This window comes from Dioscorea cayenensis, chromosome 9 (genome assembly GCF_009730915.1).
Source record: "Dioscorea cayenensis subsp. rotundata cultivar TDr96_F1 chromosome 9, TDr96_F1_v2_PseudoChromosome.rev07_lg8_w22 25.fasta, whole genome shotgun sequence".
Lineage (NCBI taxonomy): Eukaryota > Viridiplantae > Streptophyta > Magnoliopsida > Dioscoreales > Dioscoreaceae > Dioscorea > Dioscorea cayenensis.
In genome coordinates this window covers 21,648,972-21,721,060 of record NC_052479.1, presented here as the reverse complement: position 1 = coordinate 21,721,060, position 72,089 = coordinate 21,648,972, and the positions used below count along the sequence as shown (strand labels likewise).

Genomic DNA, 72,089 nt, shown 5'->3' with positions numbered 1-72,089 from the left:
GAGGTTAACTGTACTAGATGTAATTAAAACTGAATACAGAATTACCAACAAATTAGAGAGAACAAGCAATGAGCAAGCAAGAAAATCAATTAATGCAAAAGACTATGGATGTGGATCCCCTTGAGGGGTTATCATGAAACATGGATTATGATCAAAATATGCAAGGGTAAATTGGACCAAGAGATTTCTAGATTAGAACAATCCCAATTTCTCGGCGATTGAACCCTAATCCCATACGAACATTGATAGGAATTTCTTCCAAATCCACATTCCTGCGATTGCATTAAGTACAAGGAAATCTCAAATAGGAGTAAACCTACTCTTCTTCGGCTCAAACCTAACATGGAGGGCTACCAACACCCAATTTCTAGGCGTGATGATATAAGTATCCCCTTCTAATCCATTCATGATCTAATGTATACGAGCAGGTCACATCTACATGCATCACTCATAAAAGAGCTACGGATTTCTCCTTAGTGTAGCACTTAACATGAAAACAATGGATTAAATCTCGAAATAACCCAAGCATGGAATTAACAAGTAATCATCCAAAATACATGATAAAACCCCCCCAAGGTTCACCAACACCCGGTGGCCTTGGTTGTCTAGTGTGTCATCATCCCACAACAAACAACACAATCAAGCAAAACACAAAGCAAAAGCATAAATGACACTACCTAGATGAAATGGTCGAGGAGGAGATAGAGAATGTGCCGAATGATGCTTCCTCCACCAAAGGAATGCCGAATGGCTCTTCCTCTAGCTGCAGCTCTACTTCCTTCAAATCGTGTTTGATCTCCCCTTTAAATGATGTTGTCTTCTTGCCTTGAGAGCCCTTGATCTTGGCCTATGATGATCTCCTTATTTCCTTGCCCTTATTCTTCTTCCCAAGGTCACTCAAAGCCTCACAAGTAGCCTCTCAAAATTTGCCCAGAAAAGTCCCTTGTTCTGCCCAAAAAGTCAGCTTTTATACCCCTCATAGCATACGGGTCGTATGGGAGTCATATAGCACTCAAATAATCTAGATTCACGCTCCATACGGGGTGCATACGGGGTCCATATGGCCTCCATACGGCCCCCATACTGAGTGGTATGGGTTGGTATGAAAATCTGGGTAGACAGCTTCAATCAATATCCCGCTGCTATAGTGCATACGGCCCCCATACTGGGTGGTATGGGGGTGGTATGAAATTGTTGTTTTCTTCTCTTTTGGCCTAAATGATATCTTCTTCTTCTCCATGGCTTTCTGATAAGTGCTTGTGCGATATGAATGCAAAGCGTTCATTCCTTATGTTGAGCATTACTTTTCTCAGGTTTTTACATTAATATGTGTGTTTTTATGTTACTTTTATGCAGGTAGGGTTGTGAGGCCAAGTATGAAGGAAATAGGCCAATGTGGATCATAATGCACCTATTTTGGAGGAGATCTTGCTAAGGTTCAAACGCAAAGACATAGGACAGGTGTGAGATGCTAGAGTGTGTGCCAACCTCCTCGCATTCGAGTGAGCACATCCATTTGGAGGGGCACAAAGGCAGTCACACTCGAGCATTCCGTCTTATGCATATAAGAACAAGAGCTCCACCAACATGTATATCATTGAAGAAGCAAGTGATTCACGACGTGAACATGTGCCCGTTTGTGTTACCCCGATGAAAGTATGGAATTGGGAAGTTATTCAGGTTGAAGACGCAGCAAGTATTGTAGCAGCACTGTTCACAGCTGGCCGAGAAATTATCCACGCCCGTGTGGAAATTCTGCAGGGGCGCATGTAGCGTCCACGCCCGTGGAGTTGCCCGATTCCAGCCCTATTTAAAGCCGATTCAGCCCCGGTTTTGGTATTCTTTTCTCCATCTTTTCCCCAACTTGCGAGAGGGCTTCGGCTAGGGTTTCGAGGGGTATTGGCTAGGTTTTTGGATAGGTTCTATGGCTCCAACATCGCGTGTCGTTTGGAAGAATGTTATTGGGAGAGCTTTCGTCGGCATCGATCAGGCGAGGTGTATCCTAGGCCAGACAAAGGATCCCTTGTGATGAGTAGAGGACTCTCCACAAGACCATCGACATGACCATCGAGGGGGGTTCTTTATGGATTCATTGCTTTTACATTCGATTTCTTTGATTGTACTTAGCTCCATGGAGAGCTAAACTCCTGGTGGGTACTTGGGTGATTGTGAACCCTAGGATGTATTCGTTTCTTTGAACTTATTTATTATGCTTTCAATAAATTAATGTTTATTGTGAGTTCCAACCTTGAATTCTTGATTGTATGAACATTTCCCCTAGAGTGACACTAGGGTTGAGAGTTCTCATTGTTAACCTTGTGAGTGAGTGACACACCACGAGCGTTAGACAAAGCTAGGTTGGAGAGGGTTGAGAGGGTGAGTCGAGAGGTACAGGAGCGTCCCCTTTCCCCTCCGACGTGACAGATTCTACCTCCGTTCCTCTAGTTCTTTGCGGCCATAATAAAGTGAATGGTCTAAGGGATGAATCTCCGCTGGGGCTTAGTTGCGCGTGCAACGGAGTGAAGCGTTGAGGGGATCTTAGTATCTAGGGCTTAATTGTGGTTAGGGACATTTCGCCTGGACCAAAGGGTTAGGTCTATAATTAGGAAGAGATTTATCACCTGGAATCCCTAGAGCTCATTGCAACTTTATTCGAGTGCGAGGTATTATTTAATCTCTCCTCGGGGACATGAATAGAGTTAGGCATAGTTGACCTTAGATTTGGGACTATGTATGTAAGGATTTCCACGACTCACCATTGCATTGATTAGGAAGCATAATAGAGAGTTCTTGCACTTAAAGCGATTATCCTAGGCGAAGCATCATCCGAGTACCCCATCTTTATCGATTGCCTTACCTCCTACTTACTTTTGCTCTCTTACTTGTTGCTTTTAATTGTTGAGAATTGAATCATTATCACACTTATCATTGTTGATATTCCACATAGCTAAGAATCGAATTAAGTGTCTTTACTCCCTACTCCCTGTGGATTCGATACCAGCTCACCCGGGATTATTATTTTGACAAACCTGTGCACTTGCGGGATATACGCAAGGGGACCTTGTCATCGAGGCGATCTAAACATTTTTAAATCTTAAGATCATCCGGAACATAAATCTCAAGGCGATCTTAATCCCAAAATCAGCCATGTATACAAATCACGAGGCAAATATATCTATAATAAAAAAGATAAAATTTAAATTACAAAAAAAGATAAAACAATCGAATAATATAAAAGATGAAATAAATTAAATTAAATTAAATCAAATCATATATATATATATATATATGTATATAATAAGTAAATTAAAATAAAATAAATCAACTCATGCAAAAATCTATATACATATAATTGAAATAAAATAAAATAAAATAAAGAATCAAATGAAATCAAATAATATAAAATAAATAAAATCTGATAAACATATATATATATATATATATATATATATATAAGAAAATAAAATAAAATAAAATAAAATAAAATAAAGAATTAAATGAAATCAGATAAAATAAATAAATAAAATTTTATAAATATATATATATAATAAAACAAAATGAAATAAATCAAAACAAAGAAATTAAGTAAAAAAAAATCCGATAAAATATATATATAATAAAATAAATAAATCGGATCAAATTTGATAATATAAAATAAATTAAATATATATAAATAATATATATATATAGATATATATATAACAACCAATCAATCAATCAAATCAAGTAAACATGAAAAAAATAATATATATATATAATGATAATAAAATAAAAATACATATCTTAGAAATATATATATGCAAAATTCAAATCAGATAAAAAAGATAATATATATAATAATGGTAATAAATTAATAATATAAAATTTAAAATAAAAATAAAAATATGATATATATGTATATAACATAATAAAAAAAAATACATATAATGTAATATATATATATATATATATTTAAGAAAGAGATACGTTTTGGGGAGGGGGTGCGTGAGAACGTGAGTGATGCACGTGGTCGTCCCACGATCAACTCGATCGTTTCACAGCCGCTCCCACGTCGACGCTTTTAAAGAGAACCAAGGAAAAAAATGAGGGAGGAGTCTCGTTTCCTCCCGGTGAGGCAGATACTCATGTGAAAAAAAAAGGGAAGAAGAAGAGGAACAGAAGATGGCGAGAGGACGGGAACCCCGGAAAAAGAAACCAAAACTTGAAGCAAAGAAAACAGAGGAAGAGAGGCGAGCAAGAGAAGGGACAAAGGAAAAAAAAGCAGAAAAAGGAGGAGAGACGAGAAAGTTCAAAAGACCAGGTCGGCCACATTCGCTGCTCTCGGATCTCGTTGTCATGGATCCCTTCGAGTTCATCGATGGCGTCGCCGGCCTCTTCTTCCCCGACACCGTCATTGTCACCAGGCGAAGGTCCAGATCACACATTGCATACCATCTCCCAACTGAGCAATGACCGGAACAATGCTACGAAAAGAAACACAATCGGACGGGGGTCCAAATGGAAGAAGCTTCAGAGGATTCTGGGCTTCTCTCGGCCAAAGATATACTCAAGAAAAAGAGGACTCTGGTTTTCTCTGGGCGAAGCATATTGTCATATGAAAAAAAAGTAAAGAAGAACTGAAAAGAGCGAGGAAAAGAAAGAAGAAGGAAGGAGAAGAAGACGACGAGGATAGAGCCAGCGGAGGAACCGGCCGGAGGAGCGAAAAAAAAAGAAAATTCTTCCTCGAAGAAGAAGAAGAAAGGAAAGAAAGAAGAACGGAAAGACGGAGAAAACTAGCGAGGAAGCAACAAAGAAAGAAGACAAAAGGAAAAAGCGACGAAAGAGGAAAGAAGGAGGAAGGAGGAGACTCTGGGTGGAAGAAGCTTCAGTGGAGGCAGAAGCTCAAGATCGAGAAGCATCTCCCGCCCAAGGATGCCACCCTTGTTGCTGTTGATGATGTGTTGTTACTGTTGTTGTTGTTGTGCCACTGATGTCGCCGCTACTACCATTGTCATTGCTTAAGATGGAGGAAGGAGGCTGAAAGCAATTATATTATTGTCACGAGATTTCAAGAACATCAATCGAATGATCCAAGTCGGTGCTTGTTCGTCTTAGTGAAGATCTTCAAGGATGCTGCTGCAAGTGATGGAATTACCTCCGTTATCGTCTCCAACTACCTCCACAAGCTTTTTCCTCTCTCAAAGAGCTTGAGATTGGCCAAAATCTATGGCGATACCGGTCAAACTCTTTGACCACAAATCCCTCAACAAATTTGCTGCAATATCCCTCAATAGCAAGATTGTCAGTCAGTACTCATTTTTTGCTCATGCCGCTTATTGTCGATTCGGTTCTTCCTGTCATCGATCCATGCTCAAATCCGATTCCGGAGAAGCAGAGAAACGAAGGAGCTCTCTATGCTAGCAACAAATAAGTTAAGAAGCACAATGCAGAGGGTGTTGAGCTTATTGTTCGGTGCTTGATGTCGTTCGCAAGGAGGCCAAGAACTACGATTGCTTGTAAGGTTTCCAAGTATGCTATTTAATGGGAGGAGTACCCTGACCAAATGATGTTCATTTCCTGTGTCTTCCCTTGTGGGGTTATACAATGTTATACTTCCTATTCGTCAAATGAAGAACTCGCAAGCTTGTTGCGCCACCCATTGTTGATCTGAAAATATTCTTTTCTAAGTTTGCTTTGAAGCTAATCCCATACACTCTTATTTCGGCGATCTCGTCACTGCTTGAAGGAAATTTTAGATGCACCTGTGAAAATGTGATGTGAGTTCTTCGAACGCATAAAGATAATGCCATGGTGATGATGGAAGCTTTTGTGCATGATCCACTCATAAATGAGAAGCCTTTTTAACTTCAATGAGTCCCTAATCATCAGCATCAGGGCCAGTTCCACGCAACATGTAGCAGCTCATAGTCCCTTAATGTATGATGATACATGTTAAGTAGACCACGAATTATTTGTGAGGCTTTAAAACTATGTCAGGTGGTGCCCATTTTAGTGAGCCCAAGAAGATCTATAAATGGTGTACATAATATGTTGTATATACAAGCCTCATGTTTCCTAATTTGAGAGTGATGTGTTTTAGTTTTGTTATGTAAGTGAATGCAGAGCTGAAGATTGGCTTGGTCACCATCTGTGTGCTGGATAATAATTGAGGGTGCAACATTATTACTAGATACTAGTAAAAAAATTATGAGCCTAAGAGGTTGATATAAATATATATATATATATATATATGTCCAAACAAGCTGGTGGAGTCTCTATCACCCAAATATGAAAGAATCAAAGCATTTACAAAGACACCTGGTTCTCCACATTTTATATATATATATATATATATATAAAAGAATGCATCTTTGACTTAAGCATTGAAGTAAATGAATGATAAGAAAAGAATGAGGACCATGCTATAGTATGTGACACGCGTCTGAATATGCGTGTAAACCGCAAGTGCACGGGTGTCGAAGTAATAATTACCCCGGTGAGTGGGTAGTCGAATCCACAGGGAACAGGGCTACTAGTACTAACTTCTTCTCTGCTTTCTAACCTAATGATAAATGGAAAAGTGTGGTGATCTAATGTGCGAAGAAATGAATACCGGAGACAAATATGCAAGGGTTAAATGGATGGAGATCTCAATCAGCAAAAGTGGGGTATTCGGGCAATGCTCCCCCTAGGATTCAGGTATTAGGTACCGAATAAGCAAAGTATTTCTATGATGAGTAAGTTAAGTCGTGGAAATCCAAATATAATCGGATCCGGCCTCCCGATCTCCGATACTAGTCCCCTATGAGGTCCCGGTGGAGAAATCGCTCAATCTCAACACCTCACACCACATATGACTGCAAAGCACTCTAGGGATTCCAAGAGTTGTATCCGATTCCTAAAGATTGATCCAACCCTAATTCCCGGCGAAGGATCCTAACCCCCTACAAGGTCCCAACGGAGAAATCTCTCAATCTCACACCTCACACCAAATATGGTTGCATAGAGCTTAAGGAACGGAGATAGAATACACTCAATCGGAAGGGAGATGGGGGACACTCCACTATCTCATGACTCACCATCTCAACCCTCTTTAACCTTGAAGTTCTAACTCTAATGGAGACCTCTCTCACATCAAAGTAACAAATCATGCAAATCCAATCAACCACAAGGATTAATTAAACAAGCAAGCAATGAGAATACAAGATTAAAACTTAATCAAACTCGGATTAAATAGAAACACTAAGCAAATCCACAAAAGATGAGAATCCTAGGGTTCACAAGCCCAAATACCCACTAGGGTTTTAGCTCTCCATGGAGCAACATACAAAATACACCATCAATGAATGGAAGTACATTAAACCCATAGAAATAACCCTTATATATGAACTGATGGCCTTGATGGAGAGCTTCGACGTCTTGAAGGACCCACTCCGAAGCTAGGTTCACCGGTGGCTTCCTTGATGCTATGACGGAGGAGGAATCGATCAAAGTTGGTGACGAAGCGCCTCCAAAGCCGCAAAGACCTCCTCTCCAAACCCTAGCCGTCTCACCCCTCAAGAGCCGCACAAAAGATGATAAAGAATAGGGCAAAACGGCTATTTATAGGCCTTAGATCGCGCCTGTCATGTGCCCTCACGCGCCCGTGTGGATTTTCCACGCGGCCGCATGGGCTGCAGGAATTTTCACGCTAGCGCGTAAACAGTAATTTGCTACAGTACTGCTACAGCACGATTGCTACAGTGCTTTTCACAAAAACGCGGTCCAAACACTCTTCTCTTGAGGCCACATGTCCGGACACAGGTCCATGTGGTAGGCTATAAAACTTTTCTTCATCGACGTATCATTGATAGGTCTTGCAATCTTCACAAAGAGAAGGAACATGAAGATGTGGCTGCCTTTGTGCCCTTCCAACTAGTGAATTGACTTGACTCTTCTTGGAAGTTGGCACACATCTCCACGTTTATGAACTCCTCTCGTGTCTTGGTCCTTGAATTGAACAAGAACTCCCAACATTATGTCTTTATAGCCCATCTTTGCTTCCTTTTTACTCTTCAAGGCATTCACAACCTATATGCATAAAAGAACACCAAATACACAATGTGGGACATAAACCATAGTAAAAATGATGCTCAATGCATGTAAAACATATATAAAAATATGTCTACTCAAGCACTTATCAAACTCCCCCACACTTAAGTCTTTGCTTGTCCTTAAGCAAAATTAAACATGAAACTCATGGAAAGAAAAGAGAAGTGCTTGGCCTTAGGTTCACCAAAAGAGTACAAGAATAAAATTCTACATTTATGGAGAAAGTCAAAACACTAGACAAAACAATCAATGCTCTAGCAAACAATCCAATAAAAATTGAAAGTGATAAAATCCGAATGCGTGTGTGTGTGAAAAACTCAACTCATGTCAACACTATGTCCACTACCAAGTTCTTATTAACATGGGACTTATTTATAAACACAAAGAATAGGTAGTAGCTTCACACAACCTCCAAGGTAGCCTTTCCCAAGATGCCTCCCGAGGGGCTTTCACACTTTAGAGGTGGTAGCTCTTTCTACCAAGGATGGTAGCTTTCACACATCCCATGAGAAAGCTCTTTCTCTCATTAGGGCATAACAAGTATCCGACTTATGAGTGTAGCTACATACATCATGGGTGGTAGCTCTTTCCATCCCCTATGTACAAACAATTTCCATTTTTTTTTTCAAATTGTTCTGATTTTTTTTTTAAATAAAAACTAGCACACTAAAATCCCAAACATAATGAACTAGAGTCTTCATAGGTCTAATGAGCGAGCAAAGTGCACAAAGAGCAATCGGACAAAAATATTCAATAAAATTGCATGAAAACTAGAGCATGATAGAATCCATGTTTATAACCCCCAAAAACTAAGAATTAAACTCTTAACTCTGAGGTGAACCTTTATTAGCAACAAGAGCATGCTCATGAAAACACAAGTTAAAGTCATTGACAAGATCCCCTTGCGTATATCCCGCAAGTGCACGGGCTTGTCGAAGTAATAATCCCGGGTGAGCGGGGTCGAATCCACAGGGAGTAGGGAGTAAAAACACTTAATTTGATTCTTAGCTATGTGGAAGGTCAATAGTGATAAGTGTGAAAATGATTCAATTCTCAACAATTAAAAGCAATAAGTAAGAGAGCAAAAGTAAGGAGGAGGTAAGACAATCGATAAAGATAGGGTACTCGGATGATGCTTCACCTAGGATAATCGCTTCAAGTGCAAGAACTCTCTATTATGCTTCCTAATCGATGCAATGGTGAGTCGTGGAAATCCTTACATACATAGTCCCAAATCTAAGGTCAACTATGCCTAACTCTATTCATGTCCCGGAGGAGAGATTAAATAACCTCTCAACCTCACACTCGAATAAAGTTGCAATGAGCTCTAGGGATTCGAAGTGATAAATCACTTCCTAATTATAGACCTAACCCTTTGGTCCAGGCGGAAGGTCCCTAGCCACAATTAAGCCCTAGATACTAAGATCCCCTCAACGCTTCACTCCATTTCACGCGTAACTAGGCCCCAGCGGAGGTTCATCCCTTAGACCATTCACTCTATTATGGCCGCAAAAAACTCAAGGAACGGAGGTAGAATCTATCACGTCGGAGGGGAAAGGGGACGCTCCTGTACCTCTCGACTCACCCTCTCAACTCTCTCCAACCTAGCTTTGTCTAACGCTCGTGGTGTGTCACTCACTCACAAGGTTACCAACAAGAACTGACAACCCTAGTGTCACTCTAGGGGAAATGTTCATACAATCAAGCATTCAAGGTTGGAACTCACAATAAACATCAATTTATTGAAAACATAATAAAGAAGTTCAAAGAAACGAATACATCCTAGGGTTCACAATCACCCAAGTACCCACTAGGGGCTTAGCTCTCCATGGAGCTAAGTACAATCAAAGAAATCGAATGTAAAAGCAATGAATCCATAAAGAAACCCTCTCGATGGTCGTGTCGATGGTCTTGTGGAGAGTCCTCTACTCGTTGCAAGGGATCCTTTGTCCGGCCTAGGATACACCTCGCCGGATCGATGCCGACGAAAGCTCTCCCAATAACCTTCTTCCAAATGACGCGCGATGTCGGAGCCGTAGAAACTCTCCAAAACCCCAGCCAATACCCCTCGAAACCCTAGCAGAAGCCCTCTCGCAAGTTGGGGAAAAGATGGAGAAAAGAATACCAAAATTCGGGGCTGAATCGGCTTTAAATAGGGCTAGAATCGGGCAACTCCATGGGCGTGGACGCTACACGCGCCCGTGAGGAATTTCCACACGGGCGTGGATAATTTCCACACGCCCGTGTAGATTTTTTGTTTCTCTGATTTCTCGGCCGACTGTGAACAGTACTACTACAGTACTTTTCACAAAACACGTTTCAAACACTCTTCTCTTGAGGCTACATGTCCGGGCACACGTCCATGTGGTAGGCTATAAAACTTTTCTTCATCGACGTATCTTTGATAGGTCTTGCAATCTTCACAAAGAGAAGGAACATGAAGATGTGGCTGCCTTTGTGCCCTTCCAACTAGTGAATTGACTTGAATCTTCTTGGAAGTTGGCACACATCTCCATGTTTATGAACTCCTCTCGTGTCTTGGTCCTTGAATTGAACAAGAACTCCCAACATTATGTCTTTATAGCCCATCTTTGCTTCCTTTTTACTCTTCAAGGCATTCACAAACTATATGCACAAAAGAACACCAAATACACAATATGAGACATAAACCATAATAAAAATGATTCTCAATGCATGTAAAACATATATAAAAATATGTCTACTCAAGCACTTATCAGTATGCATGCATGTTCATGATGTGCAATACCCAGGTGCATGAAGCTTTACAAAGAGGACATTAAGCTTATAAACTTTATCAAGTGGGCCTCCTCTGATGCAATGAAAGCCAAGCTATGACTTATGTCCATGTTTTTCTCTTAATTAAATATATATAATGGCATATCAAAATGATCAAATGCAAGCATCCCCACCCGTATAATTCATATTAAAAAGAAATTATGGGTCCCATCATGAAGGAAACATGGATAGAAATGAATTAACGAGAAGTATGTATGCATACTAGCATATGTGCATGAAGAAGCCCATTCTCACTGTTGTGAAGACATCTGCTTACAAATCCAAATATGAAATACAAAGTACAATGCTTGTAAAGAGTTCTTATATATCAGTGATGGGCTATTGCTAGAAGACCCGAGTGGATCATTCGAATCAACGTGTTTGTGGAATAATGGATACAAAATTGGATATGGAGTATGTTACATATTTCATCAACCATAGTCTGCGCAACTTGGATTGGATCCACATGTGGGTTTGGTACCATTAGCTGATGGATGTACTGCATCTGGTTGTATTGTCTCATTGATGAGATCATGTTCATAATAATAATAATAATAACAACATAGACCCACTATGAAAGAGACACACATGCAAATGAATAAATAAATAAATAAATAAAATTTATAAAGCATGTAATGGCATGGCATACATGCATATATACCCACGGGCATCATTTGTTAAAGAGGGGAATTTTCAAAAGGTGGGCTCCTCCATGCACATGGAGATGAATATGACAAGCATAGATTTATATATATATATATTCATACTTACTATATATATATATATATATATTCATTTTGAGGCATGCCCAAAATATTAAATATGTTCAATTTCAAGATACGACGATATATATATTTTGAGATGGCAATGAGACATATAAGACTGCCGACGAGGCATGAAATATGGTGATAAGACATGCAACAACTAATGTTCAAATATACACATATACAATGTGATAAATATATATATATATATATCTAAAATCAAAGTCAAAGTAACAAGTCATAACTCAAAATATGAAAAAGTGTCCAGACTTGAAAACCTATATAAATCGACAATTGGACTCATCAGTCTCAAGACATCAAAAGTCAAAGACGCAAAGAATTCCACAAGTCAATATTTAAAAATCCATATAAATTGACAATTGAACTCAGCAGTGTCAAGACATCATAAGTCAAAGACCCAAAGAGTTTCACAAGTCAAGATTTGAAGGAAGCTTCACAAGCACAAAAGCCGAAGCTTATGGAAAGTCAAAATCAAGTTTATGATTCATCAGCATAGAGAATCCAGAACTTGAAATACAGATCAAATCAAAAGATGCAAAAATGCCCAAGACATAAGTTCGTAAGTTCAGATGATTTCAAATGTCTTGTATTTTTCGATGAAATCCATGAATTCATATTTATTGAAATAAATGAAATTGATTGTCACAACTTATTTCATTGTCCACACTTATTTCTTAATCGGAGGTTCCTGCGACATTGTCCAGGGTAATTAACATTAAGGGCTTGCCCCTAATGGAAGTCATGAACCCACAATCTCTTGAAATCTTAAAAAATTAAATTTGATTTGTGATCCATTTATTTTAACCGCTCTAATCCTAATTAAAAGCCGGGTGAGAAAAAAGGAGTCCACATATCTAACAAGTATGATTGGAGTTTTGGATACTCAATAAGAGATACAAGTTTTCTCCTAATCTCAGCTCCAAATTAAAGGAGTTCATTGTACACTAGCCTTCATACTAGTAACATCACTCAATGATGACCTTGGGGTAGTAAATATATGAGTTAAAGAAGTATTTCCCTAGAATGTGAGTTATAAATACTTATGTGTTACTTTTCCTATAAAAATGATATATACTTCGATAGCTTAAATGGAGGGCATTGAACAACTTTTGATGCTTCTTTTCATTTCTTTTTTTATTTCTTTTACTAAATTGATGAACACTTGGATAAACTTTATTTTTTATTTTCCTTTATTTAATTTAATTTATTTATTTATTTTCATTTGTGTGGATCTATCTGAATTCAAGTGAGTATGCAGGATTCAATTCAACTTTATGACTAGGAAATATTACTCAACGTGAATATATTCAGGTCTTTTGCTGCAGATGTCATGCTTGTATGCTTCCATTCATTTGTTGATGTTTATGTGATAAATATTCCTTTTTTATATAGGTTGGGAAAAGCAAAGATGTCAGTCTAAATCAGATTGCCACTTTTGAGGATGAAGTTGTTGGTGGGAATGGAGAACAAATTTTGAGTAGAGATATATATTGGCTTGGACAGCTTTTTGACTTCTTTAGAATGTTGTCTTTCTACTTCGCAACAAATGGCTTCTATGTGTGTACAATGGTATGTTTTTTTTTCTTTCTTTACATATGTCTGTTAGATTAATATTTAGCTTTTAACCATTTTTCTAAATGCTTGATACTGCAGATGACCATTGTAACAGTGTACATATTCTTGTATGGAAGGGTGTATCTGGTACGTTCCTGGTCACAACATTATTTTTTTGGTGTGCATAACATTGTTAATCAAACTCTTTCTAGTTTGTATGCTTACATGTATTGTCTGACCACTCACACTTCACATTCTTCTCTATCTTTGGCAATTCTAAGTATTCTGAAATTTATCAGGCTCTCTCTGGACTTGATTCGTGAATTTCTCATGAAGCTAAGATGCAAGCAACACTTCTCTTAATGATGCTTGAATGCTAAGTTCTTAGTCCAAATTGGTGTTTTTATTGTGGTGCCAATGATAATGGGCTTCATATTGGAATCAGGATTGCTGCAGGTTTGTCTTTTCTTTAATATTTCCTGTTGACTTTGTCAACTGCTCTACTTCCTGGAAATTTCTCCTACAATTTTCTTTTGTTTCTTTTCATTTCGCCCTAATGTGGCTATAGTTTTGGGAAAGTGATGGTAAATTTTTAATGTTGCAAGTGACAGACATTCCAAATTATGGGAATCTGATTTTCGAATGTGCCTATAACTACTTGGGAATTTGTTTACACCCAACACAAGCAAGTTTTTTTTTTATGTTTTCATTTGAAAATAGCACAAAAATTGACAAGGTTGAGGAAAATGTGAAGCATGTTGTATCTTTTGAAAATGAATGCTGGAAAAGCTATTTGGTAATTTTGAATCCACTATTTTGTTTCATTTGTGAATTGTCACCTCATTAAACAATTTGGCACATTTGCCATCATTAGTATGAGAAATTCTTATTATTCTTAAGATTTTGTTGTAATTGGCCGATATTGTGACTTTTTTATACTGGGTAAAAAGTGCTTGCTGATGTTAGCACCTTTAAAATCTCTGGCTACAAGTTGTTATCCAACTTGAATTTTAAACTTAAGAGAGTCAAGGTCATGCCTAAATGCTTGGTTTTTTTTTTCACTCAACTTGCTATCTGGTTCATATATAGATCTGTATTCTTTTTTTTCATTATTATCTATACTTTGACAGTGAGAATTTTAAAATCTAAACATTGGGTGTGATGCCAGCAATTGTAGCGTGCCAAATGAAATAAAATGAACCTTATATATATATATAATTGTGTGCGCAACTTCACATTCCCTAGATTTGACTTTGTATTGAATTCTAAATGATCTGTAAATTTTGGGGATAGAATTGATATCATAACTGTAATATTTTCTTTGATACTTGGGGGTGGATTTCTACCTTTCAATCGTAATATATTAACTAGCATCTCATCTAATAAATGAAATTTTCTAAATTGCATCCTAATATATTTATACAAGGTTTGGTTGACCAAAAGACAATTAGTTTGACTGAACATCTCATTATCCTTGATTTTAGAGTTGTAGTTAAGAATTCTCGTCTCCATTTATTTGTGTCTACGGTTTGCTTTTCAGGTCATTGGATCCACCATTGGGGTTGTGTTAACTAAAATCACATTTCCAGAAGCATATTATAGTCCTCGTTGATATTCATCATGGAGCATTAATGGAAGGATTTCTTACACTATTGATTGTGATTCTCTCATTGGGAATAAAGAAAATAAATCCTGAGAATTTGATTTTAAGAACATGGATTTCAAGCTTGTCCAAAGTAATACTTCATTTACTAGGTTCAGGTTTAACTGTGGAATCATGAACCCAGCTACAGTAAGTTCTTGATATAATTCACTTACAACTCAAGCTATTAGTTTCATTTCTTTTTTAAAATCAATTTATTATGAAGTTCCTTTCTACATGCCAGGTTTGAAAGTACAAAAACCTCATTTGTTGCATTACTCTATGGTATGATATTATCATAGCTAGGACCAGCAAACAAACCAAAGTATTTACAGCATCTCGAATTAGGCTTGTACTTAAGCTCACTGAAACTTGTTTGAATAATAAATGGGCTAAACTTGAGCTTAAATATTAGGCTTGATTTTTTAAATAAGCCGAGCTCAAGCACTTGTTTTGAGTACAACTTGATTAGTCGGAGTTCATGTTTTTTTATGAATATTATAAATTTATTCATTTACAATATTATATATATATATATATATATTTCAATCTACTTTGTCATCAAAAGAGTTAGTTTGTGTTTGGTTCTTGTTTGGATTTTTGGTAGTCTTCTTAACTACACTTAGCTTCAAAATCCTCCCCCACCACACCAAACCCCAACAACCCCCATCATCGCCCAACCAATGTTGGTGTCCATTTCAATTGGCTTAAGCCAATATTGGTATCAAGATAAAACAAGTTAAGCTTGAACATAAAAAGTTAGACTTGAGTTTGGTATCTGCAAAATTAGTTTGTTTATAGCCCTAACAATGGCCTACTCCTTTTCCTTTTTAATCTCAATTCTTTCATTATGGATCTCTAGTGTCTATTCTCATTTCATAAGCTTTCATAATGACTCCATTCGGTTGGCTAGCAAAATCAAGACCAAGATTGCCATGTTTGGCTTCCTATATGCACACATCAAATACATGGCACGCATAACTCATGACCTTCAAATGAGTTAAACTCTATATTCCACATGACCATTTGGTGTTCGAGACATTAGAAAGCTTTATATGTAAAGTAGGGCAAGTTGCAAAAATATGCTACTTTCTGCGAAATAAGAGAAAATTAAGTATTAAGACAAGATGGTACTCCACGAAGTGCATGACTTAAAAGAAGATTTTGGGATTTACTCTATCCAGACCTAGGATGACAATTTTTTGTGTTTAATGGGTATTCAGGTTAGCAGAACCCATTTAACTTAACAACTACTATTATTTGAATATCTTTAACAAAATCTTAACACCATTTGTTTGTGACCATAACTTAAAATTCATTTTTTCTAATTTTAATATTTTCACTTGAAATTTCTTTAACTTTTTCAGATTCATAAAACAAATAAATCTACAATATATGGCGATACCCCAAGAGGCTTGACTATTTAAATTTTGTTATTTTCAATGTTTATTATTGTTAAGTCTGATGACGTGGATTGGCATTATATGACAAGCCAAGTGGTGTCATGGCAAGAGGATGATGACGTGGCATGTGGTGACTCATCAAAGGAAAAGATGACTAGGATGATGATGTGGCAAAGGATGTTATCATGAAGATCATGGTAGAGATTTAATGGAGATCAAGGTGGAGATTTGATTAAGATCTAGATTTAATAGATATTTCTCTCAATACAATCATGTGATGATAAACTATTTTTTTGGAAAGTGCATCAAGACTATAGGATCTTTTTCTAGAAAGGCAAGTTTTATTTTAGATATGATTATCTATCCTTGGTAAGATCCGGGATGATAATTCATATCTTTGATGAAACTCCTTTTTAGAAAGATCTATTTGAAGAGAGAGAATATTCTATTATTAGCAAGAGTTCAAGATCATGAAGATTATTTGAAGCTATTTGAAGACACAAAGATTTAGTTTGGTGTGAAGCTATTTGAAGACACAAACTAAATAAGGTAAAGACATACCAAGGAGATCATCAAGACCATATTTAGCATTACTATATTGAAGGAAGATTCAAGAGCTATCTATGGGCGGAACTATTCATGGAGACTAATCATATGAGGAGATTGATTGAAGATTGCATAAGATATGATTAGACATTTGAAGATCCAAGCATGGATGATTAAAGATCATGGTTAAAGATATTGAAGGCTAAACTTGGATGAAGACAAGATCAAGTTTATTAACAATATTTCCATGATTCAAACGAAGATCATTTGGAAGACCAAACTTGGGCCAAGTTTGGAAAGGAAGATCAGGAGATCTTCGGTGGCTATCTTCGGTAGGATGGTCACGTGTGCCTTGGCGGGAACGTCCCTCGGGAGAGGGAGACCTGCTGAAGTGACGTGAGGAAGGAAGCAGCTGCAAGCAGGAGGAGCTCGGGTCGAGTCAACTGCTATGAGGCGGACTGATGGAACCGGGAGGTTGAAGGTCGCAGATTCGGGTGCATCTGGCTAGAACTCAGTCATGTTCAGTAAGGTGGGCCATGTTGCAACTGGGTGTTGCAACATCTATCTTTGGAAGGTGTCCAAGTTAGGAAGCCGTGGAGAATTCTAAAAGAGGTAACTTTGTAGGCATCGGTGCGTCTATATAAGACATCCTGCTCAAAGATTTAGGATGGAGCCAACAAGTGAGAGACTCTTCGGTGAGAGTTGAGTGTGTGGCCGTCGGGCAATCTTGAGAGGATATTCTTTGTATTGAGAGAGTGAGAGAGTGTTGTACTCCTTGTTCCTATACCTCTTTTAGTGGATTATTTCTCCGGGCCTGGCCCCCCAGATGTAGGCAAGGTTGTGCCGAACTGGGTTACCAATTTGCTTGTCTCCTTTATCTTGCTTTGATTGTGTGTGAGTTTTTGAGTGAACTTAACACATCACACCCTCACCGGAACCATCAATTATTAATTCATTCAAAATATCTACTTTTCAATTTTTGAATATCTAGTTATTTAATAAGATTATGAATATCTGAAATAATATATTCAGCTTTTAATGTATGATTGAAAATTTGTTTTATTTATAAAATTTAACAAGCTTGGGATAGGTTTAAGATGGAATGGTTAGAAACTCAGAGATAATAAATTATTGGAGAACTTTGGGTTTGAAAAAATGGGGTTTTTCCCAATATAACTCTCTCATTTTTTTTTTAATTATTAAAATAACCCCATGTAAAATTTATTCACCAACATGGGTTTCAAAACATCACATCAAATCTAGTCATCTTCAAGGCGATGAATAAAGCTTTTAAAAATACTAAAATATTGTTTTTTTTCTGATTAACACCATTCTCTTTTTAAAATTACAAAAATAAAATATTTTTTTAACAATTTTTAAGTTATTAATTTTAAAAAGTTATATTCTTCTCAAACGCATTTATTTTGGAAAAATACTTTTATTATTATTATTATTATTATTATTATTATTATTAAAATATGAATTATTTTTCATGTTTTTTAAAACCTATTTGTGGTTTAAACTGTTTAAAACTATTTGTTTTAGCAACATGTGCCTGGATTAAAGATGATTCACCACCGCAAGCTGAGCAAAGTTCATACGTAGATGTATGCACATGAATAAAAATCTTAATTTTACTAAGAATAATTTATACTCTTTATGTAAACATCCCAGACATTATAAATTACTTGTCCCGAACACGGGGTAAAAATATGTAATGTAAAAAAGTGGTTGATATATTTGACTATTTTCAATTTGTACTTTAATGCAATTATTATTATTTAAATTACAAACAAGTTATTTAACCAAAATAATAATAATAATAATAATAATAATAATAATAACAACAACAACAACAACAACAGCATATTTTCCCTAAATAAATGTGGTTAAAAACAATATAAACTTTTACAAAATAATAATAACTTATAAGTTGTTTAAAAAAATATTTTATTTGTGTGATTTTTTTAAAGAGAAGTGTGTTTATGAAAAAAAAACAATATCTTAGTATTTTTAAAACGTCCACTCATTACCAAGGTGATGACTAGGCTTTATGTTATGTTTTAAAACACATGTTGGTGAATAAATTTTACATGGTGTTATTTTAACATTAAAAATAAAAAACGGTTATGTTAGTTCCGGTGATGTGGTTTGTGGTTTACTGAACACTCAAAAAACTCAAAGAAAAACTCACACAAACCAAGCAAGAAGGAGAAACACAAGATTGGTAACCCAGTTTGGCGTCCACTCGCCTACGTCTGGGGGGCCAAGCCCAGAGATAAACAATCCATTAAAAGAGGTAAAAATACATGAGTACAAACACTTGTCACTCACACTCTCAAACAATAAAGATCACTACCCTCTCTAAATTGTCTTGGTCTCACACACTCTCCTCCATAAGTCACACTTACAATCTACGAGCAAGGTAGCTTATATTGACGCCTCAACATCCCAAATATAGCGCATACCTCTTTTAAAATCTCCGCGGCTACTAATTTAAAAACCTTCCAAAATTAGCTGTTGCAACTCCTGTTGTAACATAAGTTGCAACATGGCCCTGACTCCTGACTTGACTGAGTTATGGTTACGTTGTGGACGATCTCAAAACCCACCAACCTCCCGGTCATGCTTAGTCCGAGTCGATGGAGCCAAATCTCCCGATCCCGACTGCCGACAACTAGCCTTCCTCCTCAGTTCCTCATCACATAGTCCCCTTGTAATGGGGCATGTCCTTGTGCGTCTTCATGGAACTTGCCAAACTTAGTCTTCAACCTTTCAAGTTTGGTCTTCAAAGATTCTCCAAACTTGATCTTCAATTCACCCAAGTTTGGTCCTCAAATCTTGCCTAAGATAGACTTCAATCAATCTTCATCAAGGATTCTTCAAATCATATCTTCAATTAGCCTTCATTCATATCATTGATAGATATTTCTTCAATTAAGCTCCATCCATATTTAGTCTTCAATCATACACCTAAATATGGTCTTGATATGATCTTGTCTTCAAGTTGTAATATATTACCAAGAATAACTCCACCAAGATATTCAAAATATTTTTCCTCCAAGTTATAGACATACTAAAAATAACTCCACCAAGATCTTCAAAATGTTTGCCATGCAAACGAAGTCTCCTTGACATGTTACCATGCTTTTGCACATCACACAAGTTGCCACGCCATCTTGACTATGTGTCAAATCATGCCTGCGGTTGCACTAATGATCTCCCCCTTTGGCATAATTTGACACAACTGCTTCTGCACCTAGACTGACTCAAGAAATATATGATTACACTACAACTAGTGATGTACAAATTAAGCATAAACAAATACACCCAAGTAGAGTAGTCAGTTTGGAACTCTTGCACTAGTCAACTTCTCCCCCTTTGTGTCTGAATTGATGCCAAAGTCTTCACTGGTTGTTGCAAGACTTGTTACAACTTGTTCTACAACTCCTCCTATCTTCAGAATTCCTGGTCATCGGCTCCCCTATCTTCAGAACTCCTTCTTCCTGCTGCAAATGAAATTAGTAAATTGTAGCAGATACAGGTCGTTTGCAGTCCCCAATAGGGATTAAAGTTGCCAAAGGCCAATTTCACCCCTCAACTTTTCGAATCTTATAGCATCAAGGGGTTTGGTAAAGATGTCTGTCAATTGCTTTTCTGTTGCAACATAATCAATAACAACTGTTTTGTTCTCTACCAAATCTCGTATAAAGTGGTGTCGATGATCAATATGTTTGGTACGAGAATGTTGGACTGGATTCTTGGAGATATCAATTGCACTTTTGTTGTCACAAAATATAGTCAATAGCCCTTGTTGTAAGCTATAGTCCTCAAGCATTTGCTTCATCCACAACAATTATGTACAACAACTTCTTGCTGCTATGTATTCAGCCTCGGTAGTGGAGAGGGAAATAGAACTTTACTTCTTGCTATACCATGTGACCAAGTTGTTACCAAGGTACAAACATCCTCCTGAGGTGTTTTTTCTATCATCAATGTTTCCTGCCCAATCTGCATCACTATAACCCGCAAGATGTGAGTTGGAGTCTTTTGAATACCAAATTCCATATTCTGCAGTACCATGAACATATCTGATGATACGTTTAACAGCTTTCAAATGAGACTCCTTCGATGTTGCTTGATATCTTGCACAAACTCCAACACTGAAAGAAATGTCTAGCCTGCTGGCTGTGAGATAGAGTAAGCTTCCAATCATACTTCTATAGAGACTTTGGTCTACATCTATTCCATGCTCATCTTTTGTCAACTTTTGATTCACACTCATGGGTGTTCTCATATGTCTAGCCTTTTCCAAGCCAAATCTTTTCACCAAGTTCTGTGCATACTTGGTTTGAGAAATGAAAATTCCTTCTTTGCATTGTTTGATTTGGAAACCCAAAAAGTAGTTTAGTTTACCTGCCATGCTCATTTCAAACTCTTCTTGCATTAGATGAACAAACTCAACCACTTACTTTTGTGATGTTGAACTAAATATGATATCATCAACATATATTTGTGCCACCAAAAGATCTGATTTGGACTTCTTTATGAATGAAATGTTGTCTACTCCCCCTCTTTGGTAGCCCTTTTCAAGTAAGAATTTTGTAAGCCTTTCATACAAAGCCCGAGGAGCTTGCTTCAAGCCATAGAGAGCCTTTTTCAATTTAAACACATGATCTGAATGTTGTGGATCTTCAAAACCTTTTAGTTGCTCCACAAAAACCTCTTCACTTAGAACTCCATTTAGAAAAGCACTCTTGACATCCATTTGATGTAGCTTGAACCCCATACAATATGCTACTGCTAACAATAATCTAATGGATTCCAAGCGTGCAACTAGTGCAAATGTTTCATCAAAGTCAACTCCTTCAACTTGAGTATATCCCTGAGCCACTAGTCTTTCTTTATTTCTGGTGATGTTGCCTTTGTCATCAGTCTTGTTCTTGAAAATCCACTTGGTTCCAATAACATTCACATCCTTTGGCCTTGGGACCAATGTCTACACATCATTTCGAACAAACTGATTCAATTCTTCTTGCATTGCAGCCATCTAGTATTCATCAACTAAAGCTTCTTTGACATTTTTTTGGTTCAATAAGAGAGATGTAACATGTGTAGCAGGCCAATTCTCGATAATCAATTCTTTGAGTGCTTCTAGTTCTCCTTCCTTCAGTCACATTACCAATCACATTCTGAATAGGATGATTCTTCTTTATTCTTGAGGATGGTTCAAGACTGTTGTCTTCATTATCTTCTTCGTTGTCAATTTTTTTTTTAATCTGATTCTGAGATGATTTTGCCTGTTGTAACTTCAGTTGCAACATCAGTTATAACCTGTTGTCTATCTGAATCCTGACCGGAATCCGGAGCAGTTTCTGTTGTTGTAGTTGGTGTTGTAACCTGTGTTGCAACTTCTTGTTCTGCCTGTAACTCTTCATCTGCTGATTCATGATTCTTAGTGATAGGCTTGTTTGGCTCACTTGATGCACCTTGAGTCTCCATATCAGAGAAATCATCAACAACAACATTAATAGTTTCCATCATCTTTTTGGTTCTTGAATTAAACACCCGATAGGCTCTACTAGTAGTTGAATATCCCATGAATAATCCTTCATCACTTTTCTTGTCAAACTTTCCCAGCTGATCTCTATCATTAAAAATGTAACATTTGCTTCCAAAGATGTGAAAGTATTTGAAATTTGGCCTTTTACCTTTCCAAATTCCATACGGTGTCATTTGGTTTAACACCAAATGTACACTCTATTAATGATGTAGCATGTTGTATTGATTGCTTCTACCCAAAACCTTGTAGAGAGTTTCTTGGAATTGAAGATAACACGAGCCATCTTTTGGAGAGTGCGATTCTTCCTCTCTACTACACCATTTTCTTGAGGAGTTTTTGGAGCTGAAAATTCATGACGAATCCCATGTTCTCTGCTAAATTCTACAAACTGAGCATTTTCAAATTCTCTTCCATGATCACTTCTGATTCTGACAATCTTCCCAATTTGACACTCTTTCTCATTTTGAAGTTGCATGCATAACTTCTTGAAGGCTCCAAAAGTATCTGATTTCTCCTTGAGGAAATCCACCCAGGTGTACCTGGAATAGTCATCAACACACACGAATACATATCTTTTACCTGGCAAGTTTTCTGTTTGTGCGGGTCCAATGAGATCCATATGCAAGAATTCTAGCACTCTCATTGTACCAATGTCTTGCACCACTGTGTGAGAAGCACGACTTTGCTTTCCCAGTTGACAAGGTCCGCATACACCATCTCCCTTTTTCGTGAGCTTGGGCACTCCCTAAACAGCTTTCATTTCTGTAATCTTCATAAGGTTCCGGAAGTTCAGATGTCCAAGCTTCTGATGCCAAATTTTAGTGATGTTGCACGATGTGTTATAACAGACTTCCAATTTCTCTAGCAAATAGCAGTTGTTTGAAGATCTTGAACCAGTTAAAACACACTGACCAGCTTCATCATAGACCATACATCTATCATGAGTAAATTTTACCACCAGATTTTGATCACATAATTGACTTATACTCAGAAGATTTGCCCTCAGCCCTTCTACATGCAGAATGTTTTTCAGTCTTTGATACCCAGGAACCATCAATGTTCCTTTTCCAACTACTTGACCTTTCTGACCATCACCAAAAGTTACATGCCCAATTGAACATTCTTTGTAATTCATCAAAAAACCTTTGCCACCTGTCATGTGTCTTGAACAACCACTGTCAAAATACCAGTTGTCTTTTTAGGATTTTTTCATTGAAAAGTACCCACTAGATCTTCTTTTCTGACCCATATCTTCTTGCTTTCTTTCTTCTTATCTCTGGTATATGGTGCCTGCTTCTTATGTTTACCTTCTTTTATATCTTTCTTCATCTTCCAACATCTTGGACGAATGTGCCCTTTGACACCACAGTAATGACATGTAGGAATCTATTTCTTTGCTTTTCCAAATACTCTACCATTCTTCATATCTTCCTTTAGTTGGTAGCAATCGGGTCTTATATGGCCTCTTTTTCCACAATGAAAGCATATTGGGACTTGTCTTTTATGTCGTCTCTTCTTCTTATTATACTTCTCTTATTTATTTTCTTGAGCATTTGATAGAATGCAACCTGCTTCAACTTTGCTTTATCTTTCCTCCTGATATCTCTTTTATATGGTGTTGCGTCACACCTGTTTGAAAACATACCTCCTCAATCTTGGCTTTTCCTTTGTTCAAATTGTTAATGGGCTTTTCAGCATTGTTCAGCTTTTCTTGACATTCTTTCAATTCTTTTGCAAGTTTTTTGTTTTGTACAAATATTTTGTCAAGTTTATTTATCATGAGTTCATACCCATGCAGAAGATCAGTTTCAGTAATCTCTTCACAAACAGATTCTCCAGATGTTGCAATTGATGTTGTAACTGGACTTGCAAAAACACTGAAATTTCTGAAACTTTTGACATTTTTTAGCACAGTAGGTAAAGAAGTATGATTGTTGATTGCATCATCAGCTTTATCTTCTTTCTGGATTTTTCTGAAATATCTACACAATTCCCTAGTTAAAAGGAAAATTTCTTCTTCTTCTTCTTCTTCTTCTTCTTCTTCTTCTTCTTCTTCTTCTTCTTCTTCTTTGTCTTCAGTCTGTTGTAACTCTTTTGGGCTTGTTGCTTCAGCTTTCAGAGATATATCTTCTTCTCTTCTACCTGAATTCAGATTCATCTCATAGGCTTGTAGAGATCCCATCAACTCATCAAGTCTCATAGTTGTGATATCTTTTGCTTCTTCTATTGCAGCAACTTTAGCATCGAAATCTCCTTGAAAGCTATCTAAGAGTCTTTCGGACTAGCTTCTTATCCGAGTACTCCTTGTCGAGCTGGTTGGCTTGATTTGCTTTGTCCATTAACTTGGCGTTGAACACGGCTATCGTCTCATCTTCTCCCATCCTGAGATTTTCGAACATGGTTGTTAGAATTTGAAGTATAGATTCTCTTACCAAGTTGGTGCCTTCATGAATAGTTTGAAGAATCTCCCAAGCTTTCTTAGCTCACTCGCATGTGGCAATATACTTGAACAGGTTCTCATCAACACCTCCAAAAATTGCATTGAGAGCATTCCCATTAGCATTAGCTCTTCGCATATCTTCTGTACTCTAGTTGTTTTTCTTCTTTAAGATCTTCTTCTCATCTTCATCAAGTAGAGTAGGAGGAGACCAACCTTCTTCTACAACAATCCACGCACTCTCATAAATTGACTTGATAAAAGCCTTCATGCGTGCCTTCCAGTATGGATAGTTGGATCCATTAAGCAACGGTGGTCGTGTGATGGAAGCTCCTTCTTTTTCGGCCATCAATAGAACTTGTTAGGATGTCGCCGACTTTGAAACTGATAAACGTCTAAAAGTATGTATTTCGCATGTATTTGTTTTGTATTATTCTTTACAGTATTTGTTGAATCGATGCCCTTTCTGGTCTAAATTGGGTTATTTTTACATTTCAGGCCTAGTAGAAGCCTTGGGGACTCAGTGACGCGATTGGGGATGAATTCAGCATCGAAACGTCGTTTCCAAGCCGAGGATTACTGTAGCACAGTATTGTAGAAGAGTTACTGTAGCAATTATTGTAACTCATCACGGGCTTCTCAGCAGAAAACAGAAAATCCCGAGGGGTCGGCATACGGCCGATATACTGACCTGTTTACCCATCGGGATTTGGGCATATATAGGCTTGTTAGGGCATCATTTAGGGGGACTTTTGGCCACCACTCTCCACCATTATTTTCTAGAGCTTCAAGGCTATGGGAGAAGGCAGATCTGAGGGGCAAATCAAAGGGAGAAGAAGGTTACACTCAAGGAAAATGATCTAGAAGCTCGCCGGCGCGAATCCAACGAGTTCTCATCACCACCTTCTAGTCTTCATCTTAGGGGAGTTTGTTATGAGCTTTTCTTTGTATCTCTTATCTTCTACACTTGCTACTTTGTTGATGATGAATTAGACTCCCAAGGTCACTGGGCATCCAGTGAACCTTGGGACGAACTTTCTTGTATGAATGCTTTGATTTACATTTATGGTATTTGTGTGGTTTGTGATCCTTGCTTGGTGCTCTTTGATGTGTTGTTTTGCTTGAGAACTCTGTAATCCAACTTCTAGGTTGTATTTGGTGCGAGACCATCGCCCTTGTACTCAACACACCTTGCTTGGAAGGGATACATGTATGAATACACCATGACCATTGGGTATTTCATACCCCTCCAACTATTAGGACTATACCTAGGTTGACTTTCGGCCCTAATTTGAGATCTCCCTACTTGTAATGCGATCATAGGAGGATTTGGTCGGAAGAGATTCCGAGCCAATACTCTTACTGGATTAGGGATTACCGCCGTGACCATCGGGGTGATCTATTTTTGGTTGTCTCTTGGTCCAACCACCGCCACCTTTGTAATTCTAACATCCATCTTGCTTTAGTAGTCCCGAGGGGATCCTCGCCCGGGGACCACACACTTTCATTTTTACTTGCTTCCTTAGTATGTTTATGTGGTGAACCTTAGTCCATGTGTTTATAGTTTTCTCCTTGTTATTTTCCTTATCTTCTTGTTTTAGTCCTATATTTGGTAGACTAGACAGTGCCGTCTAGGGGAAAGTAATAGCAACTCTTTGGACCCTAGGGAATATGACCCCTATGTCACGCACAGGGTATTACTTGATGACCCGTGCACTTGCGGACTCATCAGAAACCAAAGCAAATACGGTGACCAAGGCTCTGATACCACTTGTTAGTCCCAGTGATGTGGTTTGTGGTTTAGTGAACACTCAAAACACTCAAAGAAAAACTCACACAAACCAAGCAAGAAGGAAACACACAAGATTTGTAACCCAGTTCAGCGTCCACTAGCCTACGTTTGGCGGGCCAAGCCCGGAGATAAACAATCCACTAAAATAGGTAAAAATACATGAGTAATAACACTTGTCACTCACACTCTCAAACATTAAAGATCACTACCCTCTCTAGATTGTCTTATGCTCATACACTCTCCTCCACAAGTCACACTTACAACCTACGAGCAAGGTAGCTTATATAGACGCCTCAACGTCCCAAATATAAGTTGCAACATACCTCTTTTAGAATCTCCATGGCTACTAATTTAAAAACCTTCCAAAATTAGCTGTTGCAACTCCTGTTGTAATATAAGTTGCAACATGGCACTAACTGCTGACTTGACTGAGTTCTGGTTACGTTGCGGACGACCTCAAGACCCATCAACATCCCGATCATGCTTAATCCGAGTCAATACAGCCAAATCTCCAGATCCCAACTACCGGCAACTAGCCCACCTCCTCAGTTCCTCATCACACAGTCTCCTAGCAAGGGGCGCATGTCCTTGTGAGTCTTCATGGAACTTGCCAAACTTAGTCTTCAACTTTTCAAGTTTGGTCTTCAAAGATTCTCAAAACTTGATCTTCAATTCACCCAAGTTTGGTCCTAAAATCTTACCCTTAATAAACTTCAATCAATCTTCATCAAGGATTCTTCAAATCATATCTTCAATTAGCCTTCATTCATACCATTGATAGATATTTCTTCAATTAAGCTTCATCCATATTTCATTCATACCTAAATATGGTCTTGATATGATCTTGTCTTCAAGTTGTAATATATTACCTAGAATAACTCCACCAAGATATTCAAAATATTTCTCCTCCAAGTTATAGACATACTAAAAATAGCTCCACCAAGATCTTCAAGATGTTTTGTCATGCAAGTCAAGTCTCCTTGACATGTCACCATGCTTTGCCATGTCACACAAGTTGCCACATCATCTTGACTATGTGTCAAATCATGCCAATAATAGTGCGGTTGCACTGACAAGTTATATTAAAAAAAACCCAAAAAAATGGTTTTAGGTTTAGGATTGTGATTTTTGCAGACACTCATAATGTTGTCATCCCTATCCATATCAAACAAATCCAATTTTATATCTAATTACTGAAATTTTTTTATGGTCATGTTTTCGCTCCCTCTTTCTCATTGAGATGGTGTGCCACTTTGGATTTACTAATTCATCCTAACATGCTTGCAATTATGTTGAGTTTTACAAATTCCTCTGGAATGATATTGAGAAACATTTGGTTCCTGCCATTTTGTATTTTATTGATAAAGCTGTGATGCCTAGAGCCTGGGGCAAAACTTACATCACTTTAATTCCTACGAAAGAGCACCCTAAATATGCCTCTAATTTCTGCTCTATTTCCTTGTGAAATGTTGCTTATAAGATTATTACTAAAATCCTTGCTAATCGTATTAAGGAGGTTATTGCCTTCCTGGTTGGGAAAGAGTAGAGTGGGTTTGTGCCTGGTCACTCACCAGTTGATAATATAATTGCTATTCAGGAAATATTTCACTTTATCAATCAGGAGAGGGTCATCCCCCTTAGGATGTTTGTTAAAGTGGACGTTGAGAAGGCCTATAACACTCTTAATTGAAACATTATTTTGGCTACTCTTATCAAAATTGAATTTTCCTAGCAACTGGATATCTTACGTTAAAACTTGTCTTAAAGCTACTTCCTTTTCAATTCTTTTCAATGGTAAACCTTCGGATTGGTTTAGATCATCTAGAGGTGTTAGGCAAGGTGACCCCTTGTCTAGAGCTAAACTTTGTTTTGATTGATTCTAATGCTAAAGTTTGTCATGCAGGATTTGAACCTAGTAATTACATCAGCAATCTGGATATGGAAATGATGGCTCTGAACCTGGCTTTACTACATTCCATGGAGGCAAGGGAACGAATATCCAACATGTACATTAGTTCGGCAGGTTTATAGAAAGCAATTCATCACATGGGGGACGACGTTAGTTAGTGCCAAGTACATTTGGTTCAACATCTAAGAGAGCTACTGCAACTTTCAAATCACCCCTGAGTTGAACTCATCCCTCACCAGTGGAACCGCATTGCTGCTGCTTTAGCTGATCATGGCAACCAATCAACACACCTTTCTCTCTTTCACAAGGGTATGGAAAAACCCAAGTGGCTAATGAAGATGATCAACCAAGCTGGCTGCTTTTCATGAGCCTTCTTCTTCTTTTTTTATGTTAGTCTTTTTTTTCCCTTTTTTTTATTGGTTTTTTCCCATGTGTACCTATTTTCTGTTTTTTTGTTTTGAACTGCCTTGTGAACCTTTATTTTATTTCTAATAAAATATTATTAACATAAACGAAAACGGTATGAAGAAAAATATAATGGTTGAAATGGCTACAGTAATAACTACTAGTGCTTATAAGGCAAAACAAAATGAATTCCTTCTGTTAATAAGATGAAATCAACCTATATTTTCAGTCTTTTTCTTGCCGTAGTGAAAATGTTTTAGCTTACCAAATATTTGGTTTGTTTCACCATTAAATGATCAAGTGTCCTAACCATATAATTTATTTATAGGCATTTGGTTGGGCTTATGTTCAAGGATACCATATGACCAAGGAGCATTTGCTTGTTTACTGGCTCGCACCAGTTGAGGGCGCTTTGTTAGGAGTATGGGCGTGCAGCTTGTTCGTTGACCTTAAGAAGCACAAGGAACATCATCAAACTGGTTACAAGTTTAAATCAGAGTGAGAAAGGTATTTCTAAGAATCCAGCCCTTTTTAAGCATTTACATCTTTCATTAAATTGTTTTAAAAGTCAACAGATTAGATCATAGTCACATATGAACGCAAGTACATTCCAGTCTGCAATTAAATGCTCTTCTGTCATAGGCAAGGTACTTGGGTTTCGTTGTTTGCGGTAACTACCACAGCTGACTTCTGCAGGAAGGATAGCCCGGAGTGCTCTCTCTTGGGCAGTGATCAGAAAGTAGGTGGCGTATACTTTTCTAGATCTCTGAGCATGTACATAAGCACACCAAATGACCAGATTTAATTCTCAAGCCATCAAAGACGCGATCCCATGGAAAGGCTAAGCTATATCATCTTTGATGTATATGATCTTGTTACTCTGTAATGTAATTTAATTTATCAACATTGAAATGTCAAATGTAAAGGCCTCGTGGTAAAAACATGAAATTTGCTGCCTGTTGGAGAAACAAACCAAGTAATGCTAAGCTTTGACCAATCGCTTTGAGTTTCAGTCAAGTTACCACCACTGTGATGGACATGGTGAACAAGTTTAACAATTATCCAAATGGGTTATGTTCTTCCAACAAAACAATGTACAGACTTCAAACACAGTCTAGTTCCCCCACAGCTGATTTTCTGTATTTCATGGGTTGGGATTTTACATGCAGATGAACTGAATAAGCATCATTCTAAATGCCCGCTAAAACAAAGGAAATGAAGGTGGTCAAGGATAAAAGGACTTGTTCCTTTGTCTAATCATCATCCATGTCTTCTAAGGCTGCTTTGGCAGCTGCCTTAGCTTCCTCCAGCAGATCATCAGGGACCTACATGTGCGGCACAAAGAAAATAGATGATAATTAGAGCCATCATACGGAACATAGGCCATAATTTTGTTTTAACTTTAAAATTATTTCAGACAAAATTACTTCGTCAAAGATCACTGCATATGCTACATATTCAGAAATACAAGGTGGGGCTGAAGTTATAAATATCATCAATGGACACCAAACACACCAAATTAGTCCCAGAATTTCAACAAAAATGGTCAATCAAGCACCAAGATTTTAACAATAGAGGCAAGCAACAATCACAACAAGAATGACCAAAAAAGAAACAGCCAATACATAACATATCCTCTAATGTCCTTCAAGAAAATTTCCCACAGTAATTCATCTCAACTTTATGTAGTGATAATGCAATAATCTAAATCCAAATCAATAAAATTGAGATAGTTCCAAATACAGTAACTTACCTCATGGCAGTGTTCAATTAGTATTTTAGTCCAATTACCATAATTTCACTATTTAAAAAAATGAATAAATAAGCAAACCACTTGAGTAACCATGATTAATCTCGCAAGCCAATTTATGGTAGTTCAATCCATGGTAGCGGGATGACTAAAACAAGAGTCAATTACAAATTTGTTACTGATTGGGATGGATGAATCAAAATCAATGGCACTATCTGTCCAAACACTCTCCATCTTTCTATTTAGTTATCAACTCTCATTCATTAAAGGGTAAAGGTCACCTCAACCCTGAGCTCTCTCTTTTCGCTAAGGGAATGCAGCTTCCCTTCTGGCTTTTCAATGCTTGCTCCTCTATGAACATTGCGCCTTAGTTTTTCCTTCCAGTTTTTGTTTGGTTTTTCTTTGTTTTGAGCTTTTGTGCTCTCTTCCAAAAAAAAAAGGGTAAAGGACTCAATCCACTCTTTTCCAATTCCTTTCTAATCCTACCTTTGGAAAACTTCCCCATGAGTCCCAATTAATATCCTATTCCCATTGTACATTTTTTATTTTTCTTCAGAACTTCTTCCAATTCAGGAATATCGGGAAGCATGCTGGAAAGCTTGCTGACACCATAACCAACAGGTGAGCTAATTGTGCACTACTGGAGCTCGCCAGTTCGCACAGAGTGAGCTCAGACACAAGCAAGCTTGTCAGCAAGCACAGTGAGTTCACACACCAACAAGCTCTGGGCAAGCCCAAGCTTGTCAATGTGCTCTGCGCAACTCATCTGCAGTACCAACTCACGTTGCAGTGAGCTCAACCACTATGCAAGCCCCTGTTCAACCTGAGCTCGCTGATGGGCTCACGCACAAGTAAGCTCAAGCTAGCCAACAAAGGATATAGGGGAAGTGTAAATATGTAAGATAATAATTATTTTGGATTTAAAAGTAATTTTTTTTAAATTCAAGAATTTATAGGGGATTTTGAAAAGTGCAGGAATGTTTGTGATGCAGCACAAAGCAAACATGGAATACTATCACACGAAGTTACGTATCAACGCAATTCTAATCTAAGAACTCACAAGAACTTACACCCACAACTGAGTAAAATAAAAGCCTAAAATAAAAGCTTAAGGCTGAAAAAAAATAAATAGATTTATAGATTATTCATTGATAACAAACCCTAAAATCAAAGTATTCATATAGATCTAAAATAAGAGCAATGATAGTAACTATATAACCAGAAAAATTATAACATAACAAATAAAATAAATAAACTTTAAAATTTCAAATTTAAGGCCTTAAAATCTTCTATCTCCCACATATATGTCATGCATCATCATTATTGACCTCGAGTGATGATTAGAATAAGCCAGTAGTTTAAGGCCAACAAGTCCATGTCATCATTCCTTTGCACTATAAGCTATCCAATTCGCAAACTTAGCACCAGCCTTTGAAAGGTGGTTGTGATCATCAGTCACAATGAAGCTTGTCAACTTTCTTCGAAGTTTTTAACTTTGGGCAATTGTAAAGAATTTTTTTTAGGACACAGATAGATTAGGGATGAAATCTTCGGAGCTGAAGCTTGGGCTTAAGAACTCAACAGTGGTAGAGGGATGTTTTCTGATCAAGAACCCTACCTGGGGTGGTGGCTTGAGAGCTTAAATCCTGAAACTTGAGGAAGGACCCACCTTCAAAAGCCCCAGCAAAAGCCTTTTTCATACTGATTTGTTGAAGATATGTCAAGATTGATATTTTCTATTTCATAGATTCTTCATGGAACTCAAAGAAATCCTTCTTTTTGTTCTTGTTCTCCTCATTAGCACTCTCCAACTCACCCCCTCCATCCCTTTTCTCAACATACACCCCCTAGCTTCTTTCATCTTCTATTTTCTTCTCATACTCGACACAACTTCTATAGTTTATGTTTTTTATCCATATGCAAATCTTTTTTATCTTCATCAGCATCAACAAGAGGATCAGCATAAAAAAAATTCAATCTCCTCAGTGTCCTCTTCCTTCTCATCATCATGTCCTTCTCATAAGCATTAACAATGAGCACCTAGGCCTTAACAACCTTTTCAAGCACAAGCACATTACGTTAAGATGCCTGATAAATTCCCATCTCTACAACATCCTTGGGCTCAACTGCCTTGTCAATTATAAAATCACGGCTACTAGATATTTGTTTATTTCCACTCTCCACAATCACATCCTTAAAACTTTGGTGCCTTAAATATATATTACTCATAATTAGGAGGTAAAAGCTTACCTCTCAATAACTGCTGCATCTTCCACCAAGAATTAATAGGATTTTTACCTAGTCGCTTTATAGTCTCTTTTAATCTATCCCACCATACAAAAGCAGCGCCTTTCAATCTATAGGCAACCAACTTGACCTTTCCTCCCCAAGGATCTCCATGCATTCAAAGAATTGATTTACTTCAATTATCAATAAAAAACCTTTAAATAACATTACCACTAAAGTAAGAATATTTCCTTTTGGTTTAAATTTATCGTTTGACGAGTTATTGATGCTAAAACAACTACACGTAAGTTGTTCGGGTACAACCATAGTCACAGGTTGTATAGGGGAAACTCCCCCCACACGAGCCCTGGTGTTTTTATCAACTCTATTTGCACCCACCAATTAAGTCCATCTATTCGCAAGATGTTCTAGACTTTGCTCAAGTCAGCCCATACAAGTCTCCATCATTTGTTGTGCTACCCAAAGAGCCTTCATTCCTTGACCTCTATCAAAGAGGATGGTTGCCTCCAGCCTCATTAGTAGCCATCCTGGGAAAATCCTAGCTCTGATGCCAATTGGCACAACATAAAGCGAAGAAAGAATTATTAATATTCATTTCCAAAAGTATTAATCGAGGATGATTTCCAACTACTCTAGAACCTAGCGTAGTAGCAATTATGATCACAACTGACTTGGAGAGATGTTCCAAGTCTCTTTAAAAAACTTGTATTTTCAGATTTGGAACAACTCTAGATTTTTCCAAGTCATACCAGCACTTTTTAAGAAACTCTTATTCAAGTTCTTGATTTGTGGGTTCAAGTCAATTCGTCTTGTTGAACGTTATCCACACCCTAACGTCCTTGCAAAGGAAATCACAACCCACCGGCACTTGTTCTGCATTAGGTGGTATTAGAGCCCAGTCTTGAGAAGGCTAGGCAAGAACCCAAGAATGGAGATCGTCTCGCAAGAGTAGAGCAATGTGTAAAAGACATGGCTACAATTACAAATATGGAGGCAATCATGGATCAACTTCTAAGATCACACACCAACGCCGCAGCGCCATAAGCCCCAAAAAGAAAATCCATGGTTGTTGGGAAAAAAATGAATCAGCGTCAAGAGAATCCTGATTTTTCGGTTCATGGTTTAGATGAAGAATTTGACGACGAAGTCAGGCTGCAAACAAGGAATGTAGTCCAGCAAACCAAATCTTTTAGCATGGAGGTTAGCCTTCCCACTTTCAATGGCGTCATTGACATTAAAGAATTTCTTAATTAGATCTATGAAGTGGGGAGTTTCTTTGATATCATGCACATGGAGCAAGAATATAAAATAAAAATGGTGGCATACAAGTTACGAGTGACAATCACGCAAGAGTAATTGAGGTCAAGAGGACAGCCCCTTACTCAACGTTGGAATCAAATGCAAGCACTACTGCAGATGGTCGTTTCCGACCTTTTGATCATGAGCAAGCCCTTTTCCAACAATTTCAAAATTGCCTCCAAAGTATCCAAACCATCTCCATCAACAAGCCCACAAAATAAACCATTTGTAAGTTAAGCCATGTCAAGGAACAGGTCCTGAAATTCTCCACTTTTGCATAATCAAAGATGAGTTAATTGTTTTGATTATCTAGAACTATTTTCCCAAAAAGTTATTGTTGATTTTCATTTTCAAAAGTATTAATTGTGGTTGATTTCCAACTACTCTATAATCTAGCACTAGCAATAATTATGTTCACACCTAAATAGAAAGCATTTTTCTTTAGGGCACCTCAAGCAAGTGTTAGTTCTGGATTTGACTCTTTAAAAAAATACTTTCTAATTCTAAAAAAAAAAAAATCATCTTTAAACAGTAATTAACACTTACCAAACATTAGATAGTTAACCTTAAACTACAAAAGTCAAAAATTCAAACAAAGCATTAAGAGCTTTACAGGTACTGCCAAATAATGAACCATCCTTCATTTTGAACCCAATTAACTTCCATTTTCAACCTCCCAACTTAATGTACAACTGCACAAACAGGCACCTCAATATAAATGTGTAAAAATGCAATCAAATGACCACATCCACAAAAGTGCCCTTCCAAGCCACATTTGATAACAGCTCATGAACCTAAACAAAAATTCAGGATGCCAATCTGATGTCCTAGCTAGAATATCAGAAATTGAAGTGATGAAATTATTCTTCCCTTAAATAAAATAAAAAGAAAACGTCAAAGAGATAGAGCGACAAGATACATAATAGTTCTAAAAAATATGAGGACTGTGCTGAAAGCTAAATCAATCTTGCAACAGGTAAGAAGTGAAAGAGAAAGGATCAACCATTCATAGAGACTTAAAAAAATAGGAAAGAATTCAGATAGAACACCTCATTACCTCAACAAGCTTAAGCCTGACACCTAAAATACTGCCATAACAACTCTTAAAAAGAGCCTTTCATGTAACCCCAAACTTTATTAAAAGTTTTTAAAAAAATATGAAATAGTACAGAACAGATTCATATTTCCAGAACAGATGTTTCATAAGTTTCATAAGTCATTGCCTAATGTATCAATCTAAAGGAAAAAACCTTGCTACAGTGTATCAGCGTGAATTGTAGAATCAAATCACAATTACTATGCAGACAATATAAGAGCACTGTTAAATATTAAGTAAGGCAACATTTACCTTCTCATGTTGGTAGTTTGACTCTTCACAGACCCAGCTCATTTCTAACTCAAAGGCTTTGTCCTTTGCCTCATCATGTACTCCATATATACTGCAAGACAAATGAGAAGTTGAAAAGTGATAAATAAAATATACAATTAACTAAACTATGGGGAAAATTTTTGAGGAATGAGTAATGTTTAAGGATGCCATAACAATAAATGTAGGGAAAAAAAAAGATTGGATTTATATTCTCAAGGAAATAAACAATACATCAATAGCAATATAGGCGATGTCATGCATCAAGGATGTGATAAAAGCACAAAATTGTTGACAAAATCAAATATTGGGTGTGTGGGGTGCAAAGTCCACTTAAACACAATTTAAGTCATCCTATCCATGTTAGAAAAATGATCTCCTAACCTCAAAGCATATTTAGGCAAAATATTCTCTTAAATAGAATGTACTAGACAAACTAGGGAACCCTAGCAAATTCCAAGAAAGGTTACAAAGGTAAGAAAAATATCAAAAGAAAACCATAAAGAATCCTTAAGAGTGCCGACAAAAAAATTATGTAGCCATCATTTTCTAATTAAACCCAGGCACATTTTGCTTGCCTAAGTATAAATATCAAGAAATATGCAGCTTGAGTACCACTTATTGACACATAAAATCCTCACCTCAAACAAACCTTCACTGCTAGGATTCAAATGACATAACACAAAAATACATAAACAAATAAATAACCATTCTACATAAATGAGGAACTAAAAATTCTAGTGCATGATTGATCAATCTAAATAAAAAAGTGAGCTTAAAAAATATATTCTGTGAAATAAGGCCATACTATCTTTAAAACATGGCTTACATTTTCGCAACTTCAATCACACCTTGCCTGCAAGTTAGTTCAGACAATTTAAGCTTCTCAATTTCCCTGCACAGCACAATTAAGAGAGATGAAGGCCTTTGCAGATGGGAACTTGTTAACATCGAGCCAGAATTTCACAACCAGAACATTAAGATCTATTAAGACAAATCCATACAACACATACATATGTTTTTGTTTGTAATTTGAGAGGATGATAAAAACATAAAAAGTAAACTACTGCAGTCTATAAAATATATTCCTTTAGACATTGTCAACAAAACATAAACAAACGCACAGTGTTATTAAAAGCGAGAAAGGCGCTCGCCTAGGTGCTTAGCGAGGCGAGGCGAGGCGAGACCTTAGCGCCATGGTTTAAAAAGGCAAATGAGGCGTACGCCTTGAGGCACGCCTCAAGGCGAGGCGCTGGCTGCTTGCCTCAAGGCGCACGCCCCTATGGCCGGTGGCGGAACCTACGCCTTATCCTGGCGAGGCACTCCGCCTCGAGGCTCATCACCACGAGGAGGAAGAGGCGTACTCCCCATGAAGAAATAAAAAGAAAGTGGTGATTGAGGAATCCGGAGAGAATTCAGACGATGGCGAAAAGAAGATGCCGGTGGTGGTGGGAGGATGGCTTTGAGTTGGCGGTGGTGACTTTCGGTTGTGGTGGCGATGGATAGATGGGATGAGAGAAGAAACTTTACATTAGAGGCTAGGGTTTTCTTAACCATCATCAAATCATCAATGGCTGAGATTATTCTAAAATAATAATTAATTACAAATTATATATTTTGATAATGACTGAGATTATTCCATATATATTTTAATTACAAAAATTTTTAAAAATATGTATTAAAGAGAAAAATTATTAAAAATATTAAAAATGTAAAATTTAAATATTAATTTAACATTAATGATTACTAAAAATTAACTATTATTCTTCATTAATTATCTACAAATTATTTAAAAATATTTTCTTGATAAGTTATTATATAAATAATTATTTTTAATGATAATTGATAATTATCTCCAATCCTATTTTATCAATTATTAATTTATAATTTATAATTTTTAGTTTTTTGTTGAGGCTTACGCCTCGCCTCATAAAAGCAAAACGCCTCAAATACGCCTTTCGCCTTTTCTAAACCTTGCTTAGCGCCTCAACACCCTTTGGGCGAGGCGCCTTCAATGAGGCGAGCCTAGGCGAGCTCTTTTTGCTTGGCGCCAGGCATTAAAAAGGCGCACATGTCTTATTTTTTTGATATAGGCCTTTTATTTAATGCTTTCAATTAGTGTTTATTGGAATTCTAAAAAGCACATTTACTAATAAGGTATGAAATAAATTTAGGGGAGGAAAATTTGGTGGTTTTAAAAAGGCACGCTTGTTAATAAATAAGGAAATAAATTTAGAGGAGAAAAATTAAAAGGTTTAAATGCATAGTTGCTATTTTTTAAAACTAATGATTAAATTAAGGAATTAACTAATTAATTAGAGATAATTGAAGAGGTGGCAAAATTAGCACTTGCCATAAAAGTCTGAAAAAAAAAAAGGATAGCATAGAACAACAAAAAAAAGAAAAAAAAGATGAAGATGAAACAAGGTTGGTGTTTTGGTGGAAGCATGTGACTTTAATTATTCTAAAAATTATATATATATATATGTAATATATATATTACATATATATTTATATATATATATAAAAATATATATATTACATACATGACCATGCTTGTAACCTTAGGATCCTCGGCCAAGGCCAAGATAAGCTGCAAAAATAACTATGATCTGATGCAGAAAAGAACTTAAAATCAAATTTATAACAAAAGGAACAATTGAAATCTAGCAACTTACGTTTTTGCTGCTTGCCTTCCCTTTCCAATTGCAGCCCCAAAATATCTCTGTTGAAATTTTTAGAAATAGATAGTAATTGAAAAGTCAAATTAAACTCTAAAAACATAACAATTACTTCCTATTTTCCTAGACCTTCTGCGTGAGCATAAGTGTGCAGGAGCGCGCACACATACAAAAACAACTGAAAATTGATGATAAAAGTATCCAGCTTTCAAAGGCATTCATCCAGTACAAACTAGCTAAATAGAGATGAAGCATTGTCATTTACAATGTCATGTAGGTATAATTCACAGTTAACTCACATATGAGACCCCTGAGGGTTCAACCATGTACAGTTCAGGTCCATTCCGATCATAACCTCCAAGAATAACACCACAACCAAAAGGTCTGCAAACAACATTATCAGCTTAGGCAAGAGGTACACCAACATTTTTCATCTTAAGGATTTAAACTCAAACTAAAATGAACATGCCAACCTCAGCCACCAATAAAGTGTGCAAAGATGGACATAACTGGCAACACGTTCTGCGAGCTCTTTCACAGGTATGGGCTCGCCATAAACCCTACACATATTCCATTGAAATGAATGAAATAAGTCCTTTTTTTTTTTACTTTTTCCCTTTTATACTGCATACTAATCACAGTAATATTACTAAATTAAGTTTTTCATAGCAGCTTTAGTAAAAGTAAAAATGCTAACTTTTCATAGCTAGTAGCTTCTGACTTTGCTCTTGTAACAATTTGCCTGCCATCGGCCGCTAAACCAGCAATAGCCTGGATATAGCAAATGAGAGCCACAAAGCATTAGTTAAAATTTAGGACCAAAATAAATATGGAAAAACACCAACTTAAAAGAATAAAAAATTAAACGAAATACAAAGAGAACTAGCTACTTTAGATTACATATGTTTCTTCTTTTAAAAGAGCAAAAACTCTACTTAGTCTACTATAAAATTTGATAAGCATTCAAAGGAAAGAACAAAACCATAATGTTCATGGCATTAAAATCATCAAAAGAGACTAAGAAAAATAACAATCTGATATGCTTATCAAGCTATCCAATCAAATTGAAAGAGCAAATTTTGAAACTATATATGCTTGTAAGGCAACCAATGTACCAGACTGGTCCAAAGATCTAAAGCTTGCGCTTGCGAATCACAAAACTGTTCCATTTGGGGCCTTCAAGGTACAAGCCCTAATAGCGGAACCATATATGTTTCCAACAAAACACTTAAATAACTTGTCAATTTGTATTTGAGAAGTCTAATTTATACAGTTGAATAATTATTTTTCTCCACTTGATCCCAAACTAAGACATTGTTTTCATGGTACCATATGACAAAAATAATTCATTGCATTTATATCCAGGTTAGGTGCAGCAGTCTATCATCTCTAAATCATAGCAATCGACCATCCAGAGTTAAACATTATTTGAAAATGGTTATATTAATGGAAATGTATCTAGAAACCACGAAACCATGTTTTCATATCACAGTGATGTATGCAGTCTCCAGGGTGTGGCAGCTTCTATTTCTATAGTCACAATCATCAAGATTGGAAATAAGCAAATTAGAAGTGACGTCTACAAACAAGATAAAATGTAAGGTGGCCAGTTACTTTATTATTGGAACACAGTCATCCATGTAACTTGTCCTATATTGTAGAGGATGTCAAACCAACCCAGTCCACAACCACTAGTAACAACTTAATTACCCATGGTGATAGATCAAAATTAAGGTATTGGCATCATTTTAATCATTAGGCAGCCCCATCAGCAACCTTTAGAAGAACACTAAATTGTCAACCTTGAAAGAAAAAGATTCTCTTAAGTAACACTATAATACAGTCCATAACTTTGGTGCCTTCCCTTTCCAAGTAAAAGAATTTGCGCAGAGTGGCAGTGAATCATGTCATATTGATACTTGCACTAGCAATTCAGTGTCCAACATCCTAAGAAATTCCACATGAAGAGTACTATGTATGCTTAGGTGATCACTGAAATTGGTGAAATATCCAAAGCCTTTCATTGAGACTATGCCTTAAATTAAAATACATTTAAAGAAAAGACGTATAGAACTCCACTGGGCAATTAGAGCTAATGACACATTAACAGGAATAGTGAAAGTCAGCATGCCCTCCAAAGAACATTGAATTATTTAGCAAGATTAAATGATGCAGGACAGCAGCCTTAAAAAAGTGGGTTTGAGTTGAAGATAGGTTACTAGCACACTAGAAAGATTTTAGGGATCACTCCTAGGTATCACACCCAAAACTTGGTTTGTATCTCACAAAACCAGGAAATCAAGATAAGTTCTCCAAAAAATGTTCCTTGCTTCTCTTTCTTTCACTAGTGCTTTATTTATAGATATATAATACATGAACTAGAAACCCAAGACTCATAAATTCTCACAAGAACCCAAGGGTTGCACATAGAAACCAACAAATTAAACACCCTAATAAATATTTAAAACTTCTAAGGCAATTTAAAAGACCTTTGACTTTGACAAGAAACTAAAAAGGCACTTGAGTAGAATAAACAGAGGCTTCGGTTCTTGGTTTCTCTTTCTTTCAATAAGTCTTCAAAGGATGATTCTATTTTGCATCATTACAAGAATGAAAACTAACTATTGGCAGCTCTTGCTATGCCATGGGCACCAAATTTAAATTACAACAAAGAAAATTGAGGTGTAACATATGGGAATATTGTTAAAGGCATCTTCAGCACAAGCAATCCATAAAATATGAAACGGACAAATATAATGCATGTATATTACCTAAGCTTGCCCTTACTAACAAAGAACAATTCAGATCCAACATGGTTAGCCAGCCAGAATCTGAAAACAGGGCTTGCATCTGTCCAAAACAAAACTTAGTCCTACCTATTTCGACCGTGAGCATCAGAGCAGAAAAGCACCAACCAACTTTAACCCTACTCTTCAGAATTTTAAAACTACAGAAAACATCTAGAAAGCATTCAGTCCAAATAAACTCAAACAAAAAGTTGTTGACTGGATGACCAGGAATATAGACTCATTCAAACACTCAGCAGTACCCTCCAGGCAAAGGATAATGCAAGAAACCCCATTATTTACTGCTTATCTTTATTCTGATTCTTTAACATTGATTCTTCTTCAACTACAAACACTCAGCAGTACCCTCCAACTCATATGTCAGAAAAGAAACTTTGGACTCAAACTTTGGTGCTTGCCTCTCAAAACTTTTGACCAGAAAACTATTTAGGCTAAGAGTGTGGCATTGAGATAATTTTCCTCTAGCCCATAAGAAGATGAACATATCTACCAAAAAAAGGCAACTCTTAAGCATAAAAATTCAACAATGATTAACTCATAAAACAAAGCCATTTTCCATAAGGCCACTCACTAAACTGTAGAAAATTGACAACAATGGAAAACCTCATCAACATTGCAATGCCAAATAGCATCAATCACAACAAGTTACCATTCCAGAATGCCGGTGAACAGCGTGGATCCTTCGATTCGACCCTGGCAACATCATCTTCGATGATATCAGCTTCTCAACACCCTAAAAATAAACCCACAAATCACCATCATTTTCCAATCCTAATGATAATGCTAACAATTATTACAACAACACCACAATGAAAATCAAAGAATCACTAGAAAATCACCATAACAATTCCATCTTTGCATTTGATCCCAATCACGGTCCTGCCAGAAAACCCAACACAAATCCTGAACCACTGAAACAGCCAAAAGGAGGGCTGAGATGAAAGAGAATCCTCATACCCGCTGTTGTCGACGGCCTTGGCGGCGTACTCGATCTGGAAAACCCGACCATCAGGGGAGAAGGTGGTGACGGAGAGATCGTAGCCCGTTCCGATGCTGCTCATTGTTGCCTCTTCGTCTTCCTCTTCGTGTTGGAAACGCGAGCGAGAGATTTACGAAGAAATTGGGTATTGAGATGTTTTAACACAGTTTCTTGGGTTTCAAGAATTGGGAAAAAGAGGAAAAAAAAAATTCAAGCCGATCAATCTGGGCCAAACCAGAGTAAGGCCAAGAGAGAGAAGCACAGGCGGGTTAATCGGGCCCTCCGGGCCCGATCCAACTGATCCGGATCAGTTTTTAGCTGACCTGTAACCAGCCCGTGCAACAATAATAACCCTCCCTGGTGGGTTAACCGATCGACCCGGTGAATCATGGGTCGGCTGAAAGCAACTCGGACCCGACCCAGCTAATCTTCAAGCATGCCGGGTTCGGGCACAAGCCGCCAGGCCAAGAGGTTTTTTCCTTTATTTTTTTATTTTTTAATTATGATATTAAAATTAAAAACTCAACTTGCAAAAACTTTCACCTCCAACTCTCCTTTCCAAACTTTCTTTTTTGAGCATAGATGTTAAAAAAATAAATAAAATTATATTTCAAATTGAGTTTTTTAAAATAATTCTAAAAATAAAAAATAAATTTAATAAATAAGATGAAGTTAAGACAACTAAAGAAAATTCAAAATAATTTAAAAAAAGGGTCTTACACTAAATTCATTTACACTAAATTCATTTATCTATCTAATTAAATTGTTGGTACTTTTTTTATGCAATAAATATTAGTTTTTTTAATTTTTTTATTGGAGTTGTTACTCATCACTTATTTATCACATTGAGATCTATCTAAGATTTATTTTTGGTTCAATTAGTTATGTTTCGTAGCTTCTTGTTTATGTTTCTTGTTATTGAACTAAAGCTACTTGTTTTCAATTGGTTAGCAGTATTAAAATTAAATTTCTTGTGTGTTGTGCGGAATAGTAAGAGTTATAATCCTCATTGAAAAAAACAACACACGAGTGATATCGCAACCCATGTTCACGCTCCATAAATACTTGTGTGTTGTGCGGAATAGTAAGAGTTAAATAAAGCACTAAAGCACACTTCTAATTATTTATATAAATTTACATTTCAATGAAGACAATTGAGAATTTGTTATATATATATATATATATATATATAATAGGGAACAACCAACCAATGTTGGTGGAGTTGGTTAGAGCATCATATTAGTTTGGTAGAGATTCAAAGATGAGATTTTATTGTCCAATTTTTTTTAAAAAAAAAAGTCAACCCAGCGGATCAACCCGCAAGTTTGCCGGGTTGAGAATACCCAACCCATAATCGTGAGCCCGTTACGCTTTGGCCCGTGCCCCTCTCTAGTCGGTACCATTTAATATTTATTAATATATTTAATATTATTGAAGGTTTCACAATTTTAATCATATAAATAGTCCAAATAAGAAAATTGCGTGCTACCATTCACTGAATATGGTCGAGAAGGGATGTGTGAAACTTTTCCTTTTTACATGAAATATAATTTATACTGACTTCCATTAATTTTGTTGTTTAAAGGATAAAACAGGTTGGGAAGTGTAATGCAATCACCAACATATTTAATCTATAAGGGTTATTTTAAATTCAATTTCGATTTTAATTATGTTTATAATAATTTAAAAGTAAGCAAAGTTAAATAATTATTATGGCCTATAATATTATTATTTGAATCAGCACAAGGGATTCTTGATCTAACGTTCTCATAAATTCCTAGCCCCAAACGTAATAGATTGGAAGATCTCTTGGTTTTCTTCAAATGCAAATCTTAATCCCTTCGATTGCCTTGTCTAATTTGATATGGGTGGAAGTAAGTGATCTTGCTTCCTCTGTTTAATAATTGTCTAATGAATGTGACATATTAGATGTCTCACTCTAGTTTTATAATACAACATATTTACATGTGTAGGTCCTTTATTCTTGTCTGGCTTTTAATAAGGTTGATTGACCAAACATAAGTGGATCTCAAATTAAAATTTTAATTATTTAAGGTTTTAAGTGATTATGAGTTCATGACTTCCATTAAGGGTAAGCCCCTAATATTAATCAGTGTGAAGGAAAACTAAACATATAAATCAATTTTATTAACTTAAAAAAATATATAAAACCAGATTTACTTTGTGAATATGATAGATGAATCATACTTTTTTTTTATCCTAGTTTTTTATAATTAAAATCTTGCATTTAAAGTTGATGAATGAATTGAGACTTTAATTTAATGTTCTCTTCCTTATTTCAAGAGTATAAATGGCCAAAAACCAGTATAAGAGAAAAAGAAGAAAGGCGCATCCACTAGCTAATCAATAAAAAAGACCAAGAACCTCAAAGGCTAGCATTCTAAAACAAAATAAATTCATTAAGTACATTGTTACCAACCAAGATTGCAATACAATGAAGATAATAAAACGAATACAAGTTAAAGGTATGACAAAAAAAATAACCAAGGACAATTTCTTGGAGATAGAAAAGGGTTGATATGTCGTCCGCATTTTCAACTCGGAGATCTGATGAACTATATGGTACAATCTTGCTATAATAGGGTGTAAACACACTATTCAAAAGAAGAAGCATTCAAGATGTTAGTTACAATTTTAAATATGTTATAGACATTAAAATAATCTTATAAAAGTAGCTAAAAGGAAGCATTTCAGAAATAGGCTTTGCTGAAGGCATGTCCATAAATTATGAGTTTGTAAAGAACTATAATTTCCTTCTTGCTTCCAAGTTTTTTGGTATATTAGCAGCATAATCTTGGGCTGTTAAAAGTAGATGTAAACGCTTCACTTGCGTCTTCTACAAAAATAATAAGATAGCAGTTTATAACAAATTCAGTTGGATGGTAGGAGATAGGAGATTAAACAAACTCATACAAGTTCTGGCTCATTGGGCCATTCAGTTCTAGAATATAGCCTTCCTTCAAATTGCCCAAGCCAATATGCTCCATGTATCAAATTGATCCCTAGAAATGCTAAGTATCGAATTATTTATAAAAAATAAAAAAAGAAAAAAAAAGGAATAGAAACAATGGCATAAACCTAAATCTTATAATTCATTATGCATTGTTGGTAATTACCTGATAGCAAATCATGGGTAAACAACATCATACAGCTGATATAAAGATTTTATAAATACCACTGGCAAGATCAAGTGCCTCATTTTGCATCTGCATAATGAAAGTTTTCAAGTGAAGCAAACTAAAACTGTAACTCATGCTGAGATTTCAAGCTAGATCATGTAATAGGCAAGCTCTGTCTTAAAAGATCAAATTCAAACATACCAATTTTTTTTATCATTTCTGGCTCAAAAACAAGGAAGTTCTATACACTTTTTTTGTGGGAGATACAAACACTAATTGCAATAACTCATCATCCTAACTACTCTTGATGGAAGTCATTTATATAGAACAAGAGAAACATTTCCTCTGAGAATTGATTGCAACACTATATAACTTACTGATATAATTACCTGAACAGTCCCTCTACTTTTTTAAACTTACTATTTTAGTCCTTACTTTAAATTGTAACATTTTAGTCTCTCTACTGCTTTTAAATGAGTTATGTCAATCCCTATAAACTCTGAAACCTTAACTATAAAGAGGACTAATATGGCTCACTTAAAAGTAGTAGAAGGATAGAAAATGTTACAATTTGAAGCAAATGACTAAAAGGGTTAATTTTAAAAAGTAAAGGGATTATTTAGAGAATTATACCTAACTTACTAGACAGTTTGTTTTAAGTTAATTTTCCACGAATAACATGATTCAACTTTGTGAGACTGCTCTCAAAGTTCATTATTCTAATCCACCATGTAGGTGATAACAAAGGAGACGTACATATATAATGAAACAACCTGATATATTTTCTTGGATAATTTAGAAAAGTAGCATTAAAGAAAGATGAAAAAAAATGTGCAGATGGCGTGTGTGAAGAGGTACCAATAACAAGCTGCATGCTTGTTTCGACGATGCATGAATTTACAAGATGGTTATCCTAAGCCCAGGTAGGATCATTGTTTTCAAGCATCACATAAGGCTTAAGCCATTATATTTGAGCCTTGTATTTTATGTACATCACTAGACAAGTCTTTTATTAAAAAAAAATGCCACAATTGTACACTAGATCAAAAGATTTATACCCAACCCAATTAAAGCTCTATGAATTCCATATCAATTTAGGCTTAGGCATTTATATAAGCCCAAGCCTAGGCTAGTAAACTGACAGCAATTATACACATGATTCAAACCATATTGCTTTTATGAAGGATTATTTAGCCTAATTGTGCATATACCAAAACAAAAAGTGATATTTTTCCATATATATCCTCAGGTCAGGCTTTTACAGATGATTCAAACTTCTCTTAGCAATTGGTAGTATCATTCTTGATAGAACCAAGTTGTCTTTGATTCGTTGAGTTTGCCAAGTAGAACAATTACTCGATCGAAGAAGAAAAGGTTTTAAGAGGTGGTTAGCGGTGCTGTGAGGGAAGTGGCTACAAGCGTGGAGTCAAGCCAAGTTGAAGGACAAGCATTGGTTGACTTAATTTAGTCTAATCTATAGTACCTGTTTTTGATGAGAATATTATATCATAATATTGTTCTTCTAGAATATCACTCTAGGATAGTTGTTTCTTGTTTTCCTATCTCCTTATATACTTGTTCCCTATTTTGATGAGAACATTATTTTTGGGATGCTATTCTTTGGAATATTATTCCATCATATTCTCTTTTATGTAGCCTATAAATAGGCCTTTCTTGTAAGGACTTGGAGAATGACAAGAATTGTGAGGTTTATTTCTTTTCTTTGGTTCTTCAGAGAACTAATCCAACTTATCAAGTTATTTCTTGTGGTGTTCAAATATTCTTATAATCTTGGTTCTAGTTCTTATAATGATGGGTTAAGATTTCTTTATACCTTCGGTTCATGATACTTTATAATTATTGGGTCAAGGTTCCTTTCAAATCTGATTTTTAGTTTTCTTGGGGCTTGATTTGCATCAAAGTGTGATTGGGTTTCAAGGCCTTATCCTTGGGGTTCACATCAATTATCTTTTTGGAAACTAAAAATATTCAACATGCCATCATAAGAGGAAACTATTAAATCAACAGATGTTTATTTCAACTTGAAGACAATGTTGAAAAGCAAAATATCAACAAAGCATATTAAAGCAAAAGTCTTACTAGAAGTCCAGTCAAACTAATTAAACTTTCCAACATAAGCCGCAGATTCATGTATGAAATAGTTATTGCAAGTGATCCCTCATAGATATTATTGTTGATTTCTCGGAAGAGCCTCTGAACCCTATACCCAGAAGAGGAGAAGTATAGAATTTTTAATGGTACTTGAAAGTTCACCATTATGGAATGAGCAAGCAAACATATTATTAAATAAAAAAGCTTTGATTCAAATAAAACATACCAAAACCTCCCTTCATTATCAATTATAGAATGCAGAATCCTTTCTACACTGTAGTAACACTCGTGCACAGCATAGGCCATGTACTCATCTCTAGATGTTCTATTCCAAAGGTCAGCTTGTGTATCTTTATTGTCCAAAGCCAAGTTAATTACCAAAAAGATCTGAAATTTTCAATTGAACATAAAAATTAGCATATCATTAGATAGGGAAGCTCATGCTATCTATAAAAGCATTTGTAATCATTGTTGGACTACCTTAGTGCACAGAAGAAACAATGGCCATTGCACTATTTTCAAACTTCCACAATTGCTTGGGATAGAAAGTAATTTCATTTCCATCCAGGAAAGTGAGCATGACATTTTAGCACGAAATCAAGATTAGCAATGAGGGTAGCAAATCTTTCAATTAAATGGAATACAAAATGTATTTAGGCAGTGAGAATATAGACATCTGACATCGAAGAGGCAAGATAGTTGAAAGCCAGGTCTATGGCATCTCAATTCACAGTTAGAAGATAGAGTACATGTGCTCTAACCAAAAATATATCTTATCTATTATTTGATGTAATCCTCTTCATGAAGGTTTTTAATATTTTCATTCCAAAATGAAAAAACGAAAGGAGCATAAGGCTTGTTCATCCCACATGGTTCCTAGTATTAAAAAGAAAATGATGATGATGGCAAGTCAATGAGACATAAAGAATTTAATCATGCCATGGTAAGCTAGGTGCATGATGGAATTAGCAGCGGTTTGTAACTATCATTACACCCGCCACCATTTGTCACTGTCGCACTCCCCCTTACGCATTTCACGACAACTGTAAACTGCCATGGTATCGGCCGCCAAATGCAAACTAGAAGCGATCATTTAAATTTGCCAGTGGTTACAACCGCCATGATATATTTACCGTGATTCTGAAAGATATTTGGAATCTTCATTTGGGGGTTGTTTGAACAACCACAATTGTGAACCATTTTTTTAAAAATATTATTATTATTTTTTTAGGATAATAAAGATTTTGTATTAATGATGACGAAGAATACAATAATTAAATATCCTCCGAGTAGTACATAATAGAACCCTGACAAAATTCATTAAATGATGAAAAACACAAGCCTATATTTCAATATTATTAGGGAACAATTTTCCAAATAACTAGTTAATCAAATGAAAAACAATTTCAATAGATTCTTAATAACAATCATCGAGTAAAGCTTGAACCATACGTTGAACTTCATTTTGTTTACAAAATATACTTATAAACGTCAGATGCATCCAAGTTTGTTTCATCCAAAAAATCTGGAACATCAACCTTCTTCCTATGTTGCTGAATCAGGTCTTGAAGGTTCACATTTTATGTAAATTGGTTTAGCATCAATAGGTTGTTGTTCACGACAGCACGAACTAGTATTTCTTTGGCTTCTTCATTCTTTTTTTTTTTAGCATTGTGCAAATATGTGAGAGTCAAAAGCATTAAGGTAGTAAACCATCTTATTTTACATACAACTATCAAGAATGGTGTTGCGCGCTACTAAGATCGTTCTGGGGAAGGGTAATTAGAGTGAGAGGAAGCAGGGAGATAGGTAGAGAAAGGAGACTGGGGAGAGAGAGAGATAAGTAAAAGTTGGGAGAATCATCCTCCTCCCCACTCTCTTCATTCATTCATTAATATCATCATCATAACTCCAACCAGAGATGACACATGTCATCAGGTCATACATCACTTACTAAAACCATTACAATAATACTATGATATTCCATCCGAGGCACTAACATCTAAAAATATCACATCCCTATCCATGCATTGATTCCATCCATGCACTAACTCTCAAAAACTCTTCTTTCCATGCACACCCCAAAGCACACCCACAAACTCGTAGCTCCACCATTTTACTACATAATAAAGTCATTAAACCTGGTTAACTTTGTTGACTGCCTTACGCGTCTTGTTTGACTCCGAAGTCCATTTGCATCATTTGCCCCCTGTTGAGGGACCACCTTGTCCTCAAGGTGAAAGTCAAGGAATTCTGCGCATATGGAATCCGTCAATTCCCAGGTGGCGTCAGAGAGTGGCTGGTGTTCCCAACGTATAAGAAGCTGGGAAAGAGGGCGTCCGGCGTGTAAGACTGTCCGGCGGTCGAGCACGGCGGCAGGTCTTATAACAGGTTGATCGTTCAGAAATGTGGCCGGTAAAGGAGAGGGTTGTGAGGCTGGATCCCCATAGCACCGCTTAAGCTTCGAGACATGAAAAACATCATGGAGTTGAGCGGTCGATGGTAGTGACAACCGATATGCGACGACACCAATCTTTTCTGAAATTTGGAAGGGCCCAAAGAAACGTCGCGAGAGTTTGTGAGTACGTTTGTGTGCAGAAACTGATGTTTGCCGGTAGGGTTGCAGCTTCACAAAAACCCACTTACCCACTGAAAAGGAGACATCGGAACACCCCGTATTTGCCTGGTTACGCATCCGAGTTTGGGCAAGCAACAGATTAGACCGGAGATCACGTAAGAGATCCGCATGAGCTGAAAGTAGCTCATCGACTGACGCAACGGTTGAGGAGCCAGAAAGGTAATCTAATAGTGATGGTGGCGACCGACCATACACAGCTTCATACGGTGACATCCGGATGGCCGAGTGCAACGAAGTGTTATAATGCCACTCCGCCCATGGCAAGTACTGTAGCCACTTAGAAGGTTGCTCGGAGACAAAACAACGAAGATAATCTTGTAAGCAGCGATTCAAAACCTCGATTTGGCCATCCGATTGTGGATGGTAAGCACTACTCATGGAGAGGATGGTTCCCTGCAACTTAAATAGCTCCCGCCAGAAGGCACTCATAAAGATAGGGTCTCGATCTGAGAGAATGTTTGAAGGAATGCCATGTAAGCGCACTATATCACGAACAAAGACATCAGCTACTTGAGGAGCTGTAAAGGTCGGACCTAGTGCTGAAAAATGGCCATATTTTGAGAGTCGATCCACTACAACGAGGATGGTACTCTTGCCAGAGGACACCGGAAGATGAGTGATGAAGTCAAGCGCGATGCAGTCCCATATTTTGCCCGATATAGGGAGTGGTTGTAGAAGCCCGGGGGATGCCCGATTAAATGGTTTGGATGTCTGGCATGGAACACAGCGTGCAACAAAGTCGCGGATTGATCGACGTATCTGTGGCCAATAAAAAACAGAGGAAAGTCGTGCAAAAGTGCGTTGAATGCCCGCATGTCCCCCCACAGGAGATTGATGATATTCATGCAACAATAACGGTTGTAGTGCAGACTCAGGGGGAACGAGTATGCGACCTTTGAAAAGAAGTAAATCATCACGAATTGTATAACCAGGATGGGTAGCAGGTTGATCACGCACAGCTTGGAGGAGGGCTGCGGTGGGTTGATGAGTCTTATAGAATTGTCAAAGAGCCTCCCAAAGTGCAGTGAATGGTTAAGAACTAGTAGTGAAAGCTTGGAAAGATGGAGGATCCACTCTAGAGAGAGAATCTGCAGGAATGTTATGTGTACCTGGCTTGTATATGATATCAAATTCGCACTGCAGCGGTTTCGATAACCACCGGTGTTGTTCGGGAGTTTGAATGATCTGGTTGTGAAGAGATCGTAGACTTTGATGGTTGGTGTGAACAGTGAAATGGCGACCAAGTAGATATTGCCTCCATTTGCGTATGGCTTCTGTGACAGCCATCATTTCCCGAGCATAAGCTGAGGAGTGTTGCATACGTGGTGAAAGTTGTTTGCTAAAAATATGCACTGGATGACCAAGTTGGGTCAAGACAGCCCCAATGCCAGAGCCGGAGGCATCGATGTACTACCACGAATGGGTCGAGTGAAGTCGGGTAAAAGCAAGCAGCTGGGGTTTTGCATCAAGGCGTTCTTCAAGTTCTGAAAGGCAGTGGTGGCGTCATCGTGCCAAACAAAGGCGTTCTTCCGCAATAACTCGGTGAGAGGTGCAGCGATGTGTGAGTAGTTGCGCACGAATCGCCGATAGTAACCGACGAGGCCTAGGAATCCTCGAAGCGCACGTACACATGTTGGAAGAGGCCATGCATGAATAGCAGCAACTTTCTCAGGATCAACTGCAACACCGTTTGCTGAAATTCGATGACCTAAGTATCCAATTTCAGAGCGACCAAATTCACATTTAGATCGCTTTGCATATAAAGTGTGAGAGCGAAGGAGAGTAAATACTTCCCGGAGATGGTGGAGATGGCGGTCCCAAGAGGGGCTAAGGACAAGTATATCATCGAAGAAAACTAGAACACTCTTGCGTAAAAATGGCCGGAACACCGAGTTCATTAAAGCTTGGAAGGTAGAGGGGGCGTTGGAGAGCCCGAAGGGCATTACGAGGAACTCGTAATGGCCTTCATGAGTTCGAAACGCCGTCTTCTCCCTGTCCGGTGGATGAAGACGAACTTGGTGATATCCTGCACGGAGATCAAGTTTGGAAAATACCTGGGCACCGGTGAGTTCATCAAGCAACTCGTCAACGGTGGGAATAGGAAAGCGGTCTTTAATGGTGATGGCGTTGAGCGCCCAATAGTCGACGCAGAAGCGCCATGACCCATCCTTTTTCTTGACCAAAAGAACCGGAGAAGAGAAAGGGTTGGTGCTCATTGTAATGACTCCCTCAGCGAGCATCTTGGCAACTAACTTTTCGATCTCAGATTTTTGAAAATGAGGGTAGCGATGCTCCGGGCATAAGAGGAATATGATGGTCAAGAGTACGGGGTGGTGGGAGTCCTGTTGGGGAAGCAAAGATATCATCAAATTGGTCAAGTAACTCTTGAAGATGAATGACAAAAGGATGTGGGGCCTCATATCCCATAACTGCAGTTGAGTTATTCACGTGTTTCTCAATAGTAAGGTGGAAGAACTGTGTGTCATCTTGGACGCTCATTTTACTCAGATTGGATGCAACCATGTAATGAAGGGTTGGTTTTGCTATGCCATGAAACTTGACAGTTTCACCTTCCCACTTGAATTCCATCCAAAGTTGATGGTAATCGAATGTGATTGGTCCTAACCCGAGCATCCACTGGACACCCAGGATAACATCCGCCCCATAGATGGGTAATAGGAGAAGATCAACTGGAAAGCCGGACTTGTCAATCATCAAAGATACATGTGGGCAAACACCGACACAGTCAAGTGACTCCCCATTACCTACTGTAACTCGAAAGTGTTCAGATGGTTGTACCGTGAATCCGAGGTGAGAAGCTAGCCATGCTTGGATGAAGTTATTAGTAGAGCCACCATCAATCAAGACCACCATGTCGTGCCCATTAAAGCTACCGACGAAGCTTAAGAGTGGGACGGTACTAATTGTCCAGGTTAGGGCATGGTAGGATATGCGAGGTGTCGGCTCTAATCCTTCATCAAGCGGAATGGCTTGTTCAATGTCGGGGGCAACCTCGGCGAGGTCGAAATTCTCATTATGTTCGTCTTCCTCAGCTGCAGCCAATAAGCAGAGAAACTGCGGTGGTCGGCAACGGTGGCCAGGGGTGAACTTTGCGTCGCAGTTGAAGCAAAGTCCTTTTTCTCACCGAGCAGCCATTTCAGTCGGTGTCAACCATTTAATTGGCAGGGATGGAGGCCGATTAGTTGGTTGGTGCTGTGGTTGTTGAGGAGGAAGGATGCGATTCGCTGGAGGAAGGCCGACTCGCCATCGCGAGGCATTGATCTTATCTTCTACCAATTTTGCGAGGCCGATGGCGTCATGTAGATCAGTTGGTTTCAAGATATACAGCTCCCTCTGAATGTCATCACGTAACCCAGACAAAAAACAATTTAAGAAGTTATCAAGAGTCAAGCCCGGAACCTTGGTAGAGAGACATTCAAATTCCGCAAGGTAGGCATCAATCGTGGAATGTTGTCTAAGCTTGTAGAGTTGAGCCTCAAAATTCATAAAAGACGATGGTCCAAACCACAGTTCGATACGTCGGACAAACTCCTCCCAGGTGGACAACTGGTTGGTGGTATCCATCCAGTGGAACCATTGGAGTGCAGGGTCGTGCATATAGAAAGCGGCGACGGAGAGCTGCTGGTCACCGGTGATTTGATGATAGATGAAGAAATGTTCGATCTGGTAAACCCAGCTGAGAACATTCTCCCCAGTAAACAGAGGTATCTCAAGCTTTGGCAAGCGAGATGAGGGTAATGGAAGTGAGGCTTGAGAGTGTGTCGGTCCGGGAAGGAAAGGGGGTCGTAGCGATGTTGTTGGTGACTGTGGTAGTGGAAGCAAGGGTTGTGGGGACTGTGTCTTCTCCGATCGTGAAAGCTTAATCATCATATCGGCCATTACAACTTGTTGTGAGGCCAAGGACTTCTGAATCATCTCCAGAGTGTCGGAATGCTGCTGGACAGTATTACAGAATGAATCGAATTTGGTAAGTATAGAGTCGTGGCGGAGCAGCTGTTCACCCATGGTCGTCAACTGTTTATCAAAAGCTCGAGCGCACATCGTCATACCTTCCGACATTGATGGTCGAGACTCAACGAAAGCACCAAATGTTGCGCGCTACTAAGATTGTTCTTGGGAAGGGTAATTAGAGTGAGAGGAAGCAGGGAGATAGGTAGAGAAAGGAGACTGGGGAGAGAGAGAGATAAGTAAAAGTTGGGAGAATCATCCTCCTCCCCACTCTCTTCATTCATTCATTAATATCATCATCATAACTCCAACCAAAGATAACACATGTCATCAGGTCATACATCACTTACTAAAACCATTACAATAATACTATGATATTCCATCCAGGCACTAACATCTAAAATATCACATCCCTATCCATGCATTGATTCCATCCATGCACTAACTCTCAAAACTCTTCTTTCCACGCACACCCCAGCACACCCACAACTGCAGCTCCACCATTTACTACATAATAAAATCATTAAACCTGGTTAACTTTGTTGACTGCCTTACGCGTCTTGTTTGACTCCGAAGTCCATTTGCATCAAATGGGCAAACTTATGATAAACCTTCGAGATGAATTCATGATAACAAAGCACACCTATATAATCCAATAGCTAACTATCTTATATATATACAACTAATCATGAGGAAGCACACTCAATGCTATACCATCAAGATGAATTCATGAGACTAACTGATTAAAAATAAGCATCATATATCGGAAATAGAGAATAGGAACTGTCAAACTATGATATTCATGTTATAGTTCTTTGTCATTGAGAATCATGTGCACCATCAGTCAAGAAAGCCACTATCTTAACAGTCACCAAGAAAATAAAATTCAAAGGAAAAGTACATTGACTGCAAGTTTCCTGCATTATGTTGATCTTGGAAATGGATAAAATAATTATAAATGCTTCGCCGAGCTTTCAAAGAGAACAAAAACATTGCTTCAATAGAGTGGTATCAGCAGATTAAGTAATAGAACTTACAATGAGGTCAACCGATGTCTTTTCTGTGAATCATACATCTGTTTGTCATCAGCTCATACAGCGCATGTCCACCCCGGTGGCACCAAGGCATCTTGAGTGGCATTTCTGCTAAATCATCCTGTGAATTAAAGAGCAATATTAACAATGATTGATGTGATTCTCAAATTCAGATCATTTCCAATGCTTGGATGGTTGCTACCAACACCCTTTCTTTGATTGGAGTTAATTCACATATGCTCACATTATTTCACCAAGGGAAAGATCTTCCCCGCTGGCTTATGAAGCAATTCCTCACGCTTGGTTTCAGTTTTTAGCTGTTGTTTGTTTTCTCTTTAGTTTTTTTTCTGTTTTTGTCTTTGTATTTGGTTGCTTTTTTGTGTGTTTCTTAATCTGTATTTGAACTCTTTTGTACCTTCTTTTTCATATTAATAAAATTAGCTCTGTGAGCTCTTTCCCTAAAAAAAAACAATGATTGATGTGAATAACAATCGGAATTGGTGGAAATACATACGTACAGACATCTATACATATAGATGTGCATCATCAAACCTTTCAATGATCATTCTACAAACATTGGTAATTATAACCTTTGTGGCCCTCTATTGACAGTAAAATGTGGCAATGTTAATGAAACAATTGTCCTTAGTAAAGAAGATGATGATGCTGATGAGTCTGAAATGTCATGGTTATACTTTGGCAGTGTTGTGGGCTACGTGATGTGGTTGTGGACTGTATGTGTTACTCTGCTAATCAGTGAGGCTTGGAAGAATTCATATTTTAGTCTGGTCAATTACATTCACACGAAGTTTGTTGCTTTGACTTCAATAAACTGTTCAATAAATAACAAAGTCGAAGATGAAACAAATGGAGAAAGGTGCTTAAATTTTGCTTCTTCATGGAACAAGAAAAGACAATTAATGTACTAAGTTGTATACATTGCTGCAGTTACAAACTGATTTGTAATATAGGCTGTGAAATAGATGGAGAGGCTGAATATGCACGTATGTGTCTTTTTAAACGATAACAATCTAATAAAATGCACTCTTTTATAAATGTATATTTATGATTTTTTTTAATTATATAAGATATTCAAATTTGAAATAGTAGTTTTATTAATAACCTAAATATTAATTGAAATCTCTAATAGCATGTAGCTTTGAACTAGTTATTCCTTGTGATAACACCAGTATCATTATACACAAACATTGTCTCATTTTATTCAGATGAAATGCTCGCTTAGCACTTATTGTGGCCATGCGCTATCCATTTTCATTAACTTTTATGAAAGCAACCCATAAACTTTCACTCAAAGCGAACGTTCACATAGGTGAAATTCATCCGGTGTCTTTGTCACGTTTAAGGCACTTGTTCCCAATACTGAGTTTCATTAAGAGTTTTGATACTCAACCTTCTCAACAGTGACAATAAGTACTTTCATCACAATATCGGCCAAAAAAATTCAAGTATTTAAGCATAAACTAATTGATAAGTGCTTGAGTAGGCATATTTTTATATATGTTTTACATGCATTGAGAATCATTTTTACCATGGTTTATGTCTCATATTGTGTATTTGGTGTTCTTTTATGCATATAGGTTGTGAATTCCTTGAAGAGTAAAAAGGAAGCAAAGATAGGCTATAAAGACACAATGTTGGGAGTTTTTGTTCAATTCAAGGACCAAGACACGAGATGAGTTCATTAACGTGGAGATGTGTGCCAACTTCAAAGAGGATTCAAGTCAATTCACTAGTTGGAAGGGCACAAAGGCAGCCACATCTTCATGTTCCTTCTCTTTGTGAAGATTGCAAGACCTTTCAAAGATGCGTCGATGAAGAAAAGTCTTATAACCTACCACATGGACGTGTGCCCGGACATGTGGCCTCAAGAGAAGAGTGTTTGGACCGCGTTTTGTGAAAAGTAATGCATCAATTTTACTGTAGCAATACTGCAGCAAAATTACTGTTCACACGCCGCGTGGAAATTCCTGCAGCCCACGCGGGTGCATGGAAAATCCACATGGGCGCGTGGGGGCACGTGACAGGCGCGGTTTTGGGCTATAAATAGGCTCGTTTGCCCTATTCTTTGACATCTTTTGTGCGGCTTTTGAGGGGTGAGACGGCTAGGGTTTGGAGAGGAGGTCTTTGCCGATTTGGAGGGTGTTCTTTACTAACTTTGATAGTTTCCTTCATCATCATAGCACTTGGGAAGCCACCGGCGACCTAGCTTCGGATAGGAATCCGTCAAGACGTTGAACTACCCACCAAGGCCAATCATCACGAATTCAAGGGGGTTTTCTCTATGGTTTTTGCTGCTTTTTATTGTCTTAATCATTGTCTTGTAACTTGCCCCATGGAGGGCTAAACCCTAGTAGGTACTTGGGCATGTGAACCCTAGGATCTATTCTTTTGTATTGATTTGCTTTATGTTTCTAGTTAATCCGAGTTGATTTGAGTTTTAATCTTGTGTTCCCATTACTTGCATGTTTTATTGATCCTTGTGGTTGATTGTATATGCATGATTTGTTACTTTGATGAGAGAGAGGTCTCCATTAGAATTAGAACTTCAAGGTTAAAGAGGGTGAGTCATGAGATAGTAGGGCATCCCCTTTCCCTTTCGATTGAGTGTTTCCTATCTCCGTATTCCCTAGACTCTATGCAACCATATTTGGTGTGAGGCGTGAGATTGAGAGATTTCTCCGCCAGGACCTTGTAGGGGTTAGGGATCCTTCATCGGGAATTAGGGTTGGATCTATCTTTAGGAATCGGTTTCACTCTTAGGTGTTCCTAGAGCGTATTGCGGTCATATGGGGTGTGAGGTGTTGAGATTGAGTGATTTCTCCACCAGAACCTTGTAGGGGACCAGTACCGGTGGCTTGGAGGCAAGGGCCGGTTGTTCTTGGATTACCTCGACTTATTAGACTCGGCTTAGAAGCATTTAGCGAATCTTGAACTTCATGTTAGATCCTAGGGGGAGCATTGCCCGGGTACCTCACCTTTATTGATTGAGATCTTCCTCTATTTTACCTTTGCATATTCGTCTCTGGGTATTTATCACTTCGCACATTAGGTCACCACACTATCCCATTATTATTAGGCTAGATAGCAGAGAAGAAGTTAGTACTAGTAGCCCTGTTCCCCATGGATTTGACTACCCGACTCACCGGGTATTTTTATTACTTCGACACCCTTGCACTTGCTCTTCACATGCATATACGGACTTGTCACTAATCAATGACTTGTTTTTACCCTTTGAACCTAAAAATGACTCATTTCATGATTTTGGGTAAGGTTGGCATCACTGGTGGATAAATCTAGGAATTTTAAACCCATCTTTCTGGATGTCACATCATTTTTGCCAAATTATTATAATATATTTCACAAATATTAAGGAAATAATACCATCTTTAATTAATTTCCTCACATAATCATGTCTTAAGCTAATATGTCTAGACCTTCGATTATAAACATCACTATATACTCTTGCTAGAGTGGCCTGACTATCACAAGATATTAAAATTGATCTTACATTATTTGAAGTCAATGAAATTTCTAAATGAAAGTCCCTCAACCACTCAGCCTCTTTTTCCTATTTATGCGAAGGCAACAAACCCTGACTCCATGGTTGAATGAGTTAATTTTAAAAACTTAAGATGGTTGTTTGTTATGTCTTAAAACCAACCCTTTTCCGTTCATATTAATAGTTTATGAACGGACGCCTTTTTCAAATGATATAATTTTTTAAAATATCTTACCTGTTAATTATCATTGAAAAGATGGAAAGTATCATATCAATTAGATTAGTAATGAAGAGATATAATCCGTTATTTACAAACAAGAGTAATAACAACATTCTCAAACCCAATTGCCTGAAAAACTTTTTTGACTTTAGCCGCCGTCGCGACTAAGTTCATAGCCGCTATGAAATACCTTTTGTAGGGCTTCTGCTCGCCTCCCAAAAGAGGGAATCATAAATGGAACCCTCATGGAACCTCTACAAGGGGATCGTGAGTGTTTCCCCTCAATACAAAAGTGAAATGCCCTTTTGTGTGTGAACCGCAAATGCACGGGTTTGTCAAAGTAATAGTACCCTGGTGAGTGGGTAGTCGTATCCACAGGGAATAGTGATTAGAAACACAAAGATTGCTATTTAACTAGAATGAAGATGAATCGATAGTGGTGTGAATAAAATCAATGAAAATGAAAATAAAGAAAGAAGAGGGAAGATAGATGCTACAAAAAAACGAGAGGAAAGGAAATCGATAGAAAAGTGGGGCACCTCGGACATTGCTACCCCTAGGACTATTGTTTCAAGTGCAAAACCAACTATTATGTCTCCTAACTGATGTTTAATAAGTCGTGAAAATACTAAAATACACGGTCCCAAACCTAAGGTAAACCGTGACTAACCCTACACTATGCCTCGACGTAGAAATTACTCAATCTAAACACCTCACAATGTGCAAAGTTGCTTAAAGCTTTGGGGACTCCAAGTGATAACCCCTATTCTCTAACATAGATCTAACCCTTTGGTCCAGGTGAAAGACCCTAGTCACAATTAAGCCCCAAGCACTAAGGATTACTTCAACGCTTCACTCTGTTGCTTGTGCAACTAAGCCCCAGAAGAGTTCCTTTCTTAGCACTTCACTCTATTGTGACCGCAAAGAACTCTTGGAACAAGGAGGTAGGATAAATCACATCGAAGGGAAAATGGGACATTCCGCTACCTCTCAACTCACCCTCTCAACCCTCTCCAATCTTGCTTTGTCTAATACTCATGGTGTGTCACTCACTCACAAGGATTACCAATGTAGGCTCTCAACCCTAGTGTCACTCTAAGGGAAAACCCATTCAACAAGCATTCAAGATTGGAACTCAATTAAAGACATCAATGAAAGAAACATAATAGAAAGGTCAAAGAAATAATATCATCCTAGGGTTTACAAGTCCAAGTACCCACTAGGGGTTTAGCTCTCCAAGGAGCAAGATACAATCAATAATGAAATCGAAAGTAAAAACATGTAATATATAAGTAAAACCCCCTTGGTATTCATGTATATGGTCTTGTGGAGTGGTTGCGTCTTCTCTAAAGGTTCACTCGTCAAGCTTAGAGCACACCTCGCTGAATCGATGCCGATGAAAGCTCCCCCAATAACTCTCTTCTAAAGGAACATGGTGTTCAAAGCCGTAGAATCACTCCAAAAGCCTTGCCAAAGGGACTCTAAACCCTAGCCGCAAGCGCCTCCAAAGATGGTGAAGAGATGGGCAAAAGATGGATAAAAAATTCTCAAAATGGGTTCAAATTGCGACTTAAATAGGCTAGAATCGGGCATCCACATGGCCTGTGGAATTTCCACATGCTCGTGTGAATCTTAAGGAATCGATTTTTCAGCGGCCTGTGAACAGTAACTGCTACATTGATTTACTTCAGTACATGCTACAATACTCCACCAAAATACTCCCGAATTCACACTTTTCATTAAGACCTCCTAAATGGGCACACATTCATGCAGTAGATCGCATTGCTTCTTCAACAAAAATCATATTTGACGATAATCTTGCTAGTATTGCATAAGTCGGAACACATGAGTGTGACTGCCTTTGTGCCCCTCCAATTTGCATGTTCACTCGAGCACAACGGAGGTTGGCACAGACTCATATGTCTTTGAGCACAACTTGTGTCTTCACATTTGTTCACTCCAAGATTTCATCAACAACGTGCATTCACGATCTACGTTGGCTTCTTTCCTCCATAATTGTCTCCACAACCCTACATGCACAAAAGCAACACAAATGCACATGTATGAGCTATAAAATCTGAGAAAAGTAATGCTCATTGTAAGAAAAGAATACTTCGTATTATTAATACACAAGCACTTATCAAGAAGGTTTGGGTTAGAGCCCTATTCACCATTAAATCGTAGCCCACGACATCCATGGATATGTTTAAGACCTGTACGTAGAGGGGTCAGCTGACTCGGCCTGCACTGTAGTAAACTTGGTTACAGGTCAGAGTGTTCCAAACCCTTGACCCGGCAGTTTGCAAAACCTACTGGGTAACTTTGGTTAGTCAACCAATCACTAAAGCTATAATTTAACATACTATATTGTTAGAAAAACTATATAAATTTCAACCAGTTGTAGAATGTCGGCTTTGCTTACACACATTCTTCGAATTCTTTGGGAACATTACATAAATTTCAAATGTTTTTAAATAATAGCTAAGTAATGAAAACTCACACTATATTCTTTTGATTAATTATAAAATATACTTTTGGTATTCTATGTTGATAAACCTTAAAACTAATGTTATTCTTTAATCACACAACATGATGTATACAAAAATAACAAACTCTTGGAGTTCAAAACTATAGTCAAGGGCAAAAGCCAATCTCAATTGAAACAAATAGATATGTAGATCATGACTCTCATATAAAAAAATATAATACTTTATGAGTTTTGATTTCTCTCTCACTTATGAAGATATGTCGATAACATAATTTGATACAAATTAACTTTCAAGTCTTTCATCTTTTTTTAAAAAAATCATTTTGACTTGCAACAAATTTTTTTAAATTATAAGAAATTCTGTTTAATTTTTTTATTTTTAAGATTATAATTTAAAAAATTACAAATAACATTTTGTGATTTTTTAATTTATTTAGTTTTATAATCAATACACAAAATATATATGGGTCAAGTGGTTGAAGCTTTTGTTTTGATGCATGGGATCTTGGTTTGAATCATATCAACACTTTTTTTTTTTTAGATTTCTTATGCAATTATAACAAAAATATTATTTTCAGAGAAATTGAAAACCCACTTGGTCAAATGGGCTTGGTCCGGACCAAGCGGGTTTTGGAGTGACCTGGCTAGGCTCGGTTCATCCTCAAGGTAAACCGGCCTTGGCAGGTCCGCTAGTTGAACCCTACAAGTCGGCCCCTTCATGTCAAGCACTGACACACTATTAGGCCCAGGAATGAACACACGAAGTGATTATATATATATATATATATATATATATATATCTCAAATATATAATCCAATGGATACGATCCATACAAAGATATCTGATACACAACTTGCTCCAAAAAATGTGTACATAATTAGAACCCAAAACAACACACGGAATCAATTGCCCAGTATAGGGAAAGGCCGCACACACTACTCAAAAAAGAAGAATGATGATTTAGTTATAGTAAAAATAACCAATAAACTATAGCTTAAAATCAAGTATAATCACTATAGAAAAGATAATAATTTTGAGAATTTATATTTCACCAACAAATCATTCATTTGAAAACCAATCGGGCTGGCCTTAAAAAGTGTTCACCCTAATTGTGGCCATAATTAGGGGTTTGAACCCACCAAAGGTAGTTTTAAATAGAACATAATCAAACTAGATAGCCCTCCTTGCCATTGGCCTCTGGGAACCTCATGTGGTGACCCTAAGTGTCTCATTAAGCATTTGTCCCATTAACACTCACTATGAGCCTCTTGATATTGGTAATATAATTGTCAACCACACTACCTGTAGGACAGCTGTGGGGACCTCCACTGCAATGAATCACACAAAGCATGTCATTTTCAATTTACATGAAAGCATTTTTACAACATTGTCACAACAGAGCACAAGACTATCTCTACACAAAAAAGTACCACATTTTGAAAAATATCACTTTTCCTTTCACAAAGTAAAATAATTTTCATAGAAGAACAAGGACCAAACAAAAATGAGTTATCTAACCTCAAGATTAGAATCATATTCCAAAGCCATTCACAAGTCTAAATACTCACATTAGTTATCATTTAAATCCTACTTGATTATGTATTTTGACAACACAAACTTACTCACAATGAAGCCCAAAAAGTGGTCGAGCTCCCTCCAAGCCCTTTAAACAGTACCCGTAAACAAACTCTCGTATCTACAATAATTCCAAGTGAGCTATAGTACAGAGAGTTAAAACACTGCAAGCCTCCTTAGAATACATCCCTCATCACATAACATTTTCAAGAAACACAATAAAGGGATGTATAAACAACTTCTAGAGCAGTAAAAGCACATGATTTCAATCCAAAATTCCATCTAAGAATACATTAAAAACATTCAAAAGAGACTCAAGAACAAGATAAGGAAAACATGGAATTTAACACTTATCTACTCAAATGAAGGATCCAATAATCTCCATACAAAGGCTAACACTTAGAAAGCTTAAACAACTAGAACACAATGCCAAAGAGCATAAATAAACAATAGAAACACCAACTTGCAAAGCTACTCACTCTAATCAACTTCAACGAAGGAGACTTGGATGTTTAATTCCAAAGAAGCTTGAGAATTTATGGGAAACTCAAGGAAGAGATGATGAACGACCAAAGTAGAGAAGTTCTCTTAAGTCCATCCCAATAGAGAAGATAAGGTGATAAAGGATAAGGTTTGAGGCAAAATGACCCATTTTACCCTCACCACTTCAACAAACCTCCACAATTCCATTACACAAAGAAAAATAACTAATACCCCAAAAGAACAAAGAAATGACATGAAAACAAAAAGGAGAACAAGATATCACATGCTGGGCCAGGTTAACGGGCATGTGCCCCCTCTACATGTAGGTCCAAATCAATACAATCCATGTGCAACACATCATAATGTTCATGACTAGGACAATCATCATACATTGGGAAAGAAAACCATTTTCATTTTCATAAGATAATGTGAGCGAGTTTTCCCAAATCATTCCAATTAATTCTAATATGCAAGTATAGCATAAACATTTTCATTCAAATCTTAAAAGTTTCATATATATATATATATATATATTAGAATGCCCCTCCACTTTACTAAAATCCCATTTTCTCATTTATTTTTAGATAACCCCTTTTTCATGTCATTTCTTGCACATTTGACCTTGAATTGTTACTTTTTCACAAATTTTCTCAATTCATGAAATTTCCCTCTAAACTTTCACATTTACCTTTCCTATTCTTAATCCCCATCCCCTCCAACCACACAATGTATTCATTACCATCCATATTCCCCTTGTTTTTACTCACACCCCTCTTCTTTTCTCATTCCCTTTGTTCTCATTCTCATTCCTTTACTTTTCTCATTTCTCCTAATCTCATTCCCATTCCACAATTCAAGTAGGCCCTTACATGATTCCTTCAAGGTGATTCATTAAATGCTTAAAAAAAGTTTTTAAGTTTGAGATAGATGTAAATACATGTCTCTACATGGTTGAATATTATAGAATGGATTAGAGAAAGCTTGGGTTGGATTATCTTTGAACTTATATACTTTGGAGACCTTTTGTGTTATTGTGTCATATTCCCTAAGTTTGAAGGGATGGTTTTATGTTATAGTTAATAGATTGAAATGGTTAGATTGTTATATATATGTATAACTTGAGTTAAAGAATCTATTGATGTTTCAAATTAAGCTAAAATGGTCTTCCTCGCAGCTTGTATAAGAATATTAAAAAAGGTGTAAAGTGTGGATGATGTTAATAACATGATCAGCCTTGATGGATGCAACTTATGTATGTGAGTTTATCATTTTGTGAAGATGATTTCAACTACCAGTTATGATGATCTTGGCACGTCCAAACCCATAGTCAGACACGTGGCAATCGCCATAACAACTTAGGAAAGGACAGCTGTCATGACAGCCAAGTCGCCTCAAGGCTTAATTAAACCTTTATTTACAGATAATAAACACTTATCAACAAATTCACCTTGAACTTAGGAGCAGACATACAAACATGTTATCTATATATAATTTAATTGATTAGATACAACCCAAGGGATCTAGTCTATACAATGAGTCTAACATATACAATATATAATTCACAGATCTATACAACAAAACACTGGATGAGCTGCACAACAAAAGATTCACAACATGCACTACTCAGCCTGAGGAAAAGATAGAAAAGATAGTGATGAGTAATATGATTACTAAGTGAATGAACAAGGCAAATAGTTCAACATGATGAGGACATCAAGCCCATGCCAACTACACCACCTAGGGATGGTAATACTTTAGTTGGTATAGAAGAGGAAACATATGAAGGACCAATTACACAAACCCGTGATAAATTAAACTATATTGATATGGTGATATTTCCAATTTCTTCTACTATAATTGTACTTAGGTGTACCATAAGTGAGGACATAATTCCAAACTTAGTCAAACAAAATATCTCTTGGAGTATGGAACTTTGATCATTATTCATGAAATAAGAGTTGTTTTACTACCATTGTTTTTGTGAGTTCTCCCAGATTTGTGAGAGAAAAGCTTCGGCTTTCTCATAATTCATGCTCTACTCTTTCGGGCATTTTTTGTGGATTAGTTTCTAGTTTGTGGTTCTATGATTGTTCGGACAGTAGGTCGGAGTTGTTAAAGCTTCGAATAGTCTCTCAACAACGTACGGGTTGCATCTATCCCTGGCTTGTTCGCAACTAGTTATTCAATATCTAGATCTCCTTCTTCTTCACCAAGTTGGAGACTACCAACCAAGGACAGAAATGAAAACATAAAGAACATTTAAGTTTATAAAACATTAAATAATTCATGAATATACAATAGATTTATATTCTTATCATGTAAAACTCATTAAAAATTTTAGGCTAGCCACAAAGAGTGTTCCCCCTTGATGTCGTCACAACTTGGGTTAGGAATCCGCCAAGGTTATTTTATTATTTATAATAAAACTAGGTATCTCTCCTTAGCATTGGTCTGTGGGAGCCTCGTGTGGTGACTCCGAGAGTCTCAATCAGGTTTGGTCCCATTCAGGCTCTACATGTCTCATGCTATGGGTAATAATAGTCAACTACAACGCTTCTAAAGGCCACAAATTAAAAACCAGGTGAATGCTAAGTAAGCTTATTTATAAATTATATTGATATGGTGGTGTTTCCAATTTCTTCTATCTTAATTGTACTTAAGTGTATCGGAAGTGAGGACATACTTCCAGACTTAGTCAAACACGAGGATAGCAAGAGAGAAGCATTTGGAGCTACACCACATGTGGGCATCACACTCACACGCACGTCTAAGAAGAAAAATATGCCTATCTTAGTTGGCCCCACGCAAACAAAGGGAGTTGTGGTTTCCTTTTATGACAAATCAGCCCAAAATATCTCTTTCCTAAACCAACCCAATTTTTGGAAGGAAAAAAATCAAATCTAAATCAACCAAGAAATCAAGTATTCCAAGAATAAGAGTGGAGAGATTCGCCTGCCATCTTCATGTGTTACAGTACCTTAAGGGATACTATTCCCATATTTAGATTGATTTTCTAGCCAATTTTATTTTCCTATTTTTAGATTGTTTTTCTAGCAAATTTTTATTTTTCTATTTTTAGATTGATTCCCTGGCCAATTTTAATAAGGTAGTTTTCTTGTATCTCAAGTTTAAGTCGGCTATAAATAGCCTTGTACCTTCTCTTTTGAAAGACAGAACTTTGATTATTATTCATGAAATAAGAGTTGTCTTACTGCCATTGTTCTTGTGAGTTCTCTTAGATTCTTGAGAGGAAAGTTTTGGCTTTTTGCTTATTTGTGCTCCATGCTTCTGGGTATTTTGTGTGGATTAGTTTTTGGTTTGTGGTTCTCCAATTGTTCGGACAGTGGGTCGAAAATTCTTGAAGCTTCAGATTCTCTCGTCCCAAATGTACAAGTCACATCCTATTAGTTGTGATTGAAGCAGAATAGAATTGAAGAAGAATTGGAGCAGAGAAGCAAGTGTGCTGTTGCTATGAATGTCCTGGTGATTAGTTTGGATTGGAAGAGCTGCAGAGTCTTTTTAGGTGTTTGAATAGTAGTTAAGTTCGTTAGTCTTTAGGCTGGGAATAAATTAATGGTTGAGATGCATTTGATCAGAGAAAAAGAGCAAGTTTGAGGCAGAAGAGAAAGTGTAGCATCGCGAGTTAAAGTAAAGCATCGGGGTTGGATTATGATCATATGGTCTAGATCTGATCTATCAAAGAGATGCGTTCAAGTTTCGAGGTAGCATCTAAAGGAAAAGTTAGGTGAATTAATGAACGGTTGAGATTTCATCATCACTGATAAGTATCTTTAGTTCGAGGCAAAGCAGCGAGCTGGATGATGAGTGGTTGAGTTGATTTGGTACAGACACATGGAATGATGAATAATCCACCATATTTCTTTTTAGTCACCAAAGTTTGTATAAAAGGCACTTTTAAATGGTTTTAATGGTTTTAATTGGATGATGAATAATCCACCATATTTCTTTTCTCTGTGTGTGTTCTAATGGTTTTTCTTCTATTTTTTTGTTGTATCTCCCCTTGTATGAATTTTCCTATTTAATAGAGTGAGATTTGAGTCTTGATGTTTATAAGAATCTTGCTCCTTATGGTGTCTACTTTATATGTAGTGTTTATTAGTGGTATCAGAGCTATGAGGTGAGAGTTGTTGATGTGTGTTGGTATGTTGATTGTGAGGTGTTTTTTTAGTGATGGTTTTTGATGTTCAACTCTCTTTTTAAGTGGTTTGTGTGGTGTATTTGTTCTGGAGATTGATGTTGTAGTTGGTGAAGATGTTCTTGGAGGTTTATAAAGTGGAGGTGGTTGTGTGAAGCCTTAATTGGGTTGAAATTGCAGCAAAGTAAACTGATAATGGATCTAGTTCTTTATCTACATCAACAACAGAAATTTCTCATTCATTGTTACCACTTTTCAAAGGAGAAGGATATGAACACTGGAGCTTTAGGTCTTAGAAGTTGTGGGAAAATTGTTGAAGAAGGTTTTAGTGAAGAAAACGCTAACTAAAAAAGAAATGGAAGATGATGCAAGGCCTTTTTTTTTTACTATAACAGGCTGTGGATGAGTTAATTCTTCACATGTTAGTGAGATATAATTCAACAAAAGAATCTTGGGATCATCTCAAGAATGAAAATCAAGGTTCTTCTCGGATGATTTCAGTGAGACAATAGACTTTGAGATAGAAATTTGATCTCCTGCAGATGAGAGAAGAAGAAACAGTCTAACATTATATTACAAGAGTTTTAGCTATTGTAAACCAAATAAGAGGTATGGGGACTGAGTTGAAGGAAGCTGAGGTAGTCTTGAAGGTCATGAGAAGCTTATCTTTAAGATTTGTGCATGCTATGACCTCAATTGAAGAAGCAAGAGACATGAAGACAGTGACTTTGGATGATTTGAGCAATGCATTGCAAGCTCATGAAGCTAGATACAATTAATACTCAGAAAAACAAGAAGATAGGTCCTTTGTGGTTGATGGAGAAACAAGAGGTGGAAGAAATGCCCAGAGAGGAAGAGTTAGAGGTTTCAGAGGAAGAGGTAGAGCTGATGGTAGTTGGAGAGGCAGTAGTTATGTTGATCAAAGGCAAGGTGGGCAAAGACAACACTGTACTTCTGAGAATAATACATGGTAGAGAGGCAGAATGGGGTCAAGACCTTTTAGAAGATTTTCTAAAGGTCAAAGATGATTTAGTGGACAGAGATTTAATAGAGGAGGTTTGCAGAATATTCAGTGCTTCAATTGCAAGAAATTTGGCCACAAACAGTCACATTATTGGTCTCAAAACAAAAATTTTGAGAAGGGATCAAGTTCTAATTCTCAAAACAATGCAAATGCTAATGAGTATGGTAATCTGTTTCTGGTTCTTGGGGGTGATGATAGGGTTATTTCTTCTCTTTAGTTGTTGGATAATGGATGTTCAAATCATATGACAGGTAATAAAAGTTTATTTTATAGCCTGGATGAGTCAGTGAAGCATGTGGTGAAATTGGGCAATGGTATAAAGGTTGAGGTGCAAGGAAGAGGATCAGTTCTAGTCATGATGCAAGGAGAAGTTAAAAAACTCATTCACAATGTAAAGTATGTTCTTGAGCTAGCTCACAATTTATTAAGTATTGGGCAGTTGACAGCTTGTGATTATGAAGTTGTGTTCAAGAAGAATTGGTGCAGGATTTTAAATGCAGTAGGTGAGTCAGTGTTGATGCTTCATTGAAACAAAAATAATTTATATCCTATAGAGTTTTCTTCATTTTTTGAGCAGCCAAATTTGGTTAGCAGAAAGGAAAATGAGTCTCAATTATGGCATCAAAGATATGGGCATTTAAATTTCCAATGGCTGCAGATGTTAGCTCAGAAGGAAATGGTGTTGGGTCTGCTTGAAATACAAAATGTCAGACATTGTGAAGATTGTGTGTATGGAAAATCATGGAGAGCTAGGAATAAACTTTAATTAGTACATGCAGATGTGTGTGGGCTAATGCAAACTGAAGCAATTGATGGAAATAAATACTTTCTTTCGTTTGTTGATAATTTTTCAAGGATGTGCTGGATATACATTTTGAAGTTTAAACATGAAGTTTTCAGTTGTTTTCAGATATTTATATCTTTAGTGGAAAGACAATCTGGGTGTAAACTAAAAATTCTCTGAACAGATAGAGGAGGAGAGTTTATGTCAAGGCAATTTCAAGAATTCTGTGTACACAAAGGAGTGAAACATGAATTAATAGCTCCATACACACCTCAACAAAATGGAATTGTAGAGAGAAAGAACAAGACTTTAGTTGAAAAAGCTAAGAGTATGCTTAAGGCTAGTAGTTTGGAGAAAAAATTCTGGGCAAATGCTATTTCTACTGCAGCATATATCTCCAATATATCATCAACATATGCAGTTCCTGGGAGAACACCACATGAAGTCTGGTTTGGCATTAAACCAAAGGTATCTCACTTAAAGGTGTTTGGTTGTATAGCTTTTGTTCATGTACCTTCTCAACATGTTCAGAAACTGGATGATAAAGCAGTTAAAGGTGTTTTTATTGGGTACTACATTGATGCTAAAGCTTACAAGGTTTATATTCCTGATTCTGGGAAGACTCTAATCAGTAGAGATGTAAAATTTATTGAGTATGAGTTTTGGCAGTGGTCTATAAAAGGGAATTCATCTTCTGATGCTGTTATACTTCAGGAAAAGAGATTTGTATCAGTTGTAGAGAGTTCTAGAATTAATGAAAAAGATAATTCAGAATCAGCAGCTGCTAATGGCAGTGACAGTAAAGGGTCTCAAAGGGCAGTTGATCACAGATCTGATTCTAGTGTGGATGAATCTCCCATACTAAAGGTTAGAACTTTGAAGGAGTTATATGAAAGTTGTTCTTATGTACTAAATGTTTATGATCCTAGTATCTTTGAGGAGGCTGAAAAATTTGAACATTGGATGAGAGCTATATCAAAGGGAATTGGCTCAATTCAAAAGAATGGAACTTGGAAATTGTGTGAATTACCAAAAAGAAAGAAGGAAATAGGTGTCAAGTGGGTATATAAAACCAAATTGAAACCAAATGGAGAAGTTGAGAGGTATAAAGCAAGACTAGTAGCTAAAGGGTTTTCTCAAGAGTATGGAGTTGACTATGAGGAAGTGTTTGCTCCAGTGGCTAGAATGGATATAATCAGGATTAGTTTGGCTTTGGGTGCTCAGAGGAATTAGCCAAATCTATCAGCTGGATATAAAATTTGCATTCTTAAATGGCAGAATTGAATAGGAAGTATATGTCTCTTTACCCAAAGGTTTTATAGTTCAAGGCAAGGAAGGTTATGTGTATATATTGTTTAAATGCCTTGTGTGGTTTGAAGCAAGCCCTGAGAGCATGGTATGAAAGGCTAGATGCATGGTTTGTTTCACAAGGGTTTTATAAAAGTTTGACAGAACACACTTTATACAAGAAATTGGGGAATCATACTGAGGTATTATTGGTTTGTGTTTATGCTGATGATTTGCTTTGTTTGAGTTCATCAATAGAAATAATTGAAAAGTTCAAATCAAATATGAAGAAGGAATTTGATATGACAGACTTGGGTCTGATGAAGTATTTTTTAGGTTTGGAAGTAAATCAAAGTGAAAAGGATGTGCATGTGTCTTAGAAGAAATATGCAAAGGACTTATTGAAGTAGTTCAACATGCAATGATGTAAAGCAGCTGGTGTTCCTATGAGTCAGTGTACCAAATTGCAGTTAAATGATGAAGCTGAGAGTGCTAATGCAACTTGTTATAGAAGCTTGGTTGGTAAGCTCTTGTATTTGACACACACACAAGACCTGATTTGATTTATGCTGTGAATTTGTTATCTAGGCATATGGCTCAACCCACTAAAATTCATTTGGAAGCTGCAAAACATGTGTTAAGGTATGTTGCTAGAACCTATGACTTTGGAATTAAATACAATAGAAATGTTCCATGTATACTTGAAGGATATTCCGATAGTGATTGGAGTGGTGATACTCAAGATAGAAAGAGCACAACTGGTTTTGTATTTGATATTGGTTCTAGTGCTGTATGTTGGGCTTCAAAAAAACAAGAAATTGTTTCTTTATCATCTATATAAACTGAGTATGTGGCTTTGAGTGTAGCATGCTGCCAGTGTATGTAGATGGAAAAGATATTGGGAGATTGTGAAGTAGATTGTGATGCAGCAATTCAAATATGGTGTGACAACAAATCATGTATTGCAATTGCAAGAAATCCTACTCTCCATGGAAAAACAAAACACATGGATGTCAAATTTCATCATATAAGGGAATTGATAGCAAAGAAGAAGATCCAGTTAAATTTTTGTAGTACAAATGTGCAAGTAGCTGATATATTTACAAAATGCTTGAGTATTTAGAAGCATGAACAGTTCAGAGGGGAGATGGGAGTGTGTCAGCTTCAATCAATGGGGGATTTTGTTAGTTGTGATTGAAGGAGAAAAGAATTGAAGAAGAATTGGAGTAGAGAAGCAAGTGTGTTACTGCTGTGAATGTCCTGGTGTCTTTAGTTTGGATTGGAAGGGCAGTAGAGTCTTTTCAGGTGTTTGAATAGTGGTTAAGTTTGTTAGTCTTTGGCTAGACATAAATCAATGGTTGAGATGCATTTGATTAGAGGAAAAGAGAAAGTTCGAGGCAGAAGAGAAAGTGTAGCATCGGGGTTGGATTATGATCATGTGGTCCAGATCTGATCTATCAAAGAGTTGTGTTCAAGTTTGAGGCAGCAACTGAAGCAAAGGTTAGGTGAATCAATGAACGGTTGAGATTTCATCATCACTGATAAGTATCTATAGTTCAAGGCAAAGCAGCTGGCTGATGATGAGCGGTTGAGTTAATTTGGTGCACATGTGTGCGATGATGACTAA

At 37.1% G+C, this 72,089-nt stretch overlaps 3 protein-coding genes and 1 long non-coding RNA gene across 4 annotated transcripts; all 4 read right to left on the bottom strand.

Moving 5' to 3' along the window:
- Window positions 1-20,715: 20,715 nt before the first annotated feature.
- Window positions 20,716-21,219, bottom strand: LOC120268583 (uncharacterized mitochondrial protein AtMg00810-like). The gene has a single exon (XM_039275916.1). It carries the CDS (start codon window positions 21,217-21,219, stop codon window positions 20,716-20,718), a length of 504 nt encoding a protein of 167 aa, XP_039131850.1.
- An 851-nt stretch (window positions 21,220-22,070) lies between these two features.
- Window positions 22,071-24,559, bottom strand: LOC120268581. The gene is made up of 7 exons (XM_039275915.1): window positions 24,450-24,559; window positions 23,989-24,332; window positions 23,272-23,511; window positions 23,008-23,164; window positions 22,602-22,898; window positions 22,365-22,443; window positions 22,071-22,292 (listed from the first exon to the last, which is right to left on the bottom strand). The coding sequence occupies exons 1-7, from the start codon at window positions 24,557-24,559 to the stop codon at window positions 22,071-22,073; spliced, it is 1,449 nt and encodes a 482-aa protein (XP_039131849.1).
- Window positions 24,560-29,790: 5,231 nt separating this feature from the next.
- LOC120269239 (proteasome subunit alpha type-3-like) lies at window positions 29,791-42,277 on the bottom strand. The gene is made up of 10 exons (XM_039276582.1): window positions 42,010-42,277; window positions 41,892-41,931; window positions 41,702-41,785; window positions 38,943-39,016; window positions 38,719-38,805; window positions 38,545-38,629; window positions 38,243-38,289; window positions 36,394-36,459; window positions 35,547-35,637; window positions 29,791-30,227 (listed from the first exon to the last, which is right to left on the bottom strand). The coding sequence occupies exons 1-10, from the start codon at window positions 42,111-42,113 to the stop codon at window positions 30,156-30,158; spliced, it is 750 nt and encodes a 249-aa protein (XP_039132516.1). The 5' UTR covers window positions 42,114-42,277; the 3' UTR covers window positions 29,791-30,155.
- A 19,899-nt stretch (window positions 42,278-62,176) lies between these two features.
- On the bottom strand, window positions 62,177-63,291 carry LOC120269458. The gene is made up of 2 exons (XR_005539163.1): window positions 63,208-63,291; window positions 62,177-62,481 (listed from the first exon to the last, which is right to left on the bottom strand). It is a non-coding gene; the product is annotated as an uncharacterized LOC120269458 (long non-coding RNA).
- Between the last annotated feature and the right edge of the window lie 8,798 nt (window positions 63,292-72,089).

Bases quoted from the DNA above. Each gene is read 5' to 3' on its own strand.
- LOC120269239 (XM_039276582.1), bottom strand. From the start codon at position 42,113: ATGAGCAGCATCGGAACGGGCTACGATCTCTCCGTCACCACCTTCTCC. The intron at 38,290-38,544 runs GTGAGTTAACTG...AAATTTCAACAG, and splicing joins AACCCTCAGGGGTCTCATAT to AGATATTTTGGGGCTGCAAT. The intron at 36,460-38,242 runs GTAAGTTGCTAG...TGTGCTGTGCAG, and splicing joins GGAAGGCAAGCAGCAAAAAC to GGAAATTGAGAAGCTTAAAT.
- LOC120268581 (XM_039275915.1), bottom strand. From the start codon at position 24,559: ATGAGACTTGATGAGTTGATGGGATCTCTACAAGCCTATGAGATGAAT. The intron at 22,899-23,007 runs GTACAATGAGAG...TGACTATTCCAG, and splicing joins CACAGTGGTGCAAGACATTG to GTACACCTGGGTGGATTTCC. The intron at 22,444-22,601 runs GTTTTGGGTAGA...TTTTAATGATAG, and splicing joins TCCAAGAAACTCTCTACAAG to AGATCAGCTGGGAAAGTTTG.
- LOC120268583 (XM_039275916.1), bottom strand. From the start codon at position 21,219: ATGGCAGGTAAACTAAACTACTTTTTGGGTTTCCAAATCAAACAATGC.